The sequence below is a fragment of the Trachypithecus francoisi genome, unplaced genomic scaffold (genome assembly GCF_009764315.1).
Source record: "Trachypithecus francoisi isolate TF-2019V2 unplaced genomic scaffold, Tfra_2.0 Contig01461, whole genome shotgun sequence".
NCBI lineage: Eukaryota > Metazoa > Chordata > Mammalia > Primates > Cercopithecidae > Trachypithecus > Trachypithecus francoisi.
The window spans coordinates 13,302,928-13,375,016 of record NW_022681433.1 but is presented as its reverse complement, the minus strand read 5'-3'; positions in this window follow the sequence as shown (position 1 = coordinate 13,375,016).

Here is a 72,089-nt window from a genome sequence, read left to right as displayed (position 1 = left end):
ACTGCAAGCTCCGCCTCCCGGGTTCCCGCCATTCTCCTGCCTCAGCCTCCCGAGTAGCTGGGACTGCAGGCGCCCACCACCTCGCCCGGCTAGTTTTTTGTATTTTTAGTAGAGACGGGGTTTCACCGTGTTAGCCAGGATGGTCTCGATCTCCTGACCTCGTGATCCGCCCGTCTCGGCCTCCCAAAGTGCTGGGATTACAGGCTTGAGTCACTGCGCCCGGCCATATATATATTTTTTAAAAGCAACCATAGGAAACAAAACAAAGGAATGAATAAGTATGGTAGATAAAAATGGTCGCTCTAGGGTAAAGGTGCCAGGGGAGGGGGACAAGGAAGGAGCAATGGTGATAGTGTTTCATGAATGACAAATTTGGATCAATCAAACTCTGTGCCCCAGAATATTAAAATTTTTATTATTAACAATAATAGTATTAGTATGGGCAAGGAACTGAGCTAATCACCATCTATGTAGTATTTTATTTAATCTTCACAAGAATCATATGAGATGAGAACTATTACTATTCCCACTTCATACATAAGAAACTGAGACTTAGCAGTCACACAAGTAGCAAGTGGTGGAGCTCAGATCTGATTCCCACGCCTGTGAGACCCTACAGCTTTTTTAGTTATGCTCCCAATCTCACTACCCCAACTCCCAAGACAGAAGCCAAGGCTGTGATTGGGTCCATCAAGCCCATGAGCAGGATTCCACCAGTGGGATCTGGGTTAGCAGCAGGCATAGAGTGCTAAGAAATTTCCTGGTAGGGTATTACCTAGAGTCAACAAAAATGGCTGCCATTTTGGAAAATGAAACATTGGCTAACTCAGGGACATTATTAGAAACTGCTGCTGGGACAGAGCAACCTTCTGGGGAAGCAGAAAATTAGGTGCAGTGATGGTAAAGCCTCTGCACCCAGTGAGCATGCATGCGTGGAGCCAAGTGTCAATGGATTGAGACATCATTCAAAGGTCATTCAAGTGGCCCAGTCCAAAGTCACGGTCTGAGAAGCATGAGCTACTTTCTGCCTTTAGTCTTGCCTAATTCTGTTTTTCATTTTTGTTTTTTTTTAAAAAACAGGGTCTCACTCTGTCACCCAGGCTGGAGTACAGTGGTGCCATCTTGGCTCTTGGCTCACTGCAACCTCTGCCTCCCAGGTTCAAGCAATTCTCCTGCCTCATTCTCCTGAGTATCTGAGACTACAGCCGTGCATCACCATACCCAGCTAATTTTTTGTATTTTTTGGTAAAGATGGGGTTTCACCATGTTGGCCAGGCTGCTGTTAAACTCCTGACTTCAGGTGATCCACCTACCTTGGCCTCCCAAAATGCTGGGATTACAGGCGTGAGCCACGGTGCCCAGCCAACCCTGCCTAATTCTGTTAGAACTTGCCTTGTTCTATTCTGGGTTCAATGAAGAATTAAGTGGCGGTTGCTGAGCTGCCCTCTGCATTAAAGCTCACCTTGGGCATTCTCTTCTTTCTTGTCTTCCTCAACTGAGAAGGTGCCCAACTGATTCATGATTCTCAACCACAAGGCACAAGCATCTTTGAGGAAGTGTGAGTGAGTGTTAGCAGTTCTCCTCAGCAACAGTTTGGGGTTTTGTCATTACAAAACACTCAAATATCAACTAGGGTAAGTGGAGGTGGGGTAGCAGGAGTGGCTAGAGTGAAGTCATCTATTCCAGGCATTTCCAGTTAGTCTCTTTGGATCAATTCAGTGTTTCATGCTAGTTCTCAACCCATACACCTCTTAATCTACTTTAATTCCCGTTAGGCAAGAAAAGCAGAAGAGCTCTTATACAACGCTTCAAGAAATAGGCATTAATAGGCCCTGAGGGCACAGTCTCTGGGATGGCTGCTTCGCTGTATCCCACTGTGTCCTGAAAGCAGTGTGCTCTCTTTGATAGCAGAAGGATACTACATGGACAGGCAGAGAGATGACAAGTTCTCACACACACTGAGACACCTGTTCACAATCTCAGAAGGGAAGATGTTGTCCCAAGGTCCAAGCAATATGTCACCAAGTATACCAACCAGTTTCCTATATGAGACAAAAGCAAAATAAAAGACCCAGTCCTTATTCTGAAGAAACTTGTATTACAGACAGTCAAATAACACAGCACTAGGTGAGGCTCACTTCTACACCCCTACTCAGGGCTCATTCAAAGACTCTGCCATCAGCCCTAAAAGCAGATAGTCTGGGCTTCAGAGCTGAAGAAGTATTCCCATGGAGTTCAAAGCAATATTTTTTTCCTTGCTATGATCTCTGCACGATTACTCTGGTTTTGTCTTTGGCATGGGAGTTGAGAAAATGCAGTTCAAGTGAAGCTTGGTGTAGATCTTTATGGTTTAGGAAAGGGCCCCATGCAATTAGATGGTGCAATTATTTAGCATCCTGGATGCCTCCTGCAAAACAGCAGCAATGCCAATGGTCTTGATAATTGGATTGTTTTTATGAGCAGACACAGGCATTGGATAAAGGCCCTGGGAGCTCCTCCTGCTTGTCTGGAATCTGGAGGATAAACTGAGTTTGTGTACTCTAAAGGCCAAGTCCTGCAAGCCAAAGCCAGATTGGGGTTGGGGTGTCTCACATATGTGAAGGCTTTGAAATAAAGAGGATTTGATCTGGGAGACAGATGCTGCTTGCCTTGACTAATTATCCATTTTGGAAGAGAACATAGCATCCTTAATGCTGGAAGACTTTCCACATTGAGGGATTTCTCTCCCTTTGTCCCCAGGCACTTGCGGGTGCCACCCAGCCTCTGCAGCTGCAGCAGCACAAGCCCAACAGCATACCTGGCTTAATACAAGGAGCCCAACATGGTCTTAAGCCAGAAATTCGTGTCACCATCACAGGTCTCCATAGCAACCTTTCATGCTAAAAGAAGGACATTTGTAAATATGCATTTTGCAAGCCTTCTTTTCTGATTCAAAATATCAGCCCTTTGAGAACAACTCACTTTGTCAGCTATGTCTTGCTGCTGGAAGGCTGAGGAAATGGGGACTTCTCATTGGTCCCTCTCTCTTTCCTTGTGGCCCTTCATTTCTTGGCTTACTGGAATCAATCAGCAAATGCACACTGAGCTCCTTTGGTGGACCCAGAGTCAGGCGAGGTGCTGCTGGGGACACAGAAGGGGCAAGACACAGTTGGTGCACACAAATTGTTTGAAGCTCAATCAGAGAGAACAACACAAGACAAGTTGCTATCAATGCCATCCAGGAGGGGCTGAATGCTGGACAATCAGAGGGGACAGATGTGCTCCAGGAGACCTGCAAAGGGAGGGTGCACCTGGCTGGGCTGCCTACCTAGTTGAAGACCCTCCCAGGGACCTGAGCTCTGGGGCATCTGACCAGTGGAACAAAGTGTCCCAGCTGATTGTCGCAATGGATCTTCATCAGGGAGGGCCTTACATCACCCGTAGAGCTTTAAAATGCCCTTGCCCATTCCCAGAGGTTTTGGTTTGCTAAGTCTCTGGTGGGTCTTGGGTATCCGTATTTTTTAAAATTTTTATTGTTGTAATTGACAAGTAATAATTACATATATTCATGGGGATACAAAGTGACGTTTCAATACATATAAGGTAGAGTGATCAGATCAGGGTAATTAGCATATCCATCATCTCAAACATTTACCATTTCTTTGTGTTGGGAACATTTAATATCCTCCTTCTGGCTATCTGAAACTATGTATTATCGTTCATTATAGTCATCCTACTGTGGAATAGAGCACTAGAACTTATTCTTCCTGTCTAGCTGTGACTTTGTATCCTTCAACAAATCACTCCCTATGCCTCCCTCCCCCTACTCTTCCCAGACTCTCCTAACCTCTATTCTACTTTTTACCACTATGAGATCAACTATTTTTAGCTTCTACATATGCGTGAGAACATGCAGTGTTTGACTTTCTGTTCTGGGCTTATTTCACCTAACAAAATATCCTCCAGTTTCATCCACATTGTTGTGAATGACAGGATTTCACTCTTTTTTTACGGCCAAATATTATTCCATGGTGCATATATGCCACATGTTCTTTGTCCATTCATCTGTTGTTGGACACCTAGGTTAATTCCATATCTTGGCTGTAGTGAATAGTTCTGCAATAAACATGAGGGTACAGATGTCTCTTTGATATACTGATTTCCTTCCCTTTTGATAAACCCCTGGTAGTGAGATTGCTGGATCATATGGTAGTTCTATTTGTAGGTTTTTGAGGAGCCTCCACACTGTTCTCCACGGTGACTGTACTAGTTTACATTCCTCATTCTTCCCTTTTTCCCACATCTTCACCAGCATTTGTTACTTTTTGTCTTTTTTTCCCTTCTTTTCTCCTGGAACACCCACAATATGAATGTTTGTTCCCTTATTGGTATTCCATAAACCCATAGGTTTCTTTATTATTTTTTATTATTTTTTTTCTTTTTTGTCTGCCTATGTTATTTCAAAAAACCTGTCTTCAAGTTCAGGAATTCTTGCTTCTGCTTGGTCTAGCATGTTGTTGAAGATCTTGATGTATTTTTTAAATTACATTTGTTACCTTCTTAAGCTGCATAATTTCTGTTTTGTTCTTTTATATGGTATCTATTGTTTTGTTAAATTTCTCATTCAAATCATGAATTGTTTTTCTGATTTTGTTGAATTATCTATCTGTATTCTCTTTTATCTCATTAAATTTCCTAAAGACTATTATTTTGAATCCTATTTCTGGCATTTCATGTTTCCTCATGATTGGGGTCTGTTACTGGAGAATTATTATTTTCCTTTGGAGGTGACTTGTTTCCTTGCTTTTTCATGGTTGATGTGTCCCTGTGACAATTTCTGTACATCTAGTGGAAAAGTTGCCTTTTCCAGTTTTATGGAGTACGTTTCATAGGGAAAGACTTAGTCATATGAATAGGTCTTAGGGTATCAGTTTCGTGGGGTGCATTGACTTTGGTTCTAGGTAAACGCTGTAGTGTAGTCTTCATGTCATTTCTACAGTTGTAGGCCACACTAGTGGCATTTGCAAGTTTCTCAGTGTCCTAGGCTGAGAGAGTTTGTGGCTGTGATGCACAGTTTTGCCAGGGGTGAGCTCATTAGCCTGTTTCTCAGGTTGGGGGTGCATGTTTGCACATGGTATGTTGGCCAACTTGGGCTCTGGCTCACTGGGATTGGGGCCACAGGGTTTACTTTGACCAAGAGCTTAGACAATAGTTGCTTGGCCAGCCTTGGGGCGTACCTCCCAGGAGGAGCCTGCAGAGCTGTTTCTCAGGCCTGGTGTGCAGGTGTATGGCTGCTCAGTTAGCCTGGGGTTGTGTTTTCTGCGGGTGACCCATGGGACCATTGCTCAAGTCCAGGACACAACTGTGTGGCTGCTTGGCTGGCCTGGGGTTGTTTCTGTGGGGCTTGGCCCGTGGGGCTATCTCATATATCTTGGATGCAGGCACAAGGCTGCTCAGTCAGATGCTCACTAGATGCAGCCTGCGCCTCGGGCCCAGGATGGATGCACACAGCTGCTTGAATGACCTAGGGGTATGTCTGCTGGGGGTGGCCCAAAAAATGTTTTTCAGGTTTGGGACATTGGCATGTGGCTGTTCAATGGGCCTGGGGACATGTTTGCAGGGTGTGGGCACAGAGATCTTTCTCGGGCCTGTAACACAGCTGCATGGCTGCTCATCTGGCTTGGGGGCATTTCTGCAGGGGAGGGGTTGCCCTGTGGGGCTGTTTCCTAGGCTCAGGATGCAGGCGCAGGGCTGCTCAGTGGGCCTGGGGCATGCCCGCCAGAGGTGGTCTGTGGGGCTGTTCCTTGGGCTCAGGAGTGAGTGCACAGCTGCTCAGCAAGTCTAGAGGCCTGTCTGCCAGGGGCAGGGCACAGGGCTCTTTCTCAGGGCTGGGACACAGGTGCAAAGGCTGCCTGGCTGGCTCAGGGCTGTGCTCACCAGTGGTGGCTCATGGGGCTGCTTCTTAGGTCCACAAATGGGCTCCTGGTTGGTTGCTGGTCTGGGAGGGTGAATGCCAGGGGCAGCTTGTGAGGCTGTTTCTCAGGCCCTTATTGTGGACACAGGGCTGTTGGGCAGGCCATGGGTGTATCTGTGTGTGGGGGCGGGGGACAGGGGGAGTCTGTGGGGCTGTTCCACAGGCCTTGAACATGGGCATGTAGTCACTCTGCCGACCCAGGGGCATATCAGCTGCTTGGAGGCTCAGGAGCCTCTTCCGCCTGGATGAGGGCATGCAGCGGTTTGGGCGGCTCAAGGGTGGGTTCACCCTGAATGGGACTGGCAGACCATTCCTCCAGTTGGAAGTGTGATGGCAGGGGTTGTTTTCCCTGCTGTGCAGACCAGAGTCACAGCGGATCCTGGGCCCACTGGCCCAAGCTATGCAGAGCTGGGATTGCAGTGTTCAGCCACCCACCTGGGCTTGGCGTAAAGATGGAGCCCCGGGGCTAGACAGGTGTAGTGTCTACTGGCCCCCAGAGCAGGTGCTCTCCAGGTGTGGCTCTGGTCTCAACATGGTGCCGTGCTGCAGCAGCTTGGCTCACGGGGTGGGTGGGGCATGCAAATCTTGTGCTGCTCACCTAGTTCAAGGCAGCTGCGTAGATTCCCAGCAGCCCTTCAAGCTGGACTCAGGGCTTGCGATGACTGTGGGATTCTCCTGTAACGAGGACTCTAGGTGTTGCAGTGACAGTGAGGGCTGGTGGAGATCTCCTTATCTTTTCACCTGTAACAGAAAGTACCCCTGACTTCAAATTGACCTGGGCAGGGGGAGCCAGGGCTGCAGAGGCCAGGTGCCTGCAGGGGTCCTCCTGGACTTGCAACCACCACAAATGCATCTTCCCTCCCCTGACTCACTTCAGTGCGCTCCCGTATGACTCCAGTCAAGCCTTAGCAGTTTATTTGCTGCCTTGGTCCTTTCTTATTGAGAGGATGGATGTCAGGCATCTCTAGTGAGCCATCTTGCTCTATCTGTATTTTTAAAGTTTCTTGGCTGACTGTGACACTCAACCCTGCTTAAAAACAACACAGTAGGCCAGGTGTAGTGGCTCACGCCTGTAATCCCTGCACTTTAGGAGGCTGAGGCAGGAGAATCACTTGAGGTCAGGAGTTTGAGTCCAGCCTGAGCAACATGAAGAAACCCTGTCTCTACTAAAAATACAAAATTAGCTGGGCGGTGTGGCGCATGCCTGTAATCCCAGCTACTCGGGAGGCTGAGGCAGGAGAAACGCTTAAACCCGGGAGGCGGAGGTTGTGGTGAGCTGAGATCGTGTCATTGCACTCCAGCCTGGGCAACAAGAGCAAAACTCTGTCTCAAAAAAAGAAAAAAAAAATCCAGCAGCCATTTTCTAGATTACAACCTTAGCTGTATTAGCAAAGAGGACTAAAATCACGGAGGCTCAAACAGATGAAATGGTATTTTTCTCTCATTAGGTGGGCAACCCAGGGCAGGCGAGTGACTCTAATCCTCATGGTGCCTGGGGATGGAGGCTCTACCTACATCACTGCCTCATCACCAGAGAGAGGCTCTTCTCTGCCTGATTGAAGTTAGAGTCCTCGTCCTGTGTCTACTCTCCACCTGCAGGAAGAATGAGGAGAGAGGGGGTACCAAAAGAGGCACATCTCATCTTCACAAAAACAAATCACACAGCCACACCTTGCTGCAAGGGAGGAAATCCAGTCTCTTAGTTTCCAGATGCCACGTAACCCTGTGGGAATTAGGAAGGAGAGAGCGGATGCTAGGGACGTGGTCACATCTTCTATCAGAGGACTGCTTCAGCCAGTGGTTCTCAAATTTTCTGCACATTAAAATCATCTAGATAACTTTGAAAAAATGAATGCTCAGGACATACCCCACGCCAGCTAAATCAGAATCGCCAGGAGAGGGACCCAGGTGTGAGTACTTTTAAAATCATGTCTACAAATAACACTCTCAAGACCCGGAGGCAACAGAGAAACATCTTCTCTAGGGGAGCATAAGGAAGGTTCTGGAAAGCTGGCGCAGACCACTGGGGTCCAGAGGGCCAAGCTGATATCAGTCATTTAGGGACACAGGAATGCTGTGGTTTCCACTGCACAGCCGGCCACTCACCTCTGTATGGGTCACAGTGAGTCAGGGCGTTTGTGCATAACCACAGCATGGAACCCCGTTCAGATAAATTACCTGCTGGTGCCTAAGGTGAGCAGCAGGCCCTGCACACGCTCCTGCAAGAGGCAATACTGGCAGTAACCTCACAAGTCACAAAGCTCTTTCCGATAAGCCTGCTAGATGTTCAAGGCAGAGAGTCCTGAGCTCAGAGCCTAGCTCCCCAGTCATGTGGTTCACCTCTCTAGGCTTATTTTGTCATGGGTAAAATAGGGGCGATAACAATACCCAACATTTATACGGTGTTTACTGTATGCCAGTCACTTTTCTAGGTGTTATACATACATATATATATAATGTATATTATATATAAAATATGTATTATAGATAATATACATTAGTATATAGTACAAGTATATATTATGTATATACACACTAATGTAATCATCACAACAGTCTCACAAGGTAGACATGAGTACTACTTTTATTTTATAGATGAAGAAACTGAGCCACAGAGAGGTCAAGCAAATCATCCAAGGCCACACAGCAAATAAGTGGCCAAGGCTGGCTTTGAAGCCTGATCTGGCTCTCATGTTGATATGGCTTGGACCTGTGTCCCCAACCAAACTTCTTGTTCAATTGTAATCCCAAGTTTTGGAGGTGAGGCCTGGTGGGAGGTGACTGGATCATGGGCGGAGTTCTCATGAATGGAATGGTTTAGTACCATCTCCTTGGTACTGTTCTCGCAATAGTGAGTGAGTTCTTGAGAAATCTGGTCATTTAAAAGTGTGCGGCACCTCCCTTCTCATTCTCTTGCTCCTGTTTTAGCCTTGAGATGTGCCTGAGTCTCCTTTGCCTTCCACCATGATTGGAAGCTTCCTGAGGTCTCTCCAGAGGCAGAGGCTGCCATGCTTACTGTCTAGCCTGCAGAACCATGAGCCAATTAAACCTCTTTTCTTATGCATTACCCAGTCTCAGGTAGTTCTTCATAGCAGTGCAAGAATGAACTAACACAATGTCTATGCTCCTATCCAACGTCCAGTGCAGGTTAGTTCAGAGCTTTGTCATGGGGATGAAATGAGGCAATGGGTTTCGTAACAGTAGCCAGCCCAGAGTAGCTGTTCATAATAGTGGACTCTAGGGATTAAAATCAAAAGTTGCAGGCCAGGCACAGTGGCTCACACCTGTAATCCCAGCACTTTGGGAGGCCAAGGCAGGTGGATCACTTAAGGTCAGGAGTTTGAGACCAGCCTAGCCAACTTGGTGAAACCCTATCTCTACTAAAAATACAAAAATTAGGCCGGGCACAGTGGCTCACACCCATAATCCCGGCACTTTGGGAGGCCAAGGCAGGGGGATCATGTGAGGTCAGGAGTTCAAGACCAGCCTGGCCAACATGGCAAAACCCTGTCTCTACTAAAACACACAATAAATACAAAAATTAGCTGGCTGTGGTGGCGTGTGCACCTGTAATCCCAGCTACTTACTTAGGAAGCTGAGGAAGGATAATTGCTTGAACCTGGGGGGCAGAGGTTGCAGTGAGCTGAGATTATAGCACTGCATTCCAACCTGGGTGACAGAGTGAGACTCTGTCTCAAGAAGAAAAAAAAAAAGTTGCCCCTTAGCAGTGAAAATTAGAATGTCTTTCTGTCCCAGGAGCTAGCAGAACGTCTTGATCTGTGGTAAGCACTCAGTAAGAATGAATACAGTGTAGAGTTATTTTTCAAGCTTCTCTCTGTTTCTGTCTGTTTGTGTCTCTTTCTCTGTCCCCTGTATCCTTGGTGTCTGAAGCCAAATGTGTTTTCTGGGTGGGGAAGGCGGCTAGCCGGGGATAGTCTGATAACTACGGCATGTGCTCCTGCCAGTCCGCACTTTGTGTTGCTTTTCAGACTTTTTATGGAAGATTCCGAGGCCAACCTCTTCTTGATGAGGCCATGCCAACCCTCTTGGGCTCTCTATTTAAATCTTTGTTGATGTTGTTGCTTCTGTCTGAAACTTCACAAAATGACTTCCTTAGATTCACCCAAAATACTGTTTCTTGTCCTGAAATAGCATCTTGTACTGTCACAAGCATGCTTTTCTTTTTTTCTTTTCCTGGGCTGAAAATCCTAAGAGTCACAGTGTCAGAGGGTTCCTCCTCAATAGCATGGAGGCCTCACCTCTCCTTTTTTTTTTTTTTTTTTTTCTGAGATGGAGTCTTGCTCTGTCACCCAGGCTGAAGTGCAGTGGTGCGACCTTGGCTCACTATAAGCTCTGCCTCCCGGGTTCATGCCATTTTCCTGCCTCAGCCTCCCAAGTAGCTGGGACTACAGACGCCGCCACCGCACCAAGCTAATTTTTTGTATTTTTAGTAGAGACAGGGTTTCACTATGTTAGCCAGGATGATCTCGATCTCCTGACCTCATGATCCACCCTCCTCGGCCTCCCAAAGTGCTGGGGTTACAGGCATGAGCCACCATGCCCGGCCTCTCCTTTGCTCTTGATGGAGTCCTGGAGCCAAAAGCCAAGCACCTTCCTTGGGGCCACCCCAAGGGCACCAGGAGGGCAGCTCCAGATGGCAGAGGCCTGGAGAGTGAGCCCAGCTCCCTTCCCTAGGACTCACGTTTATAGCCAACCTCACATCAGGTGAGCCTGTTGGGTCTCGGGGCTCTGCTACCAGGTCTCAGCTGTCACGGCGCCTTGTCGTCCAGATTGGTCATCTCCAGTCCATCTAAAAAGTCCTCTGCGGACAATGTCTCAACTCAACGTACAGCCCAGCTGCTCCAGAGAAGGGGCGGCCAAGCCACCAGAACAAGCTGCCATCATTTAACAATTACAATGGTTCTGAGCTTCAGTTTTTACCCCTCAGTCTGGGAGAGTTAACTGGATCTGTTCTTTTCATTTGGAGTTTCAGATGTGTTTTCCAAGAGCCTCCCAGTGAGTGGTGTGGAAAGAGGCATTCACCCACACGAAGGCACGAAGAATTGAAGCTGCCACTTTCCTGAAGCTATTTTTATTGTTGAAGCTTTTCTGAGCCCTAACACTTGACTCAGGGTTAGTCAGAACGCTGCGGAGGATGCAGCTGTGGGTCCCTGGGTGACCTCAGATCCATCCCTAAGCAAAGCCAGGGGAGGAGCATCTTCCACAGCACTGCAGGGCCTGGGGTGGGCTGAGAACTCAGGGACCGTAACACCAGTCCTCGGGCTTCTTCAGACCCAGGGAAAGCCCACAGTGCTGCCTCATGCACTTGGTCGCACTAACCTTCACCCAGGTGCAATTGCTCTGCGTTCCACAGAGTGGGTAGATAGAATCCAGGTGAGAAAACTGGCAATCTGCAGCGTCATGTCTAAACCAAGTCAAATCTGAGCCCTCTGACATGCTCCCCAGGTCCCCAGTTCCCTCTATGAGCCCACGTGGAAGGATCTGGAACTATCTCTTCTATCTGGCTGGACGCAGTGGAGATGGCCTCTGGGGGTGGGCAAGAACTCTGAAAGTTTCGATGAAACCGGTTTGTGGGAGTCTTGATACACTGGGAATCAAATTTACTCAAAGTTCACAGAATTGGAGTTTCATAAAAGCCTTTTGTTATTTTTCCAGAATGGATGCTTATTATATCCCAATAGCTATACCATGCATACTTAGTTCCGACAGAAAGAGAATCTGCTTCAGCCAGAGCAGAAGAAGCACTTTCCTGTTAGAGAGAGAGAGGTTTCCCTGTCATGGGGTGTACTCGCACAGTGTCTGTGACTTGGGAATGCCCCGCTCCAAGGCACGGGAGAGATTAGCCTGTCCCTGAAAGTGCTGCCTCATCTGCTCAGGCTGCAAGAGAAACTGGAAATGGTCTCATGACAGTGAGACAGTTCATCTCCTAGCATTCTCTGCCTTGCTTTCCTCCTGTCTGCCAGTTTCAGGAGGGTTTCAGGGCCAGTTCTGTTTGTGGAAGAAATCTTTGTTTCTTTCTCTGTTTTATAATTTTATCTGCCTAATGAAGGAAGAAAGCCAAATCAGTGATGAGATACAGAACCCCTCGCCACAACCCCTTCCACATTCCTTCCCCAAAGCTCATTTGCCTTTTAATTTTAAACCATTTATCCAGTTGTTGCTTCGCTGCTCGTTAAGAGTCACCTGGGGAATTTAAACTCCTCCCTGATCCCCGGGCTTAGGGCTCAAGCATCAGTAGTTTTAAAAACTCTCCAGATGATTCTAACATGCAGCCCAGTCGAAAGCAGTAATCGACGCCAGCACTGTCTCAGACTGTGTATACGTGAGGGGCAGCAGGTGGGCGGAGGGTGGACTAGATCAGTGCTTGCCCAAATCTGTCTGAACCTCAATCAGCTGTTGAAAAATACAGATTCCTGGATCCCATCTCTAATGTGCTAAGTGAGAGGCTATTCAGGAAGAACCTAGAAATCTGAATTTTTGAAAGCTCCCCTTGATGGTTTTGCTCAGTCAAGATTGGGCATCGTGGATCTACCAGGTTCGAGTCGTCCTGGGATCCTGGTCAAGTGGAGACTGTGATTCAGGAGGTCTGGAGGGGAGCCCCAGAATCGGCATTTCTAATGAGTTCCCAGGTGATGCCAGTGCTGCTGAGCTTCAGGCCACACCTCGGATAGACACGCAAAGGCATGTTTGTTGTCCCTGTGACCAGCTGATCCCTGGGGAGGAGAAAATTTTGAAGCCGTTTTAGGCAAACAAACTCCTTTGATTGTAGAACTTCTCTGAGTTGTTAGGAAATGATTTCTAGTTTTTATACAGAGATGGGACTGACAACTGTGGTTTAGGGGAGGAGTTGGGCTTCCAGAATCTAGAATGTTCCAGACCAAAGTAACCTGGCAGATCCATGATGCCCAATCTTGACTGATCAGCAAAACCATCAAGGGGAGCTTTCAAAAATTCAGATTTCTGGCTTCTACCTGAATAGCCTCTCACTCAGCACATTGGAGACGGGACCCAGGAATCTGTATTTTTCAACAGCTGATTGAGGTTCAGACAGATTTGGGGAAGCACTGATCTAGTCCATCCTCTGCCCACCTCCTGCTCCTCACATATACACATTTTATAGAAGAGGAGGCTGCCCCAGGCGTGAGCTTCCCTTCTGCAACAATACAGCATTTTCTGCTGAGGATGGAGTGAGTGAGAAAAAAGAAAGCCGAGTGAGTGATAGGCAGAACTTCTTCCAGGTCGCTGTTTGGGGAATCAGATTCAGGCTAATAAATTCAGGCCATGCATCTGCCTTCGCTTTCCTTGGCTGTCAGGCTAATTTTATGAGACAGTAAAGACAACAGCCGGGTATAGAGACAGCTAATAAAAAAGACAGTTTGGCCCTGCAAGAAGAGAAGATTTTATGCCTCTCCAGGATGCCATACCCCCACGTGGAAGGGCACATGATCCTCCGAGGGATGTGCTGCACCATGGGCAGGCTGGCTCCCCGCCCTCCAGCATACCTGGGTGCTGTAGCTGGTGGTGGTGGGCCCTCCTTAGACAACTCTCTGGCATTCTATCTTCCTTCAAGGACCAAGGGTGGGCTGGGTACTTGTGGTTCTTACCTATAATCTCAGCACTTTGGGAGGCCAAGGCAGGAGGATCCCTTGAGGCCAGGAATTCGAGATCAACCTGGACAACATAGCAAGACCCCATCTCTAAAAAAAAAAAAAAAAGAAGAAGATGACCAAGGGTGAATCATTTTAGAGCCTCATGACAAATCACAGCCACAATCCCATTGTAAGCATAGAAATACTTCTGCCTGCCCCACTGGGACTTCCCACAGCCCTGCCACTGGGAGCCTACAGCTCTAAGTGCCTGTGTCAACCTGGCTCTGCTCATAGTGAGCATCTGTGGGGGAGATGAGCTGCTTTCAGATCTGTTTGATACCCAATACTCATACCTGTGCCTGGATGCCCTGCTGTGTTCAAGATCAGCTCAAAACACTGACTGATAAGAACCTGTAGAATTTGCCATAATTATTCATGCAATTTCTGTAACCAATAGATTAACCAGTAGACTTTTCTCTTTATCAATGCTTGATTTTTTTGTTAAATTAGTTGTGAATTTATTTTTATTTTTATTTTTCAGAGATAGGGTCTCACTCTGTCACCCAGGCTGGAGTGCAGTGGTTCAATCATAGCTCACTGCAGCCTTGAACTCCTGGGCTTAAGCAATCCTTCCACCTTAGCCTCCCAAGGAGCTAGGAACTTACAAGCATGCACCACCATGCCCAACTAATTTTTTATTATTTTTTTTTTTTATAGAGATCGGGTGTTGCTATGTTGCCCAGGCTGGAGTGCAATGGCATGATCATAGCTCCCTGCAACCTCAAACTCCTGGGTTCAAGCCATCCTCTTACTTCAGCCTCCAGAGTCACTAGAAGTGCAGGTGTGAGCCACTGCTCCCAGTGAAGTTTTAATTTGAAATCTTGATAATATATAATCATTCATTAATTCATTCCTTTCCTGAGCACATCCAAGGTATCAGTAAATACCATCTATTTATATATTTATATATGTTAATGTTCGTGAGCCTGTCAAGTAAGTATGATTATCTCTATCTACATAGGAAGAACCTGAAGTTAAGAGACCCAGAACAATCATCCAAGATTATGCAGCCAGACACCTCAGTCAATTCACTGAGGTTGGAACTCACATCTTTCTGGTTCCAAAATGTCTTCTTCCCCCAAATCACACTAACTCCAAGTGACAGTCTCTCTGTCATTTTAGAGACTGAGGGAGGCTGCTAATTGTCATTTTAAAAGAGCATATTTTTCATGGCAAAGATATGATAAAGCTAAAAGACATAGCACACACCGAAAGTAGTTTCAACATGTGAAATGACTTGGATCTATGTCCCCACCCAAATCTCATGTTGAACTGTAGTTCCCCATGTTGGAGGTGGGGCCTGGTAGGAGGTGATTGGATCATGCAGGTAGATCCTTCATGAATGGTTTAGGACCATCCCCTTGGTGCCATTCTCACGGTGGTGAGTGAGTTATCACAAGATCTGGCTGTTTAAAAGTGTGTAGCACCTCCTGTTTCTCTCCTGCTCCTGCTCCTGCTCCAGCCATGTAAGACCTGCCTGTTTCCCCTCCACCCTCCACCATGACTGTAAGTTTCCTGAGGCCTCCCCAGAGGCAGAAGCCATTATGCTGCCTGTACAGCCTACAGAACTGTGAGCCAATCAAACCTCTTTTCTTTATAAATTATGTAATATCAAGAATTTCTTTATAGCAGTGCGAGAGCAAACTGATACAACACATAACAATATAATGAACTTATTAGCACACTCATAAATCAATAAGTTAAAATGTGTACATACTATTTTCTCAGAGAAGCTGCCCATGACCCCCTAGTTTACATCAGGGCCCAATTACTGCACTGCACAGTCCCCTCTGGTGTCCTTCCCGTGAGCAGCACAGCCCTGGTGGCACTTAACAAACGCTGACTGTGCAGGCCCTGTGCTACTCAACACCAATTTAAAGATGGACAAAATAGCAGGCTGACAGGCGTTATCTGTATTGCATCCCTTTTGGAAGTGTTTATACTGCCAGATTGTGGCCTATTTGTTTAAAATAAACTTTTTTATTTTGGAATAGTTTTAGGTTTACAGAGAAGTTGCAAAGACTGTGCAGAGTTCTCACCCAGTTTCCCTAACATTAACATTTACATTGCCATGGCTAATTGTAATGTCAGGTAATTTTTTTTCTTTTTTTAGACAGAATCTCACTCTGTTGCCCAGGCTGGAGTGCAGTGGTGCAATCTCGGCTCACTGCAACCTCCACCTCCCAGGCTCAAGCAATTCTCTTGCCTCAGTCTCCCAAGTAGCTGGGATTACAGGCGCCTGCCACCACGCCCAGCTGATTTTTGTATTTTTAGTAGAGACGGGGTTTCGCCATGTTGGCCAGGCTGTTCTCTAACTCGTGACCTCAGGTGATCCTCCTGCCTCAGCCTCCCAAAATGCTGGGATTACAGCATGGTGAGCCACCACGCCCTGCCATACTTTTTAAGAGTGATTACTGTTTCTTTTCTGGTGGAGTTGGGGTAACCACTGGGCACACATCCAGAAGATCTGAGTCCTAGGAGCTGCAGCTCTGGTGGTCGCGTTGACTTTTCAGGTCTCAGTTTTATTAGAAATAATGAGATGGCCCTGCCAGTGTTCTTGGGGAGAGTTAAATGAGACCACATCTACAGAAGGCCCGGGATGGCACTCAGCACACTTCTTGAGGATGAAACTCTATAATCTGTCTTGAAGTAGAAGTTTCCATTAGGCTGTGTGTTGAAAACAGACCTAAGGTTCCTATTTTCACTGCCATTCCCTGCAAAGCTGAGCCATACCTGGACTTGTGTTTACTTAATATACTCTGTATAGTTTTCTCCCTCCTCCTGCCTTCCCTCCTCCTTTCCCAATAAATCCTGTTTGACGGATTCAGGCCAAGCGCAGTTGTTCTCAACAGAGATATTGTTTCCTCTTCCGGCTTGCATGTTTCAAAGTCCTTGGCAGAGCCAGGTGGTCTCAGCCAAGCCAGGGAGCAGCACCGATGCACAGCCCGTGCATCCTGAATTCATAAGCAGTGCAGAAACCCTGACTGCCAAGAGGTGCAGGGGGAAAACCTTTCCACGTCTATCATGTTGACGGGGCTGCAGGAGGGTGGGCTAAGAGTGGAGAAAACCTTTCCACGTCTATCATGTTAACGGGGCTGCAGGAGGGTGGGCTAAGAGTGGGAAAACCTTTCCACGTCTATCATGTTAACGGGGCTGCAGGAGGGTGGGCTAAGAGTGGGGATGGGAAGGGATGGGGGAGAGAAAGCACATACTTAGGAAATATGGGCTCTGGTCATTTCCCTCCCCATCCTGATTTGTTTCGTGCCCCCTGAGCAAGATGCCAGGCCGGCACACATGTTTTCAGAAATGAATAGGACACTTCAATGCTTCAGAATGAAAATGACACTCAGGAAGTGTACATTTGGTGCCCAAGCCTGCCCATGTCCGCACTCACACAGATGCCCTCTGAAAGAGGTGTCTTCTTCGGGCACAGCTCGCCTCGCCCACAATGTCTGGGAAGGCAGCAGACAGCTAGAAGGAGCAATGCTGGGGCTGTGCCTGAATAATGAGGTTCTCCTCAAGGCATTCTTTCTCGTTCATTCTAGTCCATCAAGGAGGTTCCACTCAAAATGAGTAGTTGCTAAGCCCATTCAAGACAGCTGCCCATATTCCTTAGTGAGCACAAGAGAACCTGAAATACAATATTTACATGCTGCTATTCTTTTTCATTTCTCTTTCTTCTTCTTCCTCTTTTTTTTTTTTCTAAAGCACAACAGAGTTGGCCTTTAATGCTTGCCTTTCCTTACGTGCCCAGATTTTTAATTGGACCACTCCCTGTGCTTTGGAGCTTGGGCAGCAGAACCGTGTGAGGAGGAGCCATCTGGGTGTCTCCCCTCGGCCAGGCAAGGTAGACCACCAGAGCAGAGCGGCACAGAGACCTTTCTGCGGTGGGAGAAACAAATAGGAAAACTCTGCAAACACACAGACGCTTTTGGAGCAGGAGGAGAAGCAGCAGCAGGTTACACATCTGGGTTTTGAAGGGAATTGTGACTAATCTTGAAAGTTACAGTGCATAGAAAGTTCCAGTAATGTAGACCTTTTGTTCCTTCACATTAAATGTAACTTGGGGCCGGGCATGGTGGCTCATGCCTGTAATCCTAGTACTTTGGGAGGCCAAGGCGGGCGGATCGCTTGAGCTCAGGGCTTCAAGACCAGCTTGGCTGACGCAGTGTGATCTCGTCTCTGCAAAAAATGAAACAAAATCAGCCAGACGTGATGACGTACGTCTGTATTCCTAACTACTTGGGTAGTTGAGGTGAGAGGATTGCTTAAGCACAGCAAGTTGAGGCTGCAGTGAGCCACGATTACGCCGCTGTACTTCAGTCTCAGAGATAGAGGTAGACCCTGTCTCAAATATATATATGTGTGAGTATATATATATATATGTATAAAATCCAGTTTCAGATGATCTGCTATAAGCAACAGAAAACAGAGTAATGCAGGCACCATAACTGTACTCATTTCATTATATATACACATATATATGTTTAATTTCATATATATACATATATGTGTGTGTGTGTGTGTGTGTGTGTGTGTGTGTGTATTTATTTGAGACAGGGTCTAGCTCTACCGCCCAGGCTGATATAAATTGCAAATCAGTGATTTGGGTGCCCGCTTCCTTATTCCTCCAGCGCAGATACAAACTCATGCAGATGGAATCTCCTGTCCTAACAATAATAATACATTTGATTTAATAACAGCACTTTGGCCAGGCATGGTGGCACATGCCTGTAGTTCTAGCTATTTGGGAGGCTGAGGCAGGAGAATCACTTAGGCCCAGAAGGTCAAGGATGCTGTGAGCTATGATGTTGCCACTGTACTCTAGCCTGTGTGGCAGAGCAAGACCCTGATAATATAATAATAATAACAATAATAATAATAATAATAGCACTTACCATTATTGATCATATATCATTGCCAGGCATTAATTCAGGCAGCTTAAACTGTACCTGTCCAATTGTATGAAATGGCTACAGTTATGGTGCCTGCGTTAGTCTGTTTTCTGTTGCTTATAACAGAATATCTGAAGCTGGATAATTTATGAAGAAAAGACACTTAGTGCTTACAGTTCTGAAGGCTGCTTACAGTAATGAAGTCCCAGGTTGAGTGGGTGCATCTTGTGCGGACATTCTTGCTGGTGAGGACTCTCTGCAGAGTCTTGAGGTGGCATCACACGGCAAGGGGGCTGAGTGTGCTCATGTGCTCAGGTCTCTCTTCCTCTTCTCATAAAGACATCAGCGCCCCTCTCATGATAGCCCATTAATCCATTAACCCATTAATTCATAAACAGATCATTCCATTCCTGCTGGCAGAGCTGTCATGATCCAATCACCTCTTAAAGGTGATATTAATACTGCCACATTGGGGATTAAGTTTCCAACACGTGAGATTTGGGGGACACATTCAAACCGTAGCAGCACCTATGTTGCAGATGAGGACACTGGGATCTGGAGTTCTGAAGTAATCCCCTGAGACTCATGTGATTTCCCAGGGGCTGGCTGGGCTGGAATAGAAACCAAATGTGAAACCCGTGGTCATGACACTGTATTGCCCACCTTGTGCAAATGGAAGCAATTCATTTAGGTTGCCTGAGCCTCTGTTAAGCAAGATGATTTTATTACAAGTTTTCAAAGCTCCTTCCAGACCTTTTTTTAAATCAAAATGAATCCTAGCTTCCTCTTCCACTCACCACTTCTCAAGACTAAATACAGAAATGCAACATCTCCAGTGACTTGCTCCTGGTGGCAAAGTGAAGGTGGGTATTTCTGGAGGGGTGATGTTAATATGGTCTCTTCACATCCCTTCCAGAGGCTCTGTGAGAGGAACCCTTATATTGTAAACAAAATATTCAAGTCCGTCAAGTCTCATACAAAAGACCTTGTTGAGATCTCTGTAGATTAGCACTGAGACCTGACAGATTGTAGGAGTAACACTAAAATACTTAAAAAACGAGTCAGACATAGATGAGCCTTGAGGACATGATGCTAAGTGAAATAAGCAGATACAAAAGAACAAATACCGTATGATTCAACACATATGAGGTACCTAGGACAGTCAAATCAAGACAGACAGAACAGCGGTGGTGGCCGGGGCTACGGGGAGGAGGAAATGAAAGGTCAGTGTTTCATGGGTGCAGTTTCTGTTTGGGAAAATGAGAGACTTCTGAACATGGTTGTGGTGAGGGTTGCACAGCAATGTGAGTGTACTTTATGCCAATGAAATGTGTGCTTAAAAATGGCTAAACTAGCCGGGTGTGGTGGCTCACACCTGTAATCCCAGCACTTTGGGAGGCCGAGACAGGTGGATCACCTGAGGTCAGGAGTTGGAGACCAACCTGACCAACATTTTTGTCTACTAAAAATACAAAAGTTAGCTGGGCGTGGTGGCGCATGCCTGTAATCCCAGCTACTCGGGAGGCTGAGGCAGGAGAATCGCTTGAACCCAGAGGCAGAGGTTGTGGTGAGCCGAGATCATGCCATTGCACTCCAGCTTGGGAGACAAGAGCGAAACTTCGTCTCAAAAAAAAAAAAAGGGGGGGCTGAACTGATAAATTTTAATATTATTTATTTATTTATTTATTTAGAGACAGAATCTCACCGTCACCCAGGCTGGAGTACAGTGGCGTGATCTCAGCTCACTGCAACCTCTGCCTCCTGGGTTCAGGAGATTCTCCTGCCTCAGCCTCCCAAGTAGCTGAGATTACCGGTGGGCACCACCACGCCTGGCTAATTTCTGCATATTTAGTAGAGACGGAGTTTCACCATGGTGGTCAGGCTAGTATCGAACTCCTGACCTTGTGATCCGCCCACCTCAGGCTCCCAAAGTGCTGGGATTACAGGCGTGAGCCACCGCTCCCTGCCTGTTATGTATATTTTACTACGGTAAACAAAAACATGAATAAATAAAGAAGCTTCTTACTGTTTATAGTTGTAGAATATGTGTTTGGTAAAAATAAAGTATAAAAAATTAAAATAACACAATTTCCACCAACCAGAAATAACTATAATTATTTCTATCTGATCTCTTTCCTTTGCATTCATCCATCCATCTAATATATAGAGAGAAACTCAGATATTTGAATTCATATTGTATAGTTATTTATTCATTTTATTATCTTCATTTAACATTACAAGCATTTTCCAAGCAATTAAAATGTATTTATAAACATAATTGTAACGGCTACATACTTGTTTTGGCATGCTCTAATTTATTTAGCCCTCTCCTTGTTTTCGTTTTCCTAATTTTGTTACTTTGTAAATAGCATTAAACCACTCATACTAGCGCATTCATTGCTGCCTGCCTCTGATTACTTCCACAGAGCTGGCTCCTAGAAGCAGAGCTACTGAGTCAGAGGACAGGTTATGCACTTGAGGAACCTTTTTACTTCTTCTCCATGTGTATGTGCATGCATGTGTGCATGTCTATGTGTGTGTGCGTGTGCGTGTGCGTCTGTGTGCTTGTGCATGTGTGTGTGCGTGCACGTGTGTGCCTGTGTGTGCACGCGGGTGTGTGCGTGTGCGTGTGTGTGTGTGCATGCACGAATTTGGATGATTTTCAGAAGCGCTTCATCCATCCTTTGTTCCTTCACGGTCTGTTTGAAGCACCTGCAGTCTCCCACCTCTTTTGGTTGTTGTTGGGTGCATAAAACCTCTGATTCTTGTCCTTAAAATCTGCCTTTAGGGAAGCTATGTTTGAACCCTGACCATCCCTAAGGCAAAGCCTAGAGATCTAAGCACAGGAGGTCTGTTGAGCAAAAGTGAATTAGACAGTATCTGAGGTTCTGTCTGTGTCAACATGGCTTGCATCACACAGGAGGATGTGACGCGAAGGCAGGAGCCAGCTCCCAGCTTGGAGCATGGAGAAAGCTTCCCCAGCTCAGCCGGTGTTTGGGGAAGGCCTCAGCTCAGTGCTGACTGCCTCCTAAAGCATTCCACACACTATGAGGAGCAGGAAACCTTGCTAGCTAGAGCTTCCTCATCTGCTGGTAAACAGGTGGTTAAATGCAGCCTGGACAGCATTGACCTTGGCTTCCCCTCATTGCCCATTCGCTCCTAAGAATCACCCACAGACTCATCTGTAAAGGAAACCTTGAATCTCTGACTCTTAGGCAGCTTTTTGGTTTCAAAAGTTCTTGAGGCTTTTCGCTGGGGTCTGCTGACCTTTTCTTTTTATGTTTGCCCCACGTCTCCCCCATACCTCCCTCCACTCCAGATCTCAGCTCATGCAATTCCAGGAAGCTCTGGTGACCCTCCCTCTCAAACCAGATTGAGAATCGAAATGTGCCTTTTTTCCATACTGCTTTTCACAACTTGCAATTATACTAATTTGCGTAATCGTTTGATTAATATGTCATTTAATGTTTCCATTCAGCAAATATTTTTTACATGCCCTTGTGTGCCAGGAACTGTACTATTTGCTGGGATGACAGTGATGAACAAAACGAATTTGGTTCCTCTCCATGTGGAGTTGAAAGTCCAGCAAGAAATAAACGAATAAAAAAAGATGATTGCAATTTGCAATAAGTGCTATTAGAGAAGTGAAGTGGATGCAATGACAAAGATTGGAGGAGGGACCTCACTGGACAGAAGGATGGTGAAGGTCACCCTGAAGTCCTGAGGTGTGAGAGGAGCCTCCCTAGGGAAGAGCCTGGGGGAAGGTGCTGCTACCGGGATGTCACAGGGACAGTTGGAGGAATTAAAAGTAGCTGCATGGAGGGAGTGCTGTGGGTCAGGGGAGAGGGACACTCAGTGAGGGAGGACAGATGGACAGCGTGCAGTAGGAGAGTGACATGGAACCAGGTCAGCGCAGATGAGAGGCAGAGCAGCAGCTGCTGCAGTGGATGCTGTGGAGGCCATGGGAGATGGTGGCCATGTTCCAGCAGCAGCCAGATGGCAGTGGATTGGAGAGTGAATGGATGGTGAGGAATTAGGAAGTTTACCTCTAAGAAGAGAAGTTAGGGCTGTGCAGGAGAATAAAATCATTGGGTGGAGGAAGACAGATTAGAAGGACCAAGGGGAGAAACTAAAGTTGGTTTTCCATTTTTTCCTTTTTTTTTGGATAGGAGATGGTGGAGCATGTTTATAATCTGTGGAGATGACTCAGGAGAGAGAGAGAGATTGAAAGAGAGAGAGATTTACAATGCTCAAAGAGGCAATAAATGGAGAGCTAAGACCTTGAGAAGATAAGATGGAATGGCATCCAGAACAGAGATGAATAGATAAGACTCTTATAGGAGGAGAGCCACTTCATCAATTTTTTAACACTTTATTACCGAAAATTGCAAACCCACAAAAGTAGAGAAAATAGTATACTGAAACCCCGTACACCCATCACCCCAGCTTCACTGCAGAGCCAGTCTCATTTCATCTATAATCCCACCCAATTTACAACCCCTCTCCAGATTCTTTGGAAACAAATCCAAGACATTATAACTTTCCATTCACAAATACTTCAGTGTGTATCCCTTAAAATGAGGAGTTAAAATTATAGCAAAACTATGATCACACTTAATAATTTATTAGCATCACGAAGTATTTATTCAGTGTATAAATTTCTCCAATTATCCCTTACATGCTTTTATTTTTAACAGCTGGCTTGTTCACATCAATACCAAAACAAATCACACATACTGAATTTGGCTGATATGCTTTTTAAAGGGGGCTTCTTCCTCCCTTTTTTCCCCTTAACACTTGTTGAGGAAACCAGGTCTTTTGTCTTACAGAACTTCACACTCTCTGGATTTTGCTGATGATATACCCAAGTTGTCATTTAACACATTCTTCTCTCACTGATAACTCCTCTAAATTGCAAACTTACATCTAACATCTGAAGATTCAGGTCTGGTGGTGGTGGGTTTTTGGTGGTTTGTTAGTTTTTGGTACTTCCTTCCATTAAAATTTTACAATAGTATACACACACACACACACACCCCCATATATATATATACTATTCGCTCCTATTCTAAGATATAAGGTAGCATACTATACACACTATTCTCAACTTTTCCAATTTCTCCCTACTAGAATGTGCAGCATTCCTCATTCCTTTTATATAATGCTTGATTCTCCATTGTTTGGATTTGCCTTCTTCAACTAATTCCCCCAGTGATGGACATTTGGTTTGTTTTTCCAATCTTTGGCTACTACAAGAAGTACTGTACTAAATAGCTTTGCACGCATATTGTATTTTTGCCAGCCTATCTTAGGGATATTTTCCTAGGAGTGGGATTGCTAGGTGAGAGGGTTAAATGCATATGTAACTTTACTCCATATTGCCAAATTTTCCTCCATAGGAGCTGCACCCCTTTGCTTTTCCACCAGCAATGTACGAGCCTGCCTGTTGTCCTATAGCCTACCAACAGAATATGCCATCAAAATTCTGGATATTTGCCAATGCAGCAGACACAATGGTAGTTTTATTTGATTCTAATTTGCATTCCCCTTATTCATCTCACTACTTTTAAAGGAAGAAAGGAGGGAGAAGGTGGGTGGCAGTGTGAATACGTTTGTAGATTTGGTGTTCCATCGATGTTTGCCCTTCTAAACTGTAAGATCCACGAGGGTAGGACAACATCTGTTCTGCTCACTCTTGCTGTTCATTCTGTTCCAGTCCTGTGCTCAGTGCTTGGCATGGAGGATACACTCACTAGTATACAACCAATGGTGTGAATGAATGAATGAATGAGTGAATGAAAGACAGAAACTCTCTTTTCTCTCTGCTTCATGACTGTACTGGGGTCTATTTGACATTTTACCTGTACCCCTTCCTGTACCTTTCTCCAGATTTAGAACCTAGAATTAGGGGAACCAATTAAAAGTCTCAATTCTGAATTAAAAACAGAAAGTCACAGAAAGGCCTTGCCTAATGCCACATCCATGAGATGAATGAGTTGTGCCTGTGTGAGTAAGAGGTGGAGAGGGTGCAGTGTGAAAGTGCTTCTACTTGTTGAGAGATGCTGGGAAGACCAGCTCAGCCAGGTGAGCATTGCGTGGGCATGAGGAATTGCTTGGTTAAGGGACAGAACAATCTCTGTGGGATTTCCTCCTCTTCTATCCCATCCACAGGCTCTGAGCTCTCAGAACTGTCAGTACCTTCAGGGCTTATAAAGGCTGTGGTTCCATGTGGCACTCCTGACGCTCTTACAACCTGTGCATGGCCATCTGGAGGGCATCACCCAAGGAACTCTTTGTTACTTGGGGATAGACTATGTCTAAAGCCTCCTTGACATACAGCCCTTTGGATGAAATAGCTTTTTTCCTGTCTGTATTTTATCTTTTCTGTTTGAAAAAAATTTCAGTTGTCTTTGGCCCTTCAATGATAGGCCCTCTCATATGGAAGCTCATGCCTAAACTTCCACCCCTTCTTCTCCCCTAGAAATCACCCAACTTTCAGGACTCAGGTTCAAAGTTATACTCCTTGATTAAATCAATGCTAAGGATTTCCATTTAGTGAAGAAACCAAGGACACAATTATAAGGCAAATGACAACTTAGGAGAATATATTTAAAATGCTCACATCTGACGTGGTTCAAATATCTAAAATATACAAGAAACTTTTGCAAATCAATCGCAGGGACCTCAATAGATAAATGGACAAAGAGCATGAATAGACAAGTCACAAAACAGGATATCCAAAATAACAAGCAAATGAATAAATGCTCAGACTCATTTGATTAGGGACATAAAATAAAAACTATAATGAACTATGACTTTACACCCATCAGACTGGCAAAAACTAGAAAGTTGAAGATGGCAGGCAGGTCATGGCAGGGCTATAGGAAACACAGGACTCTTGTATGATGCTGCTGAGAGGTAAAATGGGATAGCCCTTCTTTAGAGCAATCCAGCAGTACTTGGTAAAATGCACATACCCTAGGACTGGAAGATCCCATTCCTGGGAATGTCTCCAGGGAAATTCTCACACTGGTCTCTGAAGGAAGATACATGAGGATGCTTGCCATAGTCTTGCTTATGGGAACTGAGTGTGTCTGTTACTGTGGGAATGGATAAATAACACAAAGTGTGATATGGAGTACTACACAGCAGTGAGAAGCAGTGAGAGAGAGGTACTGTCAATTTTTGTTATGTATAATAGCTCTGTTCTGTAAAGTCTGTGAACACTGAGTTAGTAAATACTGAACCATTGCTCCTAGGGGAAATACAGAGGTAGGTTCCTGTAAGCCACGGGTCACAATGCTTTGATCAACTTATCAGTATGTAACCTTGCTTATGTGTGCTGCTGTTTAAAGGCACTTTATTTCATCTATATTGTTGATCCATTAGTGCTGAACTCACAGCCAACAGCCCTAACTCCCATGCTTGAATAAAGCTTTTTCAACACACGTGTTTTCTTCATTAGGGGCATCACAGCCTACTGCACTTAGGAACACTAGGCAGCACTTAGCACTATGCTTGGGGGCTATTTCCAACAGCTGAATTATCCCCCAAAAGCACAAAGATATGAAAAGTGTAGCACTAAACAGACTGCAAAAAGGACAGTTGTTTATGAGAGCAGAAACAAGAAGGCAGAACAGTGTCTTGTTCCACCTTAGCTGGGGGCTTGCACATCTGGCAGTACAAATCTTTCAGTGTTCTGGGTATATCCGAAAGTGACTGTGAAAGTCCCTGGACTGTTGATTTTTGGGTCACAGATGCATTTTATTGAGTAGGCAAATTCACAAATACAAAATCATGAATAATGATGGACTGCACAGTCACCTGGCTAGTTCTGAAAACATAGACTTGAATGAACAAAAGCAAGAAAGAGAATCAGATACATAGCACATCATTTATGTAAAAATGGACACAAAGCAATCACACGTGGTTTTCAAGAACCCATATAAATCAAAGGACACACATAAACCTATTAAAAGAGTTGCCTCCTGGGTGCGGAATTGAGATGAAATGGAATAAATGAATCAATAAATACAAGGAGAGATGTCAGAGTGCCCTGAACCATGGAGTGTGATGAACTCAGCCTCTACCTTGAAAAGTCCGAGCTGAAGCCACTGTCGCTGTGGTCCAACCTCCCAGATTGCCCCTATCTTTGCCCCTGTTCCCAGGAAGCTCCGCTCTTCTAGCTCTTCGTGGAGGGCCTGAAATTCCCACTTTATTGGAGCACAGTTTCTGGCATATTTTATTTATTTGTCTATATTTATTTATGTATACTTCTACCTCACTTCAAAAAGGATTCCAAGTCACTACTGATCAAGGCTGAGTCTATTTGCAGAATGAACAAGGACATGCACAGCTGAATGAACCATGGAAGGGCAGTTTCCATACTTATCCCATCACAACCTTGTCTACTGGGGATGAGCCCCATGATAATATTAGTAATAAAAGGGTGTGTTCGGCTCAGGGCACAACCAGCTCTTAGGTCCCTCGAACCAGGCTCTGCAGAGCTGATAACACAAGCTAACATTGCATTTGCTCTTTAGACAGCTACGGATGATTCACATTCTGTTTGTCATAAACCTAACATGTCTTTTTCACATGAACCACATCTTTATTTTGCATTTACATGGTTGACCTGTTTTTTAACCAGTTGGATATATATATGTTTATATAATTTGCTATAAACCATGGATTCAGAATAGCAAATTGGTTTGAATCTCATTTCTCTTTTCCAATGTATTGGCCATTCCTCCCAGTTCTGTACCACCTGGAAGTTGGTAAGAGTGCTTCCAATTACCTTAAATTGTTGATAAATCCCAGGATATAGAACAAGCCCTGCGGCTGACCACATCTCCCATCTAAGAACACCTGCCTCTATGAATTCTTGTTCACGTGCTATACAAATCTCCTCTCATTTAGATTGAATTTTGATTTCTTTTTCTCTATCTATCCTAAAGAGAACATTCTCCTAAAGTTCATGAGAACTTTGTAAAATACTTTTCTGAAATCCAGATATTCTTTGTCTTGGGCCAATCCTTAGATCTATCAGCATGAGTTTGGGTCACTGAACCATGGAACTGGAAACATATGTTAGATGCTGGACACCTCAGCACTTTATAGAGGAGGAAATAGAAGATGAGAGTACCTGCATGAGTACCCGCAGTGAGCACTCATACAAGTCCTCCTGTGAGTATGAGGGTGTCCCAGCCAGAGAGGTGTCAGTGAAAGTGGCTTCACTCAAACCCTAGACTCCTGACCCCACATACAAGGGACTTTACAAGGTGTCCTGCCACTTCAAGAGAGACGATATTGACTCGTCATGACTGCTCCCTGTGTCTGCTCACAATCAGTTAAATAAATCTACTCCAGAAGGGTGTTGGGGCTTCAGGTGATTCGAAGAAAATTGAAGCCTAGATAGCATCTAGGGCTTTAAAATAAGCCAAGTCTTTGGACTAGACATATGACATTCCAGGATACGAAAGTGACCTGTGTGTGTGACCCTGAGTAATGTGTGCAGGTTTTTTTGGAAGAGCCTGTGAACAATTTCTGAAGATTGGAGTTGAGTGGACTCTGAGGAATGAAAAAGATTTTGATAGGAAGAACGTCCCTTACAGTGGGGGAAGTTGGAAGTGCTGTACAGAGTTGAGAATGCATGCAGAATGTTCTGAACGGGGCTCTTTCCATTGCAAATGGCAAAGGAACAGCAGCTGCCCACCTAGCTCGAAAGGCTGGGGTCCATTGGGACAGCTGGATGGGAGGCTCTGAAGACCTGGCAAAGGTACTTCTTCCCATCCTGCAGCTCTGCCTCATGTGTCAACTCCTTTTTCAGGATGGCTTCCCCAAAGATGGGTAACTGCAGCTATCACAATTATAGCGGGGAAAGAGTGCCTGTTTGCTAACAACTCCAAAAACGTCCCGGGAAAGGCTCTCATTGGCCGTTCTGAATAAGGTTGCCAGATTTCGCAAATAACAATACAGGATATCTGTCAAATTTGAATTTCTGATGAACAATGAATAATTTCTTAGGGTAGGTCTGCCCCATGTAATATTTGGAACATGTATAAGACATTACTTATTTACCTAAAATCCAAATTTAAATTTGAATTAAATTAAATAGACATCCTGTATTTTATCTGGCAACCCTATCCCTATACCAGTTCATTGGATCCAGGCAGATGAGGTGGGTAATGGGTCCAGCCTGTGTAAGGTGTCCATACCCTGGACCCCAGGGGTGAGATCAGCCCCACCCCAGCCTCCTGGACTGGGCATGGGAGTGGGTGGGTAACCAATCAGAAGCTTTACCAGAGAACAGCTGGATGTTAGGGAGGCAAAACAAAAGACGCCCACTATAGCCGACTCCATGGACAGCAAGGAGACCAAGATAAAAGTGAAAATGTCTTGCTTCCCATGTCTTACATACCCCCAATAACTTTGGGATTTCTCCATCTGCTTTTCTGCTTCCCCTGTCCCATGCCTACTAGCCTGTTAGCTTCTAGAGGAAAGGTTTATGTGTTTCTTGTTCGTCACTGCAATCCCATTGCTGGGCATAGAGAATCTCAATGAAAAATTGTCATATAGCCAAATGAGTGAAACATTACATGTCCTTTATAACACTTCCTCCTTGGGAAGACTTGAGATTTTTTCAGAGACTGTCGAAATGTTTTTACATGAACCGTGGTGATTCTGTTATAACAACAGCAAGGCTAACATGCTGTTCTGCCATGGAGCTGTACACCTCTGGCTCTCTCTTAAGTTCTTTGAAGTTCATAAGTTCTGCCTGATAATATCTCAACAAGAAAGATGAGCACTGTTCTCCTGGTTTATATATAAGGAAGCTGAATCTACCAAGGCTGGATCATTTCATCAAGACCACAAATACAGTGAATAGAATCTGGCAGGGTTTGGAACCCCCATTTTGGGCTGCTTGCCATGTTCCTGAGAGCTCTGAGTTTTAGGAATCCTAATATTTGCTCTCCATGAGCAGCATTTTGGCGGAGAGAAAGCCGAGCAATTCCTGTGGGCAGTGTCAATGTGTGCACTTTTTTGTTTCTGGCAAAAGGCATAGCGGGACATTCTATGGAGAGATAGAAATATTTCCTGAAGGCAGATTTGCAGCATGAAGGAAGGGGAGATGGAGGAGAAGGAGCAGACTTGGGATTCAGCCTCATACCTATCCATCATCTCAGGTTTGGTTTCCTCTGAGACGGACAGAATGGAGGCTGCTTCGCCTGCTGACAGCAGAGAGTTTGTACATGCCAGGAGCCCTCCAGAGTGCCTCCCCTGAAGTGCCAGGGGCCACGTCCAAGGGGCGGCTCTCATACCCCTGTTATCATAGGGCTGCAATAAATTTCTGACAAATGAGAATAAAATGTCACAAGAAAGATTTCTTGTTCTAATTTACCCTGAAGCTTCATCTGCGTCTCAAAGCCCTTTTTGTCCCAGTAAAGGAATCCCAAAGTCAAACAGGGTACCTAGCGGAGCTGGGATTTAAAGCCAGGTGCCTGAGTCCAAAGCCCCATGCTCTTTCTGCACTACCAGACCTGCTTCTCCAGGGGCGATGAGGAGGGAATGAGATTGCAGTGTTAACACGGGGCGTGTCCCCTCGGGCACCATAGGAACCTGTGGAATCACGGTGAAAACTCATCCCAACCCTTTTGGTCAAGGCAATTTTCTCAGGACAGCTGATCTTACTGATCTCACTTTTCCTGAGGGAAGACAAGCCTGCATGTCTCAGGACAGCTGATCTTACTGATCTCACTTTTCCTGAGGGAAGACAAGCCTGCATGCTCTGTGGCCTTTGGAAAGTATCCCACACTGTCCAGTGGTCAGGACAGGAGTGTCCACAGTGAGCACCAGGGTGGCAGAGAACTGGGCTGGTATCTAAATAAGTTGACAGAAGAAAGCATTGACAGCGCGATTCAGAGTGTGTGCACCACAGCTGACACCTCTTGTTTCTCCCTGTCCCGCCTCCTCAGGGATGATGAAGGGCTTAGGGGAAAATTGCAAAGGTTTTTAGTTCCCAGTGCTCATCAATTTTCTTTGCTTCTGGACTCTCGTGGCCTCTCCTCTGTGCCTGCTCTTGTTCCTGCTCCACGTCCCGGCCACCCACACTCTAGTGCTCCTAGCACTGCCTACCACAGGGGTGCTCCCTCCTGGTTCCTTAAGTGATCCCAGCCCTTTCGGCCACGGCTTAGAAATTCCATAGGCTCTTCGCACCTATTTTATATCTAAGCAGTTCAAACATGTAAGCAATATTCACGTATTGCCCTCCAAGAGACTTAGAGACAGAGTGGTGGAGACGCTCAGTGTGCCAGCTTCCACCATGCCAGACATGGGCTGCCCTGGGGTGGCTGAGAAGGGCTGAGTGATGGTTCATTGTATGTGTCAACTTGACCAGGCTTAGGAATGCCTAGGTAGCTGGTGAAATGCCTGTGGGGTGCTGCTGCTGCTGGAATAGACGAGCATGGGAATTGGTGGGCTGCGTAAACATCTGCCCTCACTAATGTCAGCGTGCACCAGCCCATCCAGTGAGGGCTTCGATAGAGCAGAAAGGCAGAGGAAGTCTTTCTTGAGCGGAGACAACCATCTTCTTCCACTGTCAACATTAGAGTGCCCGGTTTTTGGGTTTTTAGACTCCAGGACTTACACAGCCTCCCGCTCCGTGTTCTCGGGCATTTGGCCTCAGACTGGGAGTCACACCATTGGCTCCTGGTTCTCAGGTCTTTGGATTCAGACTGAATTACGTCACCAGCTGTCCCAACTCTCCAGCTGGCAGACAGCAGATCACAGGACTTCTTGGCCTTCATAATTGCGTGAGCCAATTCCCTAATAAGTGTCCTTTTATACACAGACACACATTTGACCCTTGAACAACATGGGTGTGAACTTATACTAACACTGTTTTGTGAGTCCACTTAGACTCACGTTTTTTAAATAAAAGTTACACCAAGTGTGCCTGCCTCTTCTGCCCCCCTCCCATCTCCTTTGCCTCTTCTGCCTCTGCCACTCCTAAGACAGTAAGACCAACCCCACCTCCTCCTCAGCCACTCACTGTGAAGACGACGAGGGTGAAGACGTTTAAGCTAATATCCAGCCCCGCCACACGGCACCACTGCTTTTACAGTGCCTTGGTCGCCTGCAGGCAACTCCTGTGAAAAGCACAAAATGACGAAAACTTCTTTAAAGTGGCCCAGTGGTTTTGTCTTAGTAAATATTCATGGGGGCATTGTGGCCTGGTGGAAAGAGCTGTGAGCAGACAACCCAGATATCTGGGTTCTAGCACCGTCTTTTAGATCCAGTAACTCTAAGTTATTGGGCAAATAACATAACATCTCTTAGTCTCATTTTTTCCTTATAAAATAAAAAGGCTTGGACGATGAGAGCTCTGAGGTTAGTTAGTTAGTGTTGTCCAGAAGAAGGATGTTATAAAATGATGGGACTGGTTGTCCAGGGTCTCTTCCCCTCATCCTTCCTCCCCATCTCCTCCGAGTTCAGGAGTGAGGGCCCCCCCCCGACTAAGCACTTGGGCTGTGCGAGGCCAGTGCCAAGCACGTGGGGAACAAACCAAGGATGCAAGGCTGGTGGCAGGATGGCAGGAGAGGCGATCCCTACCCATCGCCAGGAGCTTTTATTTTTATTTTATTGATTGTATTTTATTTAGCTCAAGACCTAAAGACCTGGTTCCTGACATCAGAGAGTAAGAACATGTCATTAAAAAAGATAAAAGTGCTATGGGCCAAAGGACAGGAGGTATGTCCCCTCCTGGCACCCAACTGCATCCTTCTTGGACAAGCCCCCAGAGTCTGTTTTCCCAGGGGAAGCTGAAATTCTTTCTTTTTCTTTTCTTTTCTTTTTTTTTTTTTTGAGACAGTGTCTCACTCTGTTGCCCAGGTTGGAGTGCAGTGGTGCAGTCTCGGCTCACTGCAACCTCTGCCTCCTGGGTTGAAGCCATGCTCCTGCCTCAGCCTCCCGGGTAGCTGGGATTACAGGTACACAACACCACGCCTGGCTAATTTTTGTATTTTTAGTAGAAATGGGGTTTCACCATGTTAGTCGGGCTGGTCTCAAACTCCTGACCTGAGGTGATTGGCCCGCCTCGGCCTCCCAAAGTGCTGGGATTACAGGCGTGAGCCATCCAGCCCAGCAGAAGCTGAAATTCTTATAAACTTGCCACACGCAAATGAGGAAGACAACGCTGCTGAAGATAAAATGCACAAACATCTGTGAAGTTGGAACGCAGAATTCAATGAGCAGGCTTGAAATTCTTAAATGACATCAGGGGAGAATACACGGGACGAAAAAGGTAGGTGGAAGCAAGGGAGCAGAGGCAACAAAAAGAGGCAATGAGGGACATTTTAAGAATTAGGAGCAGACACAGGCAGGTGGAGCCTAGAACAATCAGCCCAGGCATTGTCTCCTGCCTCCAGTGGGATTTCCTGAGCTAACGAACTCTCTTTATATCATCACAGCAAGTGACAGGAGGAGGTGGGAATCTTGGGCTCATTCTCCAGACACCATCGCAGAGGGAAACCCAGGGCAGGGGGAATTGCCTGGGGTGAGGGGTGGGATGCAGGGGGACCCCAGCCCCCCAACCCCCCAGCCTTTCCAGGGGGTCTCTTATCTTCCGCTCGGATGCAGCATGGTTATTTCTCAAAGCCTTTAAAATACTATTTTTACCAGGAGCACATTCTTTTTTCTTCCAAAAGAACAAAAAGATTGCAACCCACATGCTCCTCAGAGTGGCAGCCCTGAGGGAAGGCAGAGCTCAGATGTACAGATCCAGGGAGCTTGGCCCCCGCACGCCCATACCTCCTCTTCCCCACACAAACGGAACCAACGTGAATGCTGCGGGCTTGGTATTGTCACCCCGCCTGAAATAAACCAGCAAAAATAGTACAGCATGATGAGTGACAGGGCCTCACAGCCAACGTGCTTCTCTGTAGTACTTTTGGCCATTAACAATTAGCACTGTAGTTGTAAGAACGGAGGGGGCTTTCTCTCTTTTTGTCTTTTTCTTTGTGACCTCTCTCTCTCTACACACACACACACACACACACACACACACACACAGCCCACACAGAGCCTGATAGCCTGATTTATTCTACCACAAGGAAATTCTGTCCTGCTCTTTCATAGTTCATATTTTCAATGTGCCTTAGCATTTCCGAGGAGGCTAATTTAGTATTATTGTCATTCAGTAATTCAGGAAAAGCTAAAATTTCCACTCACTGTTTTTACTTTTCTTTCTTTTCTTTCCTCCAAATAACAAGTCCTTAAGGGTCTTACTCAGAAACACCAATATGATGTTTTCCTTGTCCTCACACATGACTAGGTCAGAGCTTGATAATGGAAGTACTTACGTGTGTGTGTGTGTGTGTGTGCATGTGCATTTTATTATCTATATATATATATTTTAAAAATCTGATGAAAACTACCCAACAGCTCTGCAGTCTGTCTTAACTTTCAGAGTTTCTCTGAAGTTGGAAAATATTAAGTGTATTACTCATGCAATTATTTTAAACTGGAAGGCAAAGGAAGAGCGGATGATTCATCTCCAGCTCCAGAGACAAAGAGCAAATCAGGGCTAGAGACACTTCCCTCAGGCCTCAGGCCTCCGAACTTTGGGAGAAGCTAAAGGATGGGTATCTCCTGGGAGAAGCTCTCGGTCTGCGTTTGGGGAATCAGTCAGGTCTCACTGCCTTCCCTGAATCCTGCCCCCAAGCCCTTGCCCACCTTGGGGACCTTGTACGGTGCCTGGCCGGAACTGCAAACATGACCAGGAGGGCAGCTGGATTCTGTGTGGAGTGCTCCCCGGCACCTGCTCCGGACCATCTTGGGAGGTCCTCCCAATGGCCATGAGAACCCGGGAGCCAAGGGAAGAGCTGGAGCCAGCATCCCCTCCTGAAGGTCATGGTCACCTTCACCACCTGGTGTCTTCCCACCACCAGCCCTGATGCCTGGGAAATGGCCTCACCCATCTGCTGTTCTGGGGCAAATGCACAGGGCTGAGCTGAGCTCCTGGCCTCTGAATCCACACAGCACTTAAGAAACAGAAACAAGAAAGGGACCGAAAATCCATGCAGGGGAAAAAGAGAAGTACAGATATGGCTTAAAGAAAACCGTGATTGGAGATTTGCTGTAGAGGAAATAATAAATCAAGGTGATGATCCTTGGAGCAGGCACCTGCTAACACTTTCTGTAAAGATAAGCCAGTTTCACCTTAAAGAGGATATTAAACAGATCTGTCAACTCCAGGCAAACTAGGTTGGCCAAATAAACTGACAATTAATAGATAGCCCCAAAGACAAACGGCATTCCGAGAAGATTCGCTTAAAGGTTGGCATTTTGAAAAGAAAGTGTTTAGGGAAGAGATGATGAAGTTAAAGGATCAAGTACCAGGCAGGAAATACAGCTCCTCCCAGCTCCAGCCTGAAGTGCCTCATCCTGAACCCACGCTCTGCCTCTTAGGGCTGAAATCGAAAAGTATGAATCACTTGACCAGAAAATTGCAACGTCTCTTTTAAATATCTAGTTTTTAAAGGGTTAATCTACTCTCCAATGTTTTTCATTTCAAACAAAGTAAGATCTAGGTTTTTTTTTTTTAAGTCGGAGTAACTTTCCAAACATATAATAGAAATCTAGAAAGATTGCAGAAGACTATAAAATAATAAGATTTTAAGCAGTCTCCCAAGAACAGGCTGGGCCCATACAGTGGGAGCAATGATTTGTTATTTGTTCACAGCCAAAGACAGAATGTGAAGCTCAAGTCAATCTTCAGCACATTAACTGTGGCTTCGTTTTTAAAAATCTGCTTCTGAGGCTAAATGTTTAAGTAGGAACTTCTTTTTGATCACATCCAGTTGGAAACTACTGATTTTCACCACAATGCTCCAAGTTCCACTAATGTTTGCTTTTTCGATCATAAGGAGCTACACAGGGAGGACTTCCAAAAGCAGGTGGAGAGCGTTCCCCATGGCTCACCACCTCCATCTTTTCACCGGGAGCTGCGTCCTCTGAGCCACAGCCCTGCCTTCCATTCCAGGGCGTGCTCTTGACATGAAATTACTCCTTGTCACAGCACAGCAGCTAGAACGGTCTCCATGCCAACTCCTGCTCTGCAGGCTGCTAGGAGGGCTTTCTCTGCCTCTGTCTTCTCCATCTTCTCACCCAGCCAGGTGATAGGCTGGCTTCCTTCCTGATCCTAGCACCTTTCTTACAGGCAGGCTTAGACAAAGGCCAGAGTCCAGAGGAGGGAGCCTCTCCCCTTCTCAGCTCCTCAGTCCCTTTTTCTTTTGTGGCTCCAGGAGGTACACATTAGACTTGCCTGAGTCTGGGTCAGGGTAAAGAGTTTCCTTTTTCTTCTACTTCTGAACTATCCAGATCCAAGGACAGACTTCCTGGGGTGTGACAAAGATTCTTTTTTGGCCAAACTTCAGTAAACCTTCTGAATCTTCTCTTAGACCTGTGTCTGCTTCCTTGTAAAATCTGGTTTCAGCAAATAATGTTGTCAAGGCAATTTAATAAGAATCTCCCATCCTTGTTACCTGGTCACCCTCTATATCTGATCAAAATGCTTTACTCTTCACCCTTGGTATCTGATCACCCTGGACTGCCTTCAGCAGGAATCTTGTTCAGTTGGTTCAGCCAGAATTCCCCACAGATTTGATGTCTCATCTTAGAGATTTTCCATCTCCTACCCACTGCTAGTTGGCTATGCATCTGCACTTATCCGGGTACTCAGAACAGAGCCCAGTTCTTCACTGGGGCCTCTCTCCCCCTATTGCAATGGTCCCAAATACCATTTGTCTTCCCCACTTTAACTTCTGAATGACCCTGGTTTTCTTCGGCAGGTGTTACAGACATGACTTACTGCCCATGCAGAATCTCTCCCTCCCCTTACCTTGGCCTTTGCATTTCTCTTCCGAGTTTGAATTGCTGGCTTTGGTTGGTGGCTCAATCCTCCTGCATCCTGGAGGATTCCTTCCCAGACCCTGGGGCCACTCACCCTCCAGGATAGCTGAGAGCAGAGTATTGTCTCCTTATCAGACCCTATGCAGGTTGGTCCAGGGCGGCTGCAGTCTATCTGACATCTAGGTCTTGACCTCAGCTTGGTCACTGTGTTCCTCCCTTTGAAAGGGCCCCTTTTCTTTACCCTGGAATTCGTAAAGCTGTTTGTCAGATCTACCCAGGGAATGTCATCTTTCCCCTGACCATCTGGCTTCCTGGTAGCAGCCTTTGAAGCTGACTTGACCTGCTGGTGGGGCCCAGTCTCGTTTCTTCCCAGGCTGCCCTATGAGGTGGGGAGTAAAAGAGCTTGCGCACCAGCCATCCCTGATAGCACACGTGAGGGCACATCAGTGCAGCCTGAGAGAGTGATAAGAGCCCAGCCACCAGCACGTGAAAGGTCAGGCTCCTGGACTATGAACTTCCTTACAGATTTCTGCAATAGCAATACACTAGGATGTTTCTGGACCAGAAAAACAGGGGGCTGGGCTGGGCATGGTGGGTGGCTCATGCCTGTAATCCCAGAACTTTGAGAGGCTGAGGCGGGCGGATCACCTGAGGTCAGGAGTTCGAGACCAGCCTGGCCAATATGGTAAAACCCTGTCTCTACTAAAAAACACAAACGTTAGCCAGGCATGGTGGGTGCCTGTAATCCCAGCTTCTTGGAAGGCTGAGGCAAGAGAATCTCTTAAACCTGGGAGGCAGAGATTGCAGTGAGCCGAGATCGTGCCACTGCACTCCAGCCTGGGAGACAGAGCGAGACTCTGTCGAAAGAAAGGAAGGAAGGAAGGAAGGAAGGGGGGAAAGAAAGAGAGAGAGAGAGAGAGAGAGAAAGAAAGAAAGAAGAAGAGGAAGGAAGGAAGGAAGGAAGGAGGGAGGGAGGGAAGGAAGGAAGAAGAAAGAAAAGAAGGAAATGAAAGAAAAGGAAATAAAAAAGAAGGAAATAAAGAAAAGAAGGAAAGAAAGAAAGAAAATGAGGCTGAAGATGTGGCTAACTGGCTAGCCACTGTGGTGTAAATGTGCTTCCTTCTTGTGCCATCAGCATTCACATTTGGTATTTTGGAGTATCCTGATGTCATTGAGCCATTTCATATTCACTCTTTATTACAACATGTTCTCTTTTCCTTCTATTGTGGAGAGAGAATATTGCAGCATTCTGAATAATAGCAGGACAGTCACTGTTGTCCATGGCAACAAGCCTGCATTGCAATGCTCCATTTGGTAAATAAAGTTCAAATGGTGAGGGTGTGGTCAAGAGCTCACTGTAACCTGGAGGAGTGGCTGGGTGAGGGTGAGGCCCTTGTGGAGTCCTCATTAGATCCCCTCTGCCAGGGATCTGAATATCTGAATGGATGCTTGGCTTAAATTCTTAGAGAATGAACCCAGAACAGATACCCCAAGCACATTTACCATAGTGAAAGGGAAAGAAAGGGGAGCTAGAAGTTATCAAGTATTTACTAAGTGCCAAGTTAAGTTCGGCATGCCCATCCTCTAGGGTAATCATTCAACACCACCTACAACCCTCTGAGCTAAATGTGCTTGGTCCATTTTACAGATGAGAGACCCAAGGCTCAGGGAGAAGGTAAGCAGCTGGTCCAAGGGTTTGAGTCCTGGCTCTGCGTTTCCAACTGTGTGACCCAGGGTCCCCAGGCAGCGGTACGGTGACATTAGAACCAGGTCCACTCAACTCCAATGTCCACAACACCCCACCATGTCATGAGCCAAGATGTTTTAATGAGCATGACATATTTTGTCTCTGCCTCTTCTGCAAGCTTCAAAGTTCTAAGCAGTGTGGGGGTTTTCAAAGGAAGCTGGCATCAAGTCCAGTTCTCATTAAAGCTTGGAAGATCTTTGAGTTTGGCTTGTGGCTTGCTGACACTGCAACCTACATGCAGCGGGGCTGGGGGTAGGAGAGTATCCAGCAGCAAAGCCTTTGTCAAAATAGAATTTTATTACAAACAGGGACTCTTAACCCTGGGTGTGGTCAAGGTTTAGACGTGAGAGAGTGGACACAGCCATAGAGGACTCTGAGGACGTAGGAAGGGTGTCCCAGGCCCGAGTTCTAGCACTCCACCTCACTGGACTGAGCAGGCAGCTTTCCAAAGAGCATCTGTGAGAAGTGAGGGCAGTTTCATCAGTCACACAGGAGAATGCCACCCTCGTAGTGCCTGGGCATCCTGGTTCTCTGCAAAAGCAATTAGAGTTGGTGGGATCCAGAGCAGTAGAAATGCAATGTTTTCTTTTTTTCATTATTATTATACTTTAAGTTCTGGAATACATGTGCAGAACATGCAGGTTTGTTACATAGGTATACACGTGCCATGATGGTTTGCTGCACCCATCAACCCGTCATCTAGGCTTTAAGCTCTGCAGAAATGCAATGTTTTCATTCTACCTTAGTGATTTCACTTTGCCCTTTTCTAGGCAGAGTAGCTATGAGTTGATTTTGACACCCATCACTTGGTAGGGTGGGTGAGTCTGGTTGGATGGAGAAGTTGGCAGCACAAGTCAGCGCAGAACCACGATGGCTAGCCCGAAGGATGAGGGTGAGGAGCCTGAATGGAATCAACTCTCAGGTTCCTCGGACGACTCCAAGACTAGTGAGGGGCTGAGAGCTAAATGCAAACCCACCCAGGAGCTGCAGGTATATGAAATCTGTAAAGTGCTTCACTACATGTTTAGGAACACCTCTAGTTCATTCCATATTGTGGCTTCAGTTCTAAACTAGTCCCAGGGGAGGAGAAATTTCAGGGCAGTGTGGAGTAGTGAAGAACACGTGGACTTTACAAGTCAACAGACTTGGTTTCAATTGTGACTCAGTTCCCAGCTAGCTGCGTGAATGGAGTCACTTTCCTCCAGTGTAAGAAGGGGTCATGATGGTCATCTTAGTCAGGGACTTGGCAGAAAAAGCATGGCACAACCCCAGCGTGGAATTGAAGAGGACTCAGGCAGATTCTTTAGTGAGAGTGGGTGGGGACATGGTGCACCCAATGCAGGCACTAGCAACAGTGGGCAGCAACAGAGGAGTGTTTTGTTGGAACCAGGGGAGAAATGCAGAGGCAGGAGAGGAGCTGCCAGCAGGAGCTGGGCTGGAGGTTGAGGAGCACATCCACTGCCAGCTAGGTGGGCAGAGGACAGACACCCTGCTGTCTCCTCTCCCTCTCCCATGGCCTACCGGAGCCTCCATGGGCCTGGCCTGACCCAGCCTGAGGGTTAAGAACCCAGATTGATGCCGTTCATTAGGATCAGCCTCCAGAGCACAAAGCAGGGCAGAGATGGTGGACAACGGATCTCCAGGACCAAATGGAGACTCACCAGGACTGTCAAATAATATATTCAGTGCCAAGTATGTTCTGTGGGAGGTCAGAATATGCCCACCAAAATATGAAGGATTGCAGAGCTAAAGGCAATTAAGAAGCTGATATATGAAAGATCTCTGCCCTCCCTGTCTTTGCCTAAAAGCAGGGCATAGATTCACAAAAACAATGTTAGACTCTTACAGGCCTGACAATGATACCAGAGGAATCTACTTTAACAAGCTCTACTAATTCGCTTTTATCTGCCAGTCATTTGCCTTCCCCCAAGTTGCCACCCCTAGAGACTCAAAGTCCTTTTTTTTTGTCTTATCACTTTTATAAAAATGCACTGTGGGCCGGGTATGATGGCTCAGGCCTGTAATCCCAGCACTCTGGGAGGCTGAGGCAGGCAGATCACGAGGTCAGGAGTTCAAGACCAGCATGGCCAACATGGTAAAACCCCATCTCTACCAAAGATACAAAAATTAGCCAGGCTTGGTGGCACGCACCTGTAATCCCAGCTACTTGGGAGGCTGAGGCAGGAGAATCGCTTGAACGCAGGAGGTGGAGGTTGCAGTGAGCCGAGATCGCACCATTGCACTCCAGCCTGGGCAACAGGGTGAGACTCTATCTAAGAAAAAAAGAAGAAAAAGAAAAAAACTGCACTGTGCTTTGTTGAAGATGCTACCTAAGTTGGAATTCAAAGTTGCCTCTCTGAGAAGTACCCAGTGCTGGGTGTTTCCCATACACATGTGAAATGTACATATTCATAGCTTCTGTTTGCTTTTCTCCTGTTAATCTGTCTGTTGTTATAGGAACCTGTTCCAAATCACAAGCTATGGGGGTTATTTTTCCGCTACGGTTTCAAGCTCCATGTTAGGTCTACAGACTCAGATAGAGTGCTGAGTGCTCACAGATATGGTGCTCATAGGTACTGGGGAATCAGCTGATCATTGATTACAAAAAAGAGGAAGTAATTATGTAATTGCAAACTAGAATCAGTAATATAAAGGAAAAGTATGAGCTGCAATGAGAGTTACAAAGTAGACCCAGAACAAGGAGTCAGGAAACGGTGCATAAAGAAGCTGTGTTTAAGATGAAATTGGCAGGATATGTGGAGATCATTTTAGGTGAGCCGCAGAGGAGAATATCCCAAGCACAGGCTCTGAGAGTGGGGGAATATCCCTGCATGAAAGAAGGCCAGTGTGGCCACAGCAGAGAGCATAGGGCTGCAGGAGGAGGCTGAAGGGGTAGGTGGGACTGTGCAGGCCATTAGGGAATATAGTCTAAACTGTGACCCCCAAAAAGTCATTAGCTGGGAGAGTGAGTTATGTGTGTTTTTAAAGAATTGAGCTGGTGACAGAGTGAAGAAATAATTGGAGGGATCAAGAGTAGATGTTGGGGTATGAGTCAAGAGAGCACTGCAGTGGTCTGAGAGATGGTCGTAGCTTAGCTTGAAGCCACAGCAATTTTTCATTCACTCAATTACTCATTTAGTTAGTGCTGTGCTATGTTCCAGGCGCTATTCTAGGCCTGTTGATGGAGCAATGCACAAGAAAGACAGGGTTTCTGTTCTCATGAAGCGTATCTTCTGCTGGGGAAGGATATGACAATGGTTAGGAAAAGCAAGTAGAGGGAGTTCTTGCTGATAGCCAGTTTGCAGCAGGCCAAGGTGGCCGTTCAAGACAGTGCCATGTCGCTTGGGAGCCTGGACCAGCAGGAATCCTTAGCAATTCCCTGGGTCTGTCCTAAAATCAGAGACTTCCCAGGAAAGTTTGGAGCCCCAGCTAAACATGCAGGGTAACCCACTGCTCAGCAAACTGCTCTAAAATAAAATCTGCTTAAAATAAAAACCCAAGAGAATCACACAGAGAGAAAGAAGGGAGGGGCCTTAGGAAGAGCAGGATGCAGTGTCTGGGGATTGTCCGAAAGCTGGGAAGGGGGGCCTGCTTTTGCACTTGTGTTGGGTAGAAACTTTCATGACCTTTTTTCTCCTCTGCACCATTTATGGAGCCAGCTTCTGCTCACAGGCTACCAACCAGTCTGTGGTTAAAATAGGAGGGGCCTCTAGGACGTGTGAAGCCTGATTAATTGCATTGTAGAGACCACCGGGCCATGCCTGGGGTCCAAGTGACTGACTGGTGCACCTGTGCTTTAGACAATATTGAATTCCTTGAGTTCTCCAAGGCGTGTTCTCCATTCAGTATTTATTGAGCAATGACTAGGTGCCAGCAAATGTTCTAGACAATAGGGTTACCAGAAAACGAGCTTTATTGCAGGAGGAGCAGAAGAGGATGGAGACCGAGAGTGGGCAAGAGGAAGGAGTTCATCTTTTACCCAGTGTCTTTCCTGCTTTATTGAGCCAGGCCTCAAAAAGGAAAGAGGAGAATACACCCAAGGCAATAATAGCCCACAGCAATATTAGCATTGAGGCCAGTTTTATTTTCAAATACACACAAATAGAATCAAGGATGTTTGTTTCTGGAATTTTCTATTTATGCCCTCAGAGATGATAGCATCTAGGGCATGGTTGATACTCAGAAAGCCACAGCTGAGATTCAGTGCTGAAAACACTTCCTGTCTTTTTAGCACAGGCAGGCTGACAACAGGGACAGACTGGCTGTGGCTGGAATTCTTCCCCCCGTCCATTCTTTAATAGCGATTTTTAAAATTTGACTTTATGCCAGGGGCAGTGGCTCACGCCTGTAATCCCAGCACTTTGGGAGGCTGAGGTGGGTGGATCACTTGAGGTCAGGAGCTCGAGACTAGCCTGGCCAACGTGGTGAAACCTCATCTCTACTAAAAATACAAAAATTAGCCAGGCGTGGTGGCAGACACCTGTAATCCCAGCTACCTGGAAGCCTAAGGCAGGAGAATTGCTTGAACCTGGGAGGCACAGGTTGCGATGAGCTGGGATCGTGCCACTAAACTCCAACCTGTGCGAAAGAGCTAGACTCTGCCTCAATAAATAAATAAGTAAATAAATAAATAAAATTTGACGTCAGAATTGGACATAAAAAGCATCTCATCCAATATTGTCTATTTGAAAAAGATACCAAATCACTCCACAGGGAGAATTATAATTCAGTCCACTACTGACTCTATGCCTAGAAGCAAACAAGGTAAAGTACTTTGTTGCTAAGGGGTTTAATTAGTTAATATTTATAAAGGACTTTAAAGATGAAAAAATACTCTATAAATATAAAGTATTATTAATATCACCAGTAGTTCTACCGCTTTTATATTATGTAGGAAGACTTATTCTTTAGACTGGTTATGAATTCTTGCGGTGAAAATGAAAAGGAGAAAAAGAACAGTAAGGATTCACAAAAGCATGCAACCCACTTTTTTTTGGTTTGTTTTAAAGGAATGTCTACAACTGAAAAAAGCTTTCTTGACATCTCATCCAAGAAAAAGAGTGCATGGTTTATAATTCTTTTTATTTCCTATGTTGGCATCACGCTCTCTGACTCCTCCATTCCTGACTCCTCCCGGAGTGCTGTTTGCTCCGGGTCAGCGGCTGAAGAGAGGTTTCTGGAAAGCTGAGTCTTGCAGAGAGAGAGTGGCCATGGTCTGTGTCGACTGTCAAACTGCTCCGAGAGGACACAGAAACTGCCCAGGCCTACGCGGATTTTGCCCTCCTCAGACAAAAGTTTGCTTGGTGTGCAAATGAAGTCTTAGGGGGATGTGAGTGGGGTGGTTTCCCTCACTGTCATACATAATCAGCGTGGGGGTTTGGCAACAGCATAGCCAGGTGTGACCCTGATTATTCCCAAGGGCATTGCAACGTGAATCCTTTTTTATTAACATAGTACCTAAGATAGGTCGACTAGAGGGGGTGGCTTTCATGAGGAGCCTCTAGTGACATGAACTATCAGTTTACATACTGTACTAGTTCGTTCTCATGAGGCTGATAAAGACATCCCTGAGACTGGGTCACTTATAAAGGAAAGAGGTTTAATTGGCTCATAGTTCAGCATGGTTCGAGAGGACTCATGAAACCTGCAATCATGGCGGAAGGGGAAGCAAATGCATCCTTTTTCATGTGGTGGCAGCAAGAAGCACAGAGCCAAGTGGGGGAGAGAGCCCCTTATAAAACCATCAGACCTCATGAGAACTCACTCACTATCATGAGAACAGCACGGAGGTAACCGCCCCCATGATTCAATTACCTCCCATCGGGTCCCTTCCATGACCCATGGGGACTATGGGAACCATGGTTCAAGATGAGATTTGGGTGGGGACACAGCCAAATCATATCATATAATAAAGCATCAAGTCAAGGGGCCTGGGAACCTAAGGTGGCACTCCTGGAGAGAAGGCAGAGCCCTGGAAGAGTCTCAGGCAGGTAACGAATATAGGCTAAGCTTGAGCAGTAGGTGCTACCCCCTTTATTCTGAAGAATGACCCTGAAATAGAGGATAAAAGATGGATTGGCCAGATCATAAATGACAGCTACCCTTGCTGTCTCTGGGCCGTGCCTAGGCACTTCTTTATCCAACAGGTATTATGTGCCCCACTGGGTGTTAATCGCCAGTCTACATCCTTTGTGAGACTCAGTGCCATCTCAAATGCAGTATCTGTGTAGGTTTCACACCTCCCAGGTACCAAGGTCCTGAAATGAGGATCAGGAGGAGGGTGAAGGAATGTCCAGAGGCAAACATCTTCCAAGGAAAGATAAAGGCGGTGGCACTGGAAAACCATCCTCTCTTTTCGCCCTGTTAATGAGGCTTCCATGCCCTCCATCACAGGACTGGGTTCACTCTCTTCTGCTTTTCTGCCATGTGAGGACACAGCATTTATCCTCTCCAGAGGATGCAGGTTTCAAGGTGCCATCTTGGAAGCACAGGTCAAACCCTCACCAGACACCAAACTGGCCAGCACCTTGATCTGGGAATGTCCAGCCTCTAGAACTGTAAGGAATTATGTGATTTTTATGAATTAGCCAGTCTGTGGTACTCTGTTATAGCAGCACAAAATGGACTGAAGACACCTGAGTTCCCTAATTCCCATAGTGTGCAGTTGGACATCATGATATCAATAAAATCACCAAGGATCCAGCAAAGGCAGACAAGCCTTTGTTTTTTCTAAAATAACCCAGAATTCAAAAGGACCCTGGCTACTGAAAATGGAGCCTGGGCACCACTAGTACTGTGTGTGTCTACCAATCTTCTATCACCTCTCCATCTCTCCCTCATATTTTCATGGGTTCATTTGCAAAGGCTGATAAAGAAAATTGCCATGAGCAGCCGTAGCCGTGGTAAACACAGCTTGTGTTGTGTGTGGGCATGCATAATGTGTGCTCACACATGTGTGTGCATGGGTTTGTGTGTGCATGGGTGTGTGCACGAATACATTGTATGTGTCTCTGTGTGTCTCGTGCATACATGTGTTCACCTCTGTGTGCATGCACGTGCACTTATGTGTGTGCACTTGTGTCTGTCTGCATGCATGTGTGTGCATGTGTATGTATACAGCAGGCAACAGCAGGTAGCATACAACACTGTGATGTCACCGTCTGCTGGTAGCTGCCCTACCTGCCAGCTGAGCAGAGGAATGGGCAGCCTTTACCACTATTAACTTGCTTGCTGCTGGGCCTCTGCCTTCACTGCTTTTTGTTTTTGCTTTGTTGTGATTGTTTCTTATCTTTCCACATAGATTTGCTCCTGAGTGAGATTATAAATTGCTCAAGGACAAAGACCTTGTCATCATTTTGTGTGTGATTATGATGCAGTTCCAAGGCGGCTCCTCCAGTCATCTTTGTTCAGACTCTCCCTGACCCCCACCTGGTTACACCGCCGCCTCTTTATTTTGGCTCCTGGAGTAAGTCTTCATATCTGCAGACCATCAGGAAGGGTCCAGACGCCAGAGCCAGCTATTGGTGTGACAGCGGGTTTCTGGCCATGATGCCCAGCGAATGTGTCCACGGAGCCCTCCCCAGTTCAGTGCTGTGTGGTACACATTTGAGAGCTCACCAGCCATGGCTGGGACTGCAATGTGAACACATTAAAGCCTCCGACTTCCACTCACATGTGACAAATGGGACACTCTACTGATTATGCTCCTTGGTTCCCTGATGCACTCTCCACCCTTTTTTGCATGCTCTGTGCCCTGTAAGCTAATGCTAAGTCTACATCACGCCAGCTTGCTTGCCACCTACCAGTTGGGTTCAGCCACAGGAGGTTGAAGATGGGGGGAGAGAGAGGTCAAGGTATGTGCCCCCACCTCCCATTTCTTCCCTGCCAGAGGCAGCCTGGCAAAGGCTGACATTTTTTCTGGCTACAGCTCCTGTTGGGTGGATCTTCTTGACAGAATCTTTTTTGGGGCTCAGTGGCCACCGGCTCTGAGAACACTATTTCCCCTCTGTCCCTTAGGACTGAGCTAGTGATGGCTGCTCCAGGTTCTACCCCTAGCGGCCTGAACATCCCTCACTGGGTCCCTTAACCCTGCCACCCCTCACAAGTAGTCTGCTCACTAAACTTTCCTTAGGCAAATCCTCTGAAGGACGATCTCCCTCCACCACTCTGTCTGATAAAGCCATAAAATGTGCCCTCCTCAAGGGCAGGGATCTGTCTGCGTCATGGTTAAGTATCCCCAGTGCTTAGCATAAGTAGGTGATCAACAGATGTTTGTTAAAGAAACACTGGTTGGATGAAGAATGAATAACTTGCATGAATGGATGGTCTGGAAACTACCATGGTGAATGAGTCAGTGATATTTATAGCACAGCAAAACAAAAACCCAGCCACCTCCTCCGCTACCTCCCTGTCTAGAGAAGGGCCTTCAAGAGGAAGGAGAGGGAGACACTTGACTAGGATGGCTATGGCATGTAGCAGCCATTACTAGCTCAGTCCATCCCTCAGGAACGACAGCACACTTATTGGAAACAGACTCAAGCTTCCTGGCACACAGCGTCTGTCTGTGGAGAAGCCAAACCATGTCTCTCCCAAATGCAGACCATAAAATAAAAGGCAACTGGAGAGGGTATCATTTCCCTTTTATAGCTCAAATGAGAAAGAAAGGGGAAGGAAGAGAGTGACCCATTGGCTGTAAGGGCAGAGAAAGAAAGGATGTCTACTTGCACAGAGGGCAGATTTTAAGAATGAATGAACCACATTCATCACAGGAAGCTCTTCATGAGTGTCCTCCCTACTTCCTGTCTTAAAGCAGAAATACTTTCAAGCAAGGATCCCCTTTGCATCATCCTTTTTGCATTACTGCCCAGAAAAGAATTGCATGTGGCGGCCGGGCGCGGTGGCTCAAGCCTGTAATCCCAGCACTTTGGGAGGCCGAGACGGGCGGATCACGAGGTCAGGAGATCGAGACCATCCTGGCTAACACGGTGAAACCCCGTCTCTACTAAAAAAAAATACAAAAATCTAGCCGGGTGAGGTGGCGGGCGCCTGTAGTCCCAGCTACTGCGGAGGCTGAGGCAGGAGAATGGCGTAAACCCGGGAGGCAGAGCTTGCAGTGAGCTGAGATCCGGCCACTGCACTCCAGCCCGGGCGACAGAGCGAGACTCGGTCTCAAAAAAAAAAAAAAAAAAAAGAATTGCATGTGGCACTTACATTGCATAAATGTAGATCCAGCCCCATTGTATGTGACTGCATGGATGTGTAATATGAATGGTGGAAGGAATCCAGCATGGGAAGAGGGAAAGCTGTGTCTGGCTCTCACTGAATCTCATGCAAGTCCCTTTGCCTCTCTAGAATTCTCCTTTCCCTTTGATAACATAGGGGATTACAACATTATCTCCCTGGATCCCTCTCAGTCTGATGTTACGTAACTGTGATTTCATGATCATGTTCCGTGTGTCCATGTTGTCCAAAACAAGACAAGATCCATGGCTGTGAAAGAAAGATTAACATAGATGCAAAGTTCTTTACTCACTGAAGCAAAAAAGTGAAATAAATAAGCAATTTAGAAGGATTTTCAATAACAAAGCCTGAAGTAAGAAAGGATTTCTGTTTAATGCTTGATTTTCCTCCAAATGAAGTTTATATGTCCTAAGCACTTTAAATTATGCTTTGTCTTAAGTATTTTTAAATAGCTTTCAACCAGTTCCCAATACTTTTCTTTAGAGTATATATAATTTCCATGCGGTTTTAAAAAAAGGAAGGAAAACACAAATTGTTACTGAGTTTATTTAGGTAACGCTCACAAGCGTTTTCTTTTGGTCAATGTAATGATAAACTGTCTCCAATATTTATAGATATCCTGTGCTCAAGGTTCTTTGTTTTTCTTGTAGTATCTACAGGGATGAAAATCTTAAATACGCAATAAGATTTGTAAACAATTTATTTGCTGTGTATTGAGTTGCATTTATCAAATCGAGTTTAAAATGCACCAAGTGAAACAAATTAGGTTAGAATGAATCCATTTAGGAACTTTATTTCATTTGAATTACAGACTCATTATGAAGTCAGAACGCTGCTTGTTTGATCCATTACAACTTCTAAGACAAGACCATGGTGTGGTCCCCGACAAACTGATCTCTGGTTCCTTCAGAAACCCTCTCCCCTTTCTCTTCACTGTCTTCTGTAGCCCTTAGCAACTGACATTGATAATTACTCTTTCCGTTCAGTTCAACCAGATTTATTGGGTGCCAGGCTCTGTGTGTGGTGGGTTTAGGGTGTGAGTCTGGTGTTTTCTATAACATGCAGTGAGAGGTGTGTCTCATAGAACTTGGCGTTACCAAACTCCTTAGGTTATGTTGATTGTCTACAGCATTAGTAATTTATTGTTTACAGATCATTTTCCACTAATATATTGTTCCCTCAAAGCTGGCTGCCTTGGTTGATTACCCTCATCTCATTATATCGAGAGGAAAAGGAAGTTTGAGAGGTGCAGGAAGACCCTGAGTCCAGTCATATGAATACAAATATCAAAAACAAAGTCCACGGAGACACAGACCCCACTTCCTCCCCAGCCTTCTCTCTCTGTTGCTCTCTGGCAGCCCGTGCTCTGGCCTACCTGAATTCCTTTCAGGTCCTCAGACACACCCACTTTCTATCACCTGCACACTTCTGTATTCATATCCGCTGATCTGTCTGCCCAGCACTGACCTCCTGCCCTCGCCTCGTTTCGCGTTGCAAATAGCTACCTCTTCTCTCTGCCTTTCCCCACCCAGACACCCCTGCACCCCACACGAATTACTTGTTGAAACAGAGCTGGCTGCGCGCGGTGGCTCACGCCTGTAATCCCAGCACTTTGGGAGGCCAAGGTGTGTGGATCACCTGAGGTCAGGAGTTCGAGACCAGCCTGGATAACATGGTGAAACCCCATCTCTACTGAAAATACAAAAAATTAGCTGGGCGTGGTGGCGCATGCCTGTAATCCCATCTACTCTGGAGGCTGAGGCAGGAGAATCGTTTGAACCCAGGAGGTGGAGGTTGCAGTGAGCTGAGATGGTGCCACTGCACCCCAGCCTGGGCGACAAGGGTGAAACTCCATCTCAAAACAAAAAATAGAAATAGAAATAGAGCTTCTTCAAGGGCAAGGAGCATACCTGCTTCTCTCCTGCTGTCTTTGAGGTTGGGATGCAGCAATCAACACGGTAGCTCATCGGTCAGTATTTGTTGAATGAATTTCTGAAGGGATGAATTGATGGGAGATGAAATGACAGGATCGCTTTGACTTTGCTTCTATAGCCACCTAAGCTCTTGCACACCCAACCCTGCACCAAAGCAGTTGCCGGGGATCGGGAGACAGAATTCCTCTCTTCAGTGCCAACCACCCCAAGGCTTGTGCCTAGAATGAGTTTGGACACAATACATTCGGCTAATGATGATAGAATGTCTCTTGTGCATAATGACTAAGGAGTAGAGTACAAGGCAGGGTTAAAAAACACATGAAATCAAAAGGAGCGAAATAGCCTCCAAGGGTCTTGCAAATACAACTCAACCTGCATGAAAATCAATGAGAAAAAAATCATTTCTCATGAAAATGATGGAGGCATATTCACAGCTGGCCAGTACTATACAGACTCCTTCAGATCACCTCAGAAACTTAGTCTTCTTTCGACCTGCCACCGGCAGCTTTAGCCAACCCTGTGCTCAGGGCTGACCCCATAGCGTCAGTCCCAGGGCTCCTCATCCCACACTGTGGCCCTTGAAGGTGGCCTTGAGGTCTCACCCCCAGGCGCTCCTGCCTTGAGTGATGCTTTGTGATTACGTCTTGTCCAGACGACATACAGGATGCTCAGTTAACTTTGAATTTCTGATAAACAACAAATAACATTTAGTGTGTATCCCAAATATTGTATACTCCTACTAAAAAAGTACTTGTTGTTTATCTGAATTCAAATTTAGCTGGGCTTCCTAGCTTTGGTTCTTCTTGTTTTGGTTGTGAATTTTGTTGCCTATGGCAATCCTAGCTTCTGGAAAGATTCTGGGTGTCTGGCAAGACACTTCCTGTCCCCACATTGACTCCAATCCTCAGGATCCTCCATGGCTCTGCCTCCCGCCTAGGGTCCCCCTTCCCCTCCTGACAATCTGGACCAGGCTTTCTCTCCACCTTAGGCTGCCAGCAAATGCCTGGCATCCACATCCAACCCACCGGCCACAGACCTCCCGAACTGCAAGAGAATACTTCACGCTTTGAATTTCTAGAATCTATTTTTCTGGCCAATTCCTTTGCTTCTCAGTTTGTTTTTTTTCTTCTTCTTTTGCTACTTTTCTAAAACTCTATATTTAAAGGGTAAAAAAGTCTTTTTTTTTTTTTTAACACATGCTGGTCAGGGCTCATGTTGGACATCAGTATGATTACTTATTTCTGGGCTCAGTATATACCTATCCCAGAACACCACTCTGGAAAGTGGATTTTCACATCAGTTCCTGTTTTGTGTGTGTGTGTGTGTTCCCACGCGCACGCATATGTGGTTAGGGCCGATCCTTTCTCACGATACCTAAGGCCCTCATAAAGTCAGTGATGTAAAACTGGACCCCAGCAGCGGAGCCAAACCACACAGAGACGTTTCACAATCTCAGGGCCCAGAAGTCAGAATTCTGTTTTCAATACTATCAGCGGCCATTTATGAAGGGAACCTCCCTGGAAAATTCCAGTGCATGCCTGGCTTCCTAGATGACTAAAGGACAAAAATGGCCCTATGGTGTTTGGAATCTAAGTGAGGAGGTGTTTGGGCTGCCTTAACATCAGTTTCCCATATGGAACTCTATTCCTGAGTAGGACTGACAAAACCAGGTTCCTGTGACCTTGTAGACAAAATGTAAGATGCATCTAAAATGTATTTTTCTTTTTAATTTCGCCATCATGAGATTTGCTTTCCTGAGGTTTAGCTCATTCCCTCCTTTCAAATCTTCATTGTTATCTACAAGGTAAAGTCCAAACTCCTGAATGTGGCTTCAAGACTGTGTTGGGCACCTCCTCTTTCATGCCTCCGGCACCATCTTCCACACATCTCCTGGCTCTACCGATGCTGCCAGGAGGAATTACACAAATCCACACCCCACAGCCCTGTCTCTATTCTTACCATTTCCTCAACCTGGAGCTCTTCTGCCCTTCTCCAGCCACCAAAATCCCCTGCTCGTCAAAAAGTCATCGCAGCTGCTGCCTCTTCGGGAAGCCTTTATTCATCCCTGCACCCATCACAGATGATTCTGTCCTCCTAACGCCTTGCCCAAGTGGCTGCAGCTTTTCCCAGTTAACGGATGCATTAGGTTTCTAGGAACATCCCTCTGTCTTTCATTAGACCTCAGTTCTTTGAGTGTAGGATCAATGACCCATTCTTCACCCTTTCCCCTCCCAAAACTCCCCCTAGGCTTTCCAAATGGTGACTGTGGAGTAAATATTTGTTGAATAATTTTGTTGAATTTTCACCCAGTCAACCCCAAATAGAAAAGGCAGTTCCCACTGGGATAGGTTAGGACACCTGGGATTTTTTCAGACCCACAGGATGCAAAAGGATGCTGGGAGATTACCTCATCTATCTCTGCCTCCAGGCAAGTTCAGCAAAGCCCAGACAGAGAGGCTGAGCCTCGGACTGCTTGCTACGGAAGGAGGGGGAGTCATGGTGCCTCCCTAATATTCCTTGGCAGGAAATCCTCCGTGCAATCCATCTTCAAGCCTGTGTGTTGGTCATTATTGTTACAGCAGCACTTTAGCGGCTGGTTTTTATTATTACAGGATTAACTGAGATTGCTGTGTCTGCCCCCAGAGGCTTTTTAAAGCCACTGTTTTAAAATTGAAAGCACCGTTGGAGAGTAGAGCTAATAAAATATGCTTGGTGGGTGCATCCTATTTAGCAAAGTTTCATACCTCCAGCCCCCAGGACTGGTAAAAATTAAAGATTTTCCCATACTTCAGCATTAAAAGAAAAACCAGCTGTGATTTTGTACTCCATGTTTATTTGGAATCACTCTGTCATTATGAAAAACAGGAAAGGGAGAATGTCTAACACTCCTTTCTTTCCCATTTTCTTTTACATGGCTAATGGAACCAAATTTCTTGTAAGATGGCTTTTCTTTAGCACTAACTCCCAAGCAATGGATCTTTTGCTGAGATGTGTGAGCGTTGGTGGCAGGATTCATTTAGAGAATCTCTACATCATTAATTTAAAAGATTGCCAAGCTAAATACAAAGAAGGCATAATGCGGTGGGGCAGGAGGTGGACCACCCACTAGGGAAGCCAGAAGGGTGACTGGCCCTGTACTCCCAAGAAGACAGGAAACACTTTATTCCCGCTTTTATATCCAGCCCCCACCCGCCACCCACCCCAAGCCCCCCATGCCCTTCCCTGCCAAACAAGCTTATCCTCTGCTCCTGGGTATTCCTCACAGACCTGCTGTCAGGTGAACACACCCGACCAGTAGGAGCCCTGACCCCTCACTTTGTCTAATCCCATCGAGCAGCCATGATATTTGAGGTCATTGCTGGCCACGTGTCACTTTGTGCAGAGTGGTGTGAAGACAGTTGGCTCTGCCATCAGAAGCTCCAGGGTTTGAACCCCATATAGTAAACGTACTCGTTCTCTAATGCTGGATAAGTTACTTTAGCTCTTGAGCCTCAGTTTTCTCATCTATAACATGGGAATAAAAATAATGACCTCATTAGGTTGCTGAGCAAAGTGAGCTCATGTATATAAAGCACTGAGCATGGCAGGTCCTTCCGAGCAACTCCTACCCTCCCTACTTACCCCCAGATGCAATCTGCATGTGGATGCCATGATCAGCGCCACATACAAAAGGGGGAGAGTGATGGCTTCAGCACTGTGTTGGAGGGCAATCAAGTGGGCCATATTTGGTGAAATAAAGAGGGAGATCCCTTCTGGCACCTGTAAAATCCCCACACGTTGACTGCCACTGGTGCCTCTTAGGCAATAAGCCCTGGCATGCGCAAGAAACTATGGAGAGTAAACTCCCCGCCATGCTCATCCTGGATGTTCTGCACCCATGCCGTTTTCTGAGGGAGGTCAGGGAGAAGTCCGACGCTGCTTGGATTTTTTACATCTCCCTGTGCTCAGTCCATGCCCTCCTGCCTGCTGCAGATCTTGGTTCAGCAGGGAAAATGTGGCGACCACAACTTAATTGGTTGGAGATGGAGGCAGCAACCCTGCCCTACCCTTGAAGATCTCCGAGTACTCTAAAAGTGAGAATAGCGCAAAGGTTCCAGTGGCTTCCAATCTCATCCAGGGTAAAAATGGTGTGGAGCCCTCCCCCACCCACCATCCTTATGTCTCTGATCACATCTCCTGCTGGGCTGCCTCACTGTGCTCACAGGGGAACTCGCTCCCCGTTGCTTTTTCTAGAACATTCTAGAGCACCTTCTGCCTCATAGGCTTTGCATTTGCTACTCTGTCTACCTAAAGTGCTCTCCCGCACACCAGGTTCACATTGCTTGCTTCTTATCCTTTAGGATTCTATTAAAACACCGCCCATTTTGCTGGCCACATCATTTTAAATTGCAACTTGTTACCTACCCCCTCCCTCACTTAGTTTTCCCTGTGGCATATCTCACTGCCTCTATCCTACCGTTAGAATATTAATTTACAGGGACTACCTCAAGAGATCCCCCTCTAAGTTAATATTCTAACAGTGGGGTCCCCCTGGTCTTTAGTACCCAAACTTCAAAGAATATGCACATTTCTCAAAGCAGTATTATCTTCAGTCTACAGTAATATAGGAAAAATGTACACATATGTCCTGCTAGCTCAATGTGACATCTTTAATAAAATGATGTGCAGGAGAATCTCCAGTTACAATTGAAATACAATTGGTAGAATGTCAGAAGTGCGTGCAGGTGTTTTGAAACGCAAGCTGCGTGACAGCAAGGACTGTGCATCTTGAGGTTTCTCCTCTCGCCAGTCTCAAAATTCTTTGCTTAGTGAATAGCGCTTCACTTCAGCAAATTGCTTTTCTTTTACTCTAAAAATAAAAGTTACTGTAAATTTTACCCGTATTTTTGCTTAAAAGTAATGAATTGCTGGCTATATGTCTTATTTATTTGCCAGGACTCACCTTAAAGGTAAAGCTATGGGCTGGGCGCAGTGGCTCACGCCTATAATTCTGGCACTTTGGGAGGCCGAGGCGGGTGGATCACCTGAGGTCAAGAGTTCAAAACCAGCCTAGCCAACATGGCAAAACCCCATCTCTACTAAAAGTACGAAATTTCACTGGATGTGGTGGGCGCCTGTAATCCCAGCTATCTGGGAGGCTGAAGTAGGAAAATCACTTGAACCCAGGAGGCGGAGGTTGCAATGAGCCGAGGTCATGCCACTGCACTCCAGCCTGGGCAAGAGAGCAAGCCTCTGTCTCAAAAGGAAAAAAAGGTAAGGCTACGTATGGCATGGTGTGCAAACTGATTTGTTGCTGCACACAGGATGACTGTTAACAACCTTGTTAATCGATTAGAGACCAAGACAAGTGATGATTTAGGCATTCATAATAATATATTCTACAGGCGTTAACTGTGTTTAGGTTATCTGTTAGGGAAGTGACTAGAGGTTTTGGTGTTCCTGTAACACATCGCAATTTCCTCCATTTAACATAAGGAGAAATGGACTTCCAGGCTGGGTTTTTGCACAGAATGTCTAATTTTCAGCAACAGATTGCTGACCTTGAAACTGGCTTTGCAAAAATTATATGAGTGAGAAAATTATGACAGTAAAAGAGATCTGATTTAACTGACACCCCCATCTTGCCTTTCCCTTCATCATTCCTGGGCTTAGGCCAAGTTAACTTTGAGACACATTTAGTTTACAGTTTAAATAATAACAGGCTTTTCCCCAAACTCAATTGCCTTTGTAACTCTAATAAAAGCCCATCAGGCTAGGGAGAAGAGAAGAGCCTGATTCGGGTAAGATGTAGACACAAATGATTGCCAGCCACTCCTGCAGATAACACCACTGTTGTAGATTTGCCTTTTGAGATATCTTTTCAGGATTTTTGCATGTCTGACACCCATAGCTCTACCTGGACCTGCCAACCTCCCTCTGGTGACCCTCACTGGCAGCAATTCAGTGTTAGAGGAGAGCTTCAACCTCCTATGATTTCATCTCCACCCCAACAACTGGCAGCGAGCACCCACCGCATAATCACTTCCACCCCTTTTCCCAAACTGCCTTTGAAAAACCCTTAGTTAGGGACTAAGGGCCTTTGGGGAGACGGACTTGAGTATGAACTCCATCTCCTACATGGCGTGGCCAGACTTGCATCTATTAAACTTTTTCTTGACTGCAATGCCGTGGTCTTTGTGCAGCAGGCAGGAAGAGCCCATCAGGCAGTTACAACCTGAGAAGGGAAATGCCTGTGTCGTTCTTATTTGTTTTGCTTGATGTCTATCTGCCTTCACTAACATGCAAGATCCATGTGAGGAGGACCTTCAGTCTGTTTTGCTTCCTGATGCTTCCCAGAACATCATAGGAGCCCAGCAGGTCCTGGTGAAGGCGAAATCTGTCTCTGGCACATTGGACTCCAGGAGGAGCTATCTTAGAAGAGACCGGCTACCTATGGGCTTAGCACTGGCCACTATTTGGACTCATACTCTCCGCATAGGCCACACTGCCAGGAGGGGAAGACTGAAAAATCCGTGTAGCTCTGTGGCTTGCAGAAGATTCCCAAGGACCACAGGTTATGCCTCATTCAAGCAGAGTTGCCATAGTATCCAAGCAGAGTTGCCATTGTAGCACACAAGCTCTAAAAGTGTATGGAAACTAGAGAGGAGGCTGCTAACATAAACTGAGTACCCACCATGTGAAGCAAGGATAGACACTGTGTGCACACATCATGCAGTAGGCTGCTTGTAAATGGCTCCTAATGATCCCTGCCTCCTGGCATTCACACTCTTGTACAATTCCCTGCTTTTGTGAGCAGACTGTGTCTTGCTTCACAATAAAATAGCGCAGATGAAATGGGTTGTATTTCTGAGGTCAGGCTATGAAAGGCTGTGACTTCCTTTTTGCTGGAATTCCTTTTCCCTCTGGCTCTTCCTTAGGACTTGCTCTAAGGAAACAAGCTTCGCTGTTGTGAGCTGCCCTCTGGAGACTCCCACAGGGCAAGGAATGAGGACCATCCCCAGCCAACTGCCATAAGGACCTGAGGCCACAGATATTGTTTGACCATATCTATTCAGTCACGGTGAAACCCTACTAGGTAGGGTTGGTCCAACCTAACACACCAGTGCTTTGCTGGGGAACTTCCCAGAGGAAGTCCACAGTGCTGGGCATGAGTCAGAGGGAGGAGGCCCGAGAGAACCCGAGGCCTGCTAACAACACTCTTTCCCCCAGTGAACCTTGAGATGACTGCAACCCAGAAGACACCTTGACTGTTGTCTAGGAGCCACTGAGTCAGAGGACCTGTTAAGCTGCACCAAGATTCCTGAGCCACAGAAACTGAGATAACCCATGTTGTTGTATTAAGTTACTAAGTTTTGGGGTCATTGGTTACACAGCAATAGATCACTAATACATATTATTTCACTGAGTCTTCATGCAACTTGGTTAACAGGTGAGGACACTGAGGCTCAAGGTCACACAACAGCTAGACCAAGATTCAGCCCCCAAACAGTCTAGGGTCTCATGCTCTTGTTCTTTCCCACAATCCTGTTCCTCCTGCAGACCTCGATCATGGGCATGGCAGGAAGGCCCCCGGGAGTCTGTTCACTGGAGTATCCTAAGCCTTTCCACGGTCATTTTCACAGATTTCTGGTTGTCTGTCTCACTGCAGCGTGCAACAAAAAACCACATGCGTGTCTTCAGAATCTTTCAAACATCAGGTTCAGCCCTTCAAACAAGGCTGCGCAACTTCAGGGGATGAAGTCTATTTTTATTTTTAGGAAGCCATCTGCCTTCCCTTTAGTTTAGAAATTTGACCAGAGCTGGAAAAGAATAAATAAATATTCGGGAATGGTGTGCAGTTGGGCAAGTTTCTCTCTCACACATCTGTAATCTCTTATTTTGTCAAAGGGACACTACCAAGGATAAAGGAGGAATAAAGGATCAGTCTATTACTAATTGTCAATACCTACAGTAAGGGCTCAGTGAAGTGGCATTAGTGCCAGGCTTGTAGAAGACACTCCTGGGGCCTGATTCCACATGCAGTGAAGTGAAAGTGAGCCACCCTGGCCTGCGGGCTTGGCCTCCAGAGGTCCCTTTCCCTCCCTCAGTTTGCAGAGGTGCATATTGCCCAGGTCATTGCTAAAGAGGCCCCTTCCCTGTCCCAGGAATTTGATCACTTTCAGTGTCCCCTCGTCAGAGGGCAGTCTTGGCCAGCATTGCCCCTGCTCTTGCAGAACGACTTGGCGATTGGGTGGGTTCCATCTGCACCAAACAGGAATCATGTCCTCAGCCTAGCTCCTCATCCGAGAATAAAATCCTGAACTGGATTGCTTTTATTGTTTCTTAAGGAAAAATCTGCACTAACAAATGAAATTAAGTAATACAAACCTGGCTAATTAGTCAACATCAATCACAATATAGACTCAAAATGGGTCTCTTCTACAATGGTAGAAGCACGGACCAGAATCACCCAGAAATATGTCCCCTCCACATTCTGCTGGGATGAGCTGCCCTTCCTACTCCATTTTCACATATACACGCTTGTTCTTGTGGAGAAGGTAGGGAAAACCTCCTCCTTTGGACTTACTCTCAGGGCCGTGAATTCTTTCTGGGAAATTCCCCAGCAAAGCACTGATATGATAAGTCAGATGAACACTACCTAGTAAGCTTTAGTTGTGTCCAAATAAATACAGTCAATGACTACCTATCCAGGAAGGGCGAGGTTATATAAGATAGAGTTTAGGGTTGTAAATAAATAAAAACTAAAATTAGCCTAACAAAGCTAACACGCTATTTTATCCAAGGACAAATTTTTCGTTGACTACATGATAATCACACAGAAATGCAATGTATGAGTGTGATGGGTGTACTAACAAATAAGTGATTGACCTGCTACAAGTGTTTACAATTTTTCCTGTGTATTTGTAATCAAACACGGTGGTCCCCATTTTCTCTACTGTGATATGCATTTTAATAATTAAGCAAAAGACAAAGGTAGAGGTGAACTCTATAGACCTGGGTTCCACAAACCCCCACTCTCTCCCTGGCTCTGTCATCTGGGCAGGGAGAACTCACTGTAGCAGAAAAGCCTGTCCTCAAGGGCCTGGGCTTGGGGAGAGATACACCCAGGGAATGAGAGAGGTCATGATCAGCGGCCTTGGAAGTGAAAGAGAGGGAAGAGGCAATGTGGCCTGATCAGGGGCCTAGTGAAGGAGGCCAGGACAAGGCCCTTCTGGGAACAGATACCAGAAGCATAAATGGGCTGCTATTGAACAGACAGAAGCAGCACAGGGGTAGCTGGAGGCGAGACTCAGGCAGCTAAGAAAGTTCAAACTGGAAGAACAGACAGCATGGCAAGGGCAGGTCACAATCAGAGCCAGGTGAGCAGTGGAGACTCAGTCGTAGCCAATGCAAGTTACACACGGAGGGAAGATTAAGGAGCAACAGGCATGAGCCTTTCTGAAGTGTTTGAGGTCCAAAAATTTCTGTCCCACTGCAAAAACAGCAGTAGCCAGTAACCAATAGAACAATCAAGAAGTAGTATGTGCAGTGAGATGATTCCAAGCTTGAACTGGCCATGAGCCAGATATAGGGTAGCTACCTAGCTCAGTGACCTTAGCTAACCTTAAGCCACTTAGTAAGCCTCCATTTCCTCATCTGTAAAATGGAGGTAATAATAATAGCTACTTTATTGATTTGCTGTGACGATTCAAGAAGAGAATGCATTCGGCCGGGGGCAGTGGCTCAAGCCTGTAATCCCAGCACTTTGGGAGGCCGAGACGGGTGGTCACAAGGTCAGGAGATCGAGACCATCCTGGCTAATACGGTGAAACCCCGTCTCTACTAAAGAATACAAAAAAAAAAAAACTAGCCGGGCGACGAGGCGGGCGCCTGTAGTCCCAGCTACTTGGGAGGCGGAGGCAGGAGAATGGCGTGAACCCGGGAGGCGGAGCTTGCAGTGAGCTGAGATCCGGCCACTGCACTCCAGCCTGGGCGAGAGAGCCAGACTCCGTCTCAAAAAATAAATAAATAAATAAATAAAGAAAGAAGAGAATGCATTCAATGAATGTGTTCCCAGCACAGTCAGTGCTGGACAAACAGAAAGTGTAGATGCCATTCCTATGAACAATAAACCCAAGAATGGCTTGCAACGCTGATCTAGTTCGTTGGGTAAGAGGAAGCCAAGTCGGACGTCTGTTGCCAGATGCCCGGTGATGCCTTTAAGATGCTGTGAGCAGGAGTCTTTTACAAGCAAGTTTGAGAGTTCTCCACAAAGCAGAATTAATTAGGTCATCCTTGTGAGGCGCCCCCTATTCCTCACCCTTGTCTGGATGCCTGAGCTTCCAGAAACCTCTTCCCCTGACTTCAGGCATCTGTCCGGGTCCGTTGGCCGCCCCCCAGATTTCCTGATGCTCTGCTCCCCATCGGAACTTGGAACACCTTTCCCATCTATGTCCCAGGCCTGAAGTCACAGGAACCCTGGCTACAAGGCCCTGTGTATGTGTGAAGGGGGATTACCTGCATGGTCAAAATAGCACGTAGACTGGGGACAGCCCACCCAGGAGTGGTAGAACAAGGCATAATTCAGAAGTGAATTCTGAATTTCAAACATCCTATGTTCCAGGATGTAGGGAAAGAGAAGCAGGATAGGGGATGGAGAAGGTGACCTTTGACACGTAATGAGTCAGGAAGACTCATCCTAGGATGGAGTGGGGATGGCTTCATGTTCCAGGGTGCCCCAGAAAGGCTAGGCCTGTGTCTGTCCCTCAAGGCCCAGCAACTCCTGGGACTAGGTCTTCAGTACTGGAGTGTGCCACTATTGGCCACTCTAGGGGAGGAACCCTTTCCTAACACATCTCTTTCACAGCCACCCACATCTTCCCAGGGCCTCCAGCAATAAAGTCCTCCGTCTTCAGACTAGCAACCAAGCTTAAAATTCAAACCCAATTCAACTCAGTCACACTAAAGCATGTGTAATAATAATAGCTGATGCTTAGTGAGAACTTACTGTATCACAGGCAGATGTTTGCTCAAATCATTGCATGTAATCCTCAACATAGCTCTAAAAGCTAATACCTGCATTGTATGGGTGAAGAAACTGAAGCTAGAGAGGTTAACTAAATTGTCCAAAGTTCACAGTTCATAGTAGAGCAGAGATGAAAATCCAGGTTTGGTTGACACCAGAGGTCTCCCCTTTAAGCACACTATCCTGTCTCTCTAACATAACAAACTGACATTGGATGATTTGCAAGAGGGCTTTGACGGGCAAGAGGGCTTGAGATAGCGTGGCTGGTGGTTGCCTGAAGGTAGGAGGGAGTAGAAAATGAACACTCACATGCCAAGCTAAAGCCTCCAGCTTTCCAGTTTGCTCAGACCTCCATCTATGTTTGCTCAGACATTCCTCTGGCTAGGCATGTCTGAGAAGAAGTACCCAAAGATGGTTTAAGCTAGGGGCTCCCAGATGCTTGTAAGGCTGGGCCACGGTTCATACCCAGGCCAAAACTTATACCCACAGCCAAAAAGAAACCACTAGCCATGCCTCCTCCCACCTACGCAAGCTGTGATCAGCAAGTTGGCACCATAAAGGCTGCAGACACAGCATCTTGCAGATGAAGGAAGGTCTGAAGCCTAAGGACAATGGGCTTTCTACTATTTTTTAAAAATTATCAGGCAAACAAGTAAACTTTTCATTTAAAATTTGAAAGCTTCAGGAGAGAAAGCCATGCAAATACACGCAAAGCATATTCTCTTACTCTTTTAAGTCCTCCCAAGCATGACCACTAGTTAAAGATGGTTGAAAGCCCATGTGCTGACTGCTTGGAGACATTGCCTGGTGACCTTTCGGAACAACGAGCTTCAAACACCAAGTAACGTCATACCTAATAACAGGCTGTATTTCCAAACATTCATTTGTAAACAGGATGCTTTCTCCAAACACACAGTGCTGGTTCAACACCAGGCTAGCCCACAAAAGCCAATGTGCCCACCTTAACTCTAGCATACAATATCTGAAGTCTATGCTAAATATTTTGTAGGGATCAGCATAGCCACGGAATTTGGACTTTGCTCTAAATGTACTGGGAAGCTGTGAATGAATTTTCTTATGGAGAGTTACCTAATGAAAGTGATGCTTTGCAACAGTTGATCTGAATGTATTACACATGATAAGTTGAAGCAGAGACTGGTAAAGGTGACATTGCAAAAATCCAGTTTTGAGTTGATAAAGGATTAAAGTAGAGTGACTGCAACTGAAATATATAACAATTTATTTACATTGATTAATTAAACCAGTTTTTAGTTAGCATTTACTATGTCTCCCGGAGATTCGCTCATTCATTAGACAAACATATATTGAACACGTACAACGTGGAGAGGACTGTGCTAGGCTCTGGAGATACAGTGGTCCCTAGCCTTATACAACTTTGCAACCTAGGCTGGGCATGGTGGCTCACACCTGTAATCCCAACACTTTGGGAGGCCGAGGCGGGTGGATCACCTGGTCAGGAGTTCAAGACCAGCCTAAGCAACATGGTGAAATCCCATCTCTACTAAAATACAAAATTATCTGGGCATGGTGGTGGGTGCCTGTAATCCCAGCTACTACTTGGGAGGCTGAGGCAAGAGAATCTCCTGCACCTGGGAGATGGAGATTACAGTGAGCCAAGATCATGCCATTGCACTCCAGCCTGGGCAACAGAGCAAGACTCCGTCTCAAAAAACAAAACAAAAATCAACTTTGCCATCTAGAAAAGAATAGAGATATTAAAACTAACAATTACCAGTGTGAGGCATGTTAGAAAGAGGAAGCTCAAGATGCAATGGAATTGCACAACAGGAGATTCAGTGGTGTGGATGATGATTATGAAAATCAATCTTCCCCAAGGAAGCAGGACTTAAACACACATGGGAAGACTGAAGTGACGGCAGTCAGAATAAGAAGGGAGAGAGGAGTATTTCCTGCAGAGGGAACAGTAAGTGCAAAGGTCAGGAGGTAGAAGACAGTCAGCCATTTTGAAGAACTGAAGGACCCTTCAGTGTGGGAGGAGAAAGCAAGCCAGAAAAGCTGGAAGCAGGTGCCAGATTGTGAAGGGCTCTGTGAACCATGGAAAGGAGTTCTTTTACAATACCTAGGATTCCTGTAGTTTTAAACAGTATAGTTACATGGGAAGCATTAGAGGAGGTGAAGGTTTGGTGGGGAAAGTTATGAGATCAGGCGGACAGGTTGAGTTCAGCACCTCCAAGATGAACTGGCAGAGACATGAGGCAGGACTGCAGAGATGAACCTGGAAGTCAGGTCATCTGAGCCCATGATAAGGTTCTAGAGATTATCAGCATGGAGCTGAAAACTGGGGTCACCAAGGAGGGTGGGGTCACAGGGGAGGATGGGGTGCCAGAGATGGTATTAAAGAGAAAGGGCTCCAGAGACAAGACAAAAAAGGCTGGGCAGAAACTAGTGTCTAGCAGGAGATAGGAAGGGGGCAAAGGTGACTATGCTTGTCCTGGTGACAGTGAGAATAATCTCATTGGCAGAAAGGGGAAAGCGAAGCGAGAAGCCAGGGCCGGATCAGTGGTAGCAAATCAGCAAGTGTTCAGCGATGACAGAGCTCTTCACAGCGAGTGTGTGTCTGGCGATGACAGAACTCTTCAGCCCTAAGGTGCTGCCCAGCCTCCTCCTCCTCTCAAGAGAGATGATTCATTGATGAACCGATACAGAGCCTGGCCATATTTAGTGAACACTTGCCACATGTCAGTCACTTTCCCCAACTCTAGAGATAAAGGAACAAATCAGATAGAGTTACTCCCCCAAGGAAACCCAACCTAGATGGGGGAGATAGGCATGAAATGATCCATGCAATGTGACTGGGTTGATCATAGACACACATGCTGGTGACATCATTAAAGTCATGAAGGGAATAGTGGCCCCTCCACTTCCTAGAAGGAAATGTACTCTGGTGTCTCTTTGTTTACTAGGACTGCCATAACAAAATACCACAAATTGGATGGCTTAAAACAACAGAAATTTATTCTTTCACTGTTCTGGAAGCTAGAAGTCTGAAATCAAGGTGTTGGCAAGGCCATGCTCTCTCTCTAGGCTCTAGGGAAGACTCTTTCCTTGTGTCATCCTAGATTCGGGTGGCTCCTGGCAATCCATGGCTTTCCTTGGTTTATGGCAGCATAACCAATCTCAGCCTCTGTCTTTGCGTGGGTTTCTTCACTTTGTGTCTCTTCATCCAAATCTTCCTCTCCTTTCCCTTATAAAGACACCAGTCATTGGATTTAAGGCCCACATTAACTCAGTATGACCTCATCTTAACTTGACTTACTCAAAGACCCTATTCCAAACAAGGTCTCATCCACAGGTACCAGAGGGTAGAACGTAAACAGATCTTTTTGAAGGAAATAATTCAACCCACTATTGCATCCCTCTCTTTCCAGTGCCAAGGTTGGTGCCTGACACCCAGTAGGTGCCCAAAATATGTTTGTTGAATCGCATCAGTAGCCTGTTGCGTTAGAAAAGAAGGGAAGAGGGTCTTCGCTAAAAGGAAATATGATTTGTATCTGATATATGGCCCTAAGGTCAATTTTGGGAAAGGATTTCACAGTTCATGATTGCTTTCATAAATTCCTTTCAATTAATATGTGAATCTTATAGTATCTTACACTCTGTTATAGGGTCTATTGAAGTGTCTCTCCTTCCGAAGGAGAAAATCAAATTACTTTACCAGGAGAAATTCTAAAATAGAGTTAATTTTTTATCATATATGTCATGAAGCCTTAATATAGATGACTTTTCCTCAGCACATTAAGAATTCTCCAAGAATTGATACACCTTTATGGAGAAAAATTCAGCAAGGCCGACCAAATTTTAAGATATATCTGCCCCTTGAATCACCTGAGGTTAGGAGTTCAAAACCAGCCTGGGCAACATGGTGAAATGCCATCTCTATTAAAAAAAAGAAAAAAAAATAGCCAGGGGTTTGGTGGTGCATGCCTGTAATCTCAGCTACTTGGGAGGCTGAGGCAGAAGAATTGCTTGAACCTGGGAGGCGGAGGTTGCAGTGAGCTGAGATCGTGCCATTGCACTCCAGCCTGGGCAACGAGTGAAACTCCGTCTCAAAAAATAAAAAATAAAAAAATAAAGATATATCTACCTTTGACTCAGTGGATCTAATTGTAAGAATTTATCCTACAGATAGATAATTTCTTATACATGGAAAAGCAGCATAGTACAAGTTTTTTTTTAATCACAGCATTTTTCACCTATAGAAGACTAGTTAAATAAATAATAATACATTTAGACAATTAAATAGTATCATAAATAAGGAGTTTCCTTTCACAGGTAATACGAAGTCCAGAGACAGGTGGCCCAGCACAGATGCAACGGCTTTGCCCTGTCACCTTCCACTTCTCAGCTGGAGCATCCTGAGCATGAACTAACTTCCTCATGGTCACAACATGGCTGCTGTGCCCTGGGCATCATAGCTGCTTTCTAGGAGGAAGAAGGAGGAAGGGGAGAAAGTCTGTCTCTTTTTATCTGGAAAACTACCTGTTTCCCAGAAGCTCCAACCAATACACTCATGCGTATAACTCGGTGACCACAACCAGGTATGCAGCCACCCTATGTACAAGGGAAGTTGCAAATTGCAATTCCTAACAAATTTGAGGTCAAGAAACAGCAACTAACAGTCATTAAGAAGAAAAAGGCAGCTCTGTATGTATTGCTATGGGTCTGGCACCAATACATACTGTTAGGCGACAAATAAACACAACAGGTGCAGCGCAATGTGAACAGTATTCTACCATGTATATGTAACCGGTACCCCCCTTTTTCTAAAAAGTAGTTTAATGATTATATTTTCTCTCTTCTTTTCTCATTTCCCTGGTTCCCCACTTCCTACTTAGCCCTTTAGAAATGCAAATATAGCCTTTTACCCCATCCGCCTTCACCACATACTCCCTGCAGGGCAAGTTCATCTAACTCCTTGAAAATTAATAGTTGATTTACAGACCAAAGTATGCCTGCTGCAGAACTCTCACCCCTCAGGAAGTTGCCTCAAGAGATACCATTGATTTCTATGAAACTCCCCCCACCAGGAAACCGCCTCAAGAGGTATAAAACTCTCCCCCATCTGGGGAGTTTCTGGCCTAGTCCTGCCCACAAAGGCACCAGTGGTCACCAGTGATCTACTGCATAGTAGATAAGTCGCTGGAGCTAATACATAGACCCCACCGCCTTGCTCACTGCCGTCCCCCGCCCCACCCTGCCTTTTAAAAGTGCCTCTTTCTGCTCCAAAAGCAAAGTGGTACATTTAAAGGGGACACCTGTGCTTTTTCCCCTAAGCTAGCTTTGAAAATAAATCACTTTCTTTATGCCATACATTGCCCTTATTAATAGGACTCTGTAAGCAGCGAGCAACTAACCTGCATTTTGGTTACAATTTTGGTGACCCATATAGGGAGTGCTGCCTGCCCTGGGTGATCCAAGCCTGTCAACTCAGTTTCACTACTGGGCAAGGAAGGGGTTGCCTGTGGGTCCAGATGCTCATGGCTAGCACATCCTATGATGGGAATGTTAGAGAATTTCCCAGCAGCTGCCATAAGCAGTTTTGTTTGGGGGGAACATCTCTTTTGCCTCCAGGCACGACATTTGCTGCCTTCAGTGGTTCATTGGTACAAAGAAAGTGACCTCTAGAAGAAGAAAAAAAAAAGCCAGCAAATTTTGGAACTGGATAAGTTTGTTGGAAATGTGCCTGACCACCCTATACCTCTTTTGGGGTGTTGCTAGGGTTGTGCTCTACTTAAGACTTGGCTGCTAGTGACACCATTTGAGCATTTTATGCACTTGTATTTGTTAGCATCTGCAGTACCATAGGTGCTTTGCTCAGATCAGACTCGGAGACCCATGAAGCCCTTGAGAACTGGGGAAGGGAATTCAGGATCTCACCCAGTCCCCTTGATTGGGACTCATTTGGAAACAGGCTGTTCGTTTGCAAAGGTTATTACTTTGTGTGTGGGCCCTGATCCCTACTTTATGGAAGATAAATGAGAATAGTGGGGGTAGCAGCCCCGCACTGTGTGGTAGCTATTAATAGAAGGCTCCAAAATTTCCTTTTGGTCACTACCTTTTTTCTTCTTCACCCTTCTTTCTCACACCCCACTTAGAAAATCTGCCTCCTACATGAAGGCAGGTTACGTTGTATCTTCCTCTATTTTCTTTTCTGATTGTCTTTTTTGAGAGTGTGTGTGTTTATGTGTATATATATGCATCGTGTTATGTATTTTAGCCACAAAGTACACACTGGCTTGAAGTTAGGGAGTACTCATATGTTAAGTGATAAGCCCAAATGCTTATCTTTAATAAATAAATTGGCTTTAAAATCATTGATAAAATAATATTAGAAATGTCTTAAGAATTGTCAACATACATTTTTGTTTGAATTTATTGATCAAGTGGTTTCATATTTATCTCTACCAGATATTATTAGGTATCAAAATTTGGCATAAGAATTATAAAACTATAAGCCCAGCCCAAAATGAAATGATACAGCTCCGATGACTGAAGGAACACCAGGATCCTTAGTCTCGCGCGGATTTTGATAAAACAACACGGACACGCATGGAGTGGTTTTTAAGGAGCGAAAAGTTTAATAGGCAAGAAAGAAGGAAGGAAGGAGAAAACAGCTCCCCCATACAGAGAGCAAGGGAGGGGGGATAAGTGTCACGTGTGTCTGTGTGAAGAAGCCACGAAACAGGCTTTGTGTGAGCAATAAAGCTGTTTAATCACCTGGGTGCAGGCAGGCTGAGTTTGAAAAGAGAGTCAGTGAAGGAAGATAGGAGTGGGGCCGTTTTATAGGATTTGGGCAGGTAAAGGAAAATTACAGTCAAAGGAGGTTGTTCTCTGGCGGGCAGGTGTGGGGGGTCACAAGGTGCTCAGTGGGGGAGCTTTGGAGCCAGGATGAGCCAGGAAAAGGAATTTCACAAGGTAATGTCATCAGTTAAGGCAGGAACAGGCCATTTTCAGTTCTTTTGTGGTGGAATGTCATCAGTTAAAGCAGGAAGCAGCCATCTGGATGTGTACGTGCAGGTTACAGGGGATACGATGGCTTGGCTTGGGCTCAGAGGCCTGACATTCCTGCCTTCTTATATTAATAAGAAAAATAACATAAAATAGTATTGAAGTGTTGGGGCAGCAAAAACTTTTTTTGTGGTGGGGGTGGCATGGAGAGATAATGGGCAATGTTTCTCAGGGCTGCTCTGAGTGGGATTAGGGGTGGTGTGGGAACCTAGATTGGGAGAGATTAAGCTGAAGGAAGATTTTGTGGTAAGAGGCGATATTGTGGGGTTGTTAGAAGGAGCATTTGTCATATAGAATGATTGGTGATGGCCTGGATACAGTTTTGTATGAATTGAAAAACTAAATGGAAGACATAAAGTCTGAATAAAAGAAGGAGAAAAAAACAGGTATTAAAGGACTAAGAATTGGGAGGACCTAGGACATCTAATTAGAGAGAGCCTAAGTGGGGTTCAGTGGAATTACTTGCTTCGTTGGTGAGCTTTTAGGCTCTAAGTTTTTGGGGTGCAGTTCAAGTTGGGCTGGTGTCTGGAATGAGACTGGGACCTAATAAAAAGGAGTGTCCACGCAGGAGCTCAAATGGGCTGTAACCTGTACCATTCCAAGGACAGGCCTGAATTCTGAGAAGGGAAAGTGGTAAAAGTATTGCCTAGTTCTTTTTAAATTGGTGACTGAGCTTGGTGAGGTGTGTTTTTAAAAGACCATTAGTCCGTTCTACCTTTCCTGAAGATTGAGGATGGTAAATGATATAAAGGTTTCACTGAATACCAAGAGCTTGAAAAACTGCTTAGGTGATTTGACTAATAAAGGCCGTTTTCCTATCTGACTGTATAGAGGTGGGAAGGCCAAACCGAGGAATTATGTCTGACAGAAGTGAAGAAATGACCCTGGTGGCCTTCTCAGACCTTGTAGGGGAGACCTCTACCTATCCAGTGAAAGTAAATTCCCCCCAAAATTTTCACCGCCCCAACACTTCAACACTATTTTGTTTTATTTTTCTTATTAATATAAGAAGACAGGAATGTCAGGCCTCTGAGCCAAAGCTAAGCGATCATATCCCCTGTGACCTGCACATACACATCCAGATGGCCACTTCCTGCTTTAATGATGACATTCCACCACAAAAGAACTGAAAATGGCCTGTTCCTGCCTTAATTGATGACATTACCTTGTGAAATTCCTTTTCCTGGCTCAAAAGCTCCCCCACTGAGCACCTTATGACCCCCCACTCCTGCCTGCCAGAGAACCTCCTTTGACCGTAATTTTCCTTTACCTACCCAAATCCTATAAAATGGCCCCACTCCTATCTCCCTTCACTGACTCTCTTTTCGAACTCAGCCCGCCTGCACCCAGCTGATTAAAAAGCTTTATTACTCACACAAAGTCTGTTTAGTGGTCTCTTCACAGGGACGCGCATGGCAATAAGAACAAAGAGAAAACTCCATGGGCAGCAGAAAAGTGGCTGTTTATATGAGAAGGCAGGAGGAGGTGGTTTCTGGTTTGCAAGGGCTCAGGGGATTGGTTTGACCAGGCATGTCATTCATGTAGTAGCCCACGAAAAACCTGGCCCTCCTGCCCTACCCTTTTAATATGTAAATGCAAAGTGCCATGATGTTCCACACACATGGTCATATGCAGGGGGCAACAATGTTGCCAGGCACATGTGAGGGCAAGGGGAAGAAGAAAGCAGTGGAAATCACTATGTTTGGGTGAACCCAGTTTCCTATGGCAGGTATTTATGTATCAAAGCTTGCTGGCCCGCTCCGAGATCCAGGGTTTTCCTATTAGACAAGAAACGTTTCTGGAGCTACATTAAAAGAAACAAAAACTTCCAAGGACCTCTTTTCCTCTCTATCTGCCTGAAATAATTTCTTAATAACTCCTATAACATTTATTTGTTTAAGCTTTGAGAAGTAAGGCATTTAACATTGTTTAATGAAAACAGCTAAATCTTCTTGAGAGGTGAAGCCAGCTGGACTTCCTGGGTTGAGTGGGAACCTGGAGAACTCTTCTGTCTAGCTAGAGGATTATAAATACACCAATCAGTACTCTGTGTCTGGCCAAAAGATTGTAAATGCACCAATCAGCACTCTGTAAAAACGCACAAATCAGTGCTCTGTGTCTACCTAAGAGCTGTAAATGCACCAATCAGCATTCTGTAAAATGTACCAATCAGCACTTTGTAAAATGGACCAATCAGCAGGACGTGGGCGGGGACAAATAAGGGAATAAAAGTTGGCTGCCCCAGCCAGCAGCAGCAAGGCTCAGGTCCCCTTAAACGCTGTGGAAGCTTTGTTCTTTTGCTCTTCACATAACTGTTGCTGCTGCTCACTTTTTGAGTCCGAGCTGTAAAACTCACCACGAAGGTTCACAGAGTCATTCTTGAAGTCAGTGAGACCAAGAATCCACCGGAAGGAACCAACTCCAGACACATTTCGAGTTTATTGACAAAATGCCCATGTGTTTAACTTTAAGGTTCTTACTTAAATGCCTGATGTTCACAAGCTTTAAAAACAGTTAACAGGGAAATAAAATAATGACCATCTTTGTGTAATATCTCAGTTTTCCAAGGTAATTCTAAATTAATGTTTAAAATGGGAACATTGGGCACATACAAATGAGACAAATGCTTGTAAGTAAACTTTTTAAATAACGTAAAATCTTAAAATCATTTTGAATGCTTAATGTATGTCTGGGTCAGTTCCAATTAAGAAAGGGTTATTATTCACGCCTGTAATCCTAGCACTTTGGGAGACCGAGGTGGGTGGATCACAAGGTTGGGAGCTCGAGACCATCCTGGCTAACATGGTGAAACCCCGCCTCTACTCAAAAATACAAAAAATTAGCCAGGCATGGTGGCAGGCACCTGTAGTCCCAGCTACTCGGGAGGCTGAGACAGGGGAATGACGTGAACCCAGGAGGCAGAGCTTGCAGTGAGCCGAGACCGCACCACTGCACTCCAGCCTGGGAGACAGAGCGAGACTCCATCTCAAAAAACAACAACAACAACAAACAAACAAAAACAAGAAAGGGTTATTATATAGGAAACATGTTCCAAAATTGTGGAATGATTCTCGTCTGTAAATAGTAGTATCTGACAGGCAGTTCAGGATTTCATGCTTCCTAGGTTTATATAAAATATTCCAAAGAAGATGTGTTCTTAGTGGGAAAAAGAATAATTTTGTCTAATTCAAAAGTTATACAAAAATGAATTCAAATTATGAACTCGAAAAGCTTATTACATCTGTGTAACTTGCTGTACTGCTTTTAAAGTCCTTGTGCTGTTAAGTTACAGGGCTTTGACTCTTGAGTCTAAAAGGGGCACATGATAATATTGTGGTTAGCTTTAATTCTCTTGAATAAAGTCCCTTGCAAGCTCAAAAATTACTACACTAGATTCTTGGAAAAGCAATAGCAGTCAGCTTGTGCTATAGCTCAGTAGCTAAGCCTTTACCCTTTCACACTGGTGGCCTAGGTTCAATTCTGGCTTTGGGAATAAGTCCTTTCTAGTTTGAGAGTTGTGAAACCTTTGCCATTTATTGACTCTTTTCCCCTCCACGAATGGCTTCTGATTTCCTGTCTGGAATTTTATTTTCTCTGAGCTACCTTAGGGGAAATCCTAGATCTTGTGAAAATGGTTTGCCATTCTTTGAGATACCTCATGCATCTGTAGTTAAGTTATAACCTGAGTTAAGGGGTATTTGTCTCACTTGAGAGAACATCTTTGGGAAGAAGAAATGAAAATCTCAAAAGCCAGAGAATGTCAGCCATTTGTCCTGGCTAAAATATGGTAATAAAATATTTTAAAATATTTTTTTCTTTTGAGAGCTCTGTAGTTGGAAATGACACAATTAGGCTAATATTTGGGCTATATGTGTACAGATACTGTTTTAAAGCCCTCACTCACCCTCTATAAACCTCTCAGTTGTTGGACTTCTGTCTCATTTTCCATTTACTCCTATCTGTTCCTCCTTCTTCTTGTATCTAATCTTTTCTCACCCTACCAGATTAGCTTCTGTCTGTATGTATGTGTTGTGTGTGTGATATTTATACAAAAGAGCTCTAATTAATTGGCTTAAAAATAATATGTGCTTAAATCAAATATATTGTCAGAAAAATAGAAACTTTAATGCCTTTAAGTCACATGACTCTAATGATCTTTGAAAAATAAAGACAGTTTAAAAGGTTGTTGGTAAAGTTAAATAGAAATGTCTTCAAAGTTCAGACATTTGGTCTAAATAAGGCAGGTCAGATACTATTTGCTAGATGCTTTGAGATCATAAACTTTTTCTATGATTCTTTAATAATTATTTGACCAATTTTACAGCCATTAGATTCTAGGTAAGGCCTGGGGACATATAGAATTAGCCAGGTCCCCTGGCTAGGCTGGGCAGAATTAGTCATTGTCTGTCTTTATCCTGGGCTCTACAATCTGACACAAGATTTAAATCACTTACATGACAGGTCTTTCACCAAAAATAAAAGTTGTTGAGAGTTAACATTTTAACATGTACTTGAGGCTACAGGAGAAACAGTTTACAGGCAAAGTGAATAAGGAAAGTAGAATGTGTTTTTGGTGAAGGTTATAAGAAGGTATGAAAATATGTTTTTTGTTAAAGGGGATGTAATTTTGTATAATTCGGAGATTTTTAAGAATCGTCCTAACCTAAGACAGTAATTGGACAAAA